This window comes from Arvicanthis niloticus, chromosome X, assembly GCF_011762505.2.
Source record: "Arvicanthis niloticus isolate mArvNil1 chromosome X, mArvNil1.pat.X, whole genome shotgun sequence".
Classification (NCBI taxonomy): domain Eukaryota; kingdom Metazoa; phylum Chordata; class Mammalia; order Rodentia; family Muridae; genus Arvicanthis; species Arvicanthis niloticus.
The window spans coordinates 45,511,539-45,583,627 of NC_047679.1; positions in this window are offsets into that span (position 1 = coordinate 45,511,539).

Sequence of the window (72,089 nt, forward strand, 5' to 3'; positions counted from 1 at the left end):
GATCCAGATCTTGAGCCTTGACGAACACGAGTGGACCCTGTTTCCCTTGGCGACTTTACTTCTTAAATTTCTTCTGCCTTTTCTTTCTTAAAGGGTGGGGATAGGCCTGTTTGGTGCAGCCCTACATTGTGGATTGGTGTTCATGTTATGATTGGTCTGCAAGCTCAGAGCCCAACAAAACGTGACAAGGTCGCTATCGCCCAAGCACTCGTAGCCTTGAGCAAGCATCTCTCCCTGAAATTTGGCTATCTAGGCTAAGAAAGTAGCCGATGACTGAGACCCTCAGTCGATGCACAACAAGGGTTCAGCCCATTGCACTGGGTCGATGAGAGGTCTAAGTCTAGCCAGCCCTTGCCTGAATATCTGTGGTACCTGAATATTTAGAGGTGTTGTGAGTGGGTACTCGACAGGGAATGTTCCACGAGTGTGGATAGATTTCCCGAAAGTATGCCTCATTACACAAAGGTTTGATGCCAAGAAACCTCCCCTGGTGGCGCCCCAGGGTGGAGGCTCCCTTTCCCCTTCAAAAGGCATCGAGATGGGTATGGGAAGTATTCCTCATTGCACAACAACGAGAGAAGAAACCCATTACAATATCTCATTTTGCACAGGGGATCAGGCCTCTGCTTTCCCTCACTGAGTTGGTGCCGCTCTTGATAGGCAATAGGCTGTTCCATCTTAAATATATAGATAGGGGGAGATGTTGGGAGCCGCGTGAGCATGACAACATTCGCCATTACAAGATGGCACGGGCATCCTGTCCTCCCACTAGTAAACAACTGGCTGAGCAGGTACAAAAGGCAAAAAGCGCGCCAAAGTCACTGCCATCCCGGGGCATATTATGGGTAATGAGTGAACAGCCAATCAGAAGTGAACACGTCACTCTAGGGTATATATAAGCAGTGCCTTTTCCGGGCTTTCCGTCTTTCCACTTCTGCTTATACAAGAATAAAGCCTCGCTGTGGTAACCACCCGAACACTGCCTCACGTGTCTCTTTCGTGGGCGAAGGGGACATGGAAAGGGTTCGGAACACCTGATCTTTTGCCTAGGTTTTCTATCTCCAGGGTAGTCTCCCTTTGAGATTTCTTTATTATTTCTACTTCCATTTTTAGATCCTGGATGGTTTTGTATAATTCCTTCACCTTTTTTGGTTGTGTTTTCTTGCATTTCTTTAAGATGTCTACCTGATTACCTGAGTTCTCCTCAAATTCTATGAGAGTGTTGTTTTGTCCTTTTTAAAGTCCTCCATCATCATCATGAGAAGTGATTTTAGTTCTGAGTCCTGCTTTTCTGGTGTGATGTGGTGTTCAGGTCTTGCTGTGGTGGGGGAACTGGGTTCTGGTGATGCCAAGTAACTTTGGTTTCTGTTGTTTATGTTCCTGTGCTTGCCTTTGGCCATTTGGTTAGCTCTAGTGCTACCCTCTCTCACTGGATCTGACTGGGGACTGTCTTTCCATTTATCTTGCTTGTGTTAGAACTCCTCAGGGTCCAGAAGTCTCTGTGATCCTGTGATTCTGAGCTCCAGCTGCTCTGAGTGCAGTGTCTCTTCTAGGATGTCTCAGGGTAAGGGAACTGCTGCTCTGAGTTCCGTGGCACCTCTATGATGACTCTGGGTATGGTGTCCCCTGCTCTGAGGTCAGTGGCCTCTCTATGATGTCTCAGGATATGATTTCCACCAGGGTGCAGACCCACTGGATGTCTGCCTCTCTGAGGGTACTGACCGCTCTGGGCTGACCCAGGATGCAGTTTTCACAAGGGTACAGACCCACTGTATGCCTGCTCCTGCCACTGGGATCCGAGAGGGGTGAAAGGAGAGTAGAATTCCACAAGGCCAGGGTTTCAGTACCTGGGGGGGATGGTCCTGAGAGCTTCCTACTCCCAGCTATGGCTCTGGTGCATAGGGCGGTGCACCACTGGCCTTTCCTGTCTCCCTGAGGGCCCTGGTCTTCCAGGGATGGCTCAGGATACAGTCTCCCCAAGGGTGCAGACCCTACTAAGTGTCTGCTCCAGCTACCGGGATGGATCCTGGGAATATCTGGCCATTTTCTTAAAGGAGTTTACCTGCAGGAATTCCTTTGTAGAATTTTGGGGGTATATTATAATATCACCTACAATTATGATACTTTGACTTTTTCCTTTCTAAGTTTAATCCTCTTGATCTTTGTCAGTTGTCTTATTGCTCTAGCTAAATCTTGAATTATGATATTGAATAGATATGGAAAGAGTGTAATGTCTTGTATTACCCATAGTTTTAGTTGAATTGCTCAGAGTTCCGATCAGTTTAATTTGATGTTGTTCATTGGCTTCTTGTAAATTAACTTTATTGTGTTTAAGTATGTCCTTAGCATCCTTAATCTCTTCAAGAAGCGAATACTGGATTTTGTAAGAGGCCTTTTTCAGCATCTAATGAGATGATCATGTGGGTTTTTTTTCTTTGTTTTTATGGTGGATTAGACTAACAGCCTTTGATATATTAAACTATCCTTGCATCTCTGGGATAAAGCCTATTTGAGCATGGCGAATGATATTTTTGATGTGTTTTTAGATTCTGTTTTAAATATTTTATTGAATGAGTGTGTTTGCATCTATTTTAATGTAGGAAGTCAGTCTGTAATTCATTTTCTTTGTTGAATCTTTGTGTGGATTAGGGATCTGGGTAACTGAATATATAAAAATGAGTTTGGTAATATTCCTTTTGTTTATGTTTTTTTTACTAATTTTGTACTAAATCTGGAGCAGTTATTTTTGTTTGGTTTTGTTTGTATTTTGTTTTGTTTGTTTGATAGACTTTTAAAGACTACTTTTTATTTCCTTAGGGGTTATGGGTTTATTTTAAATGTTTAGCAGATCTTGTTTTAACATTGGTAAGTGGCTTCTATGTAGAAAGTTATCATTTCTTTTAGAATTTCCAGTTAGGTGGAAGACCAGTTTTTAAAGTGTAACATAATGATTCTTTGTATTTTCTCAGTGTCTATTGTTATGTCCCTTTTTGTTTCTGACTTCATTAATTTGGATAGTCTCTGTCTGATTTTAGTTACTTTTGATCTGGATTTTTATATCTTGTCAATTTCCTAAAGAACTAACTCTGTTTTTCATTGATTCTGTGTGTTGTGGTCTTTGTTTCTACTTCATTGATTTGAGTCTTAGTTTTAATACTTCCTGACTTTTACTCTCTTTGGGTTAGCTCACTTCTTTTTGTTCTGGAGCTTTGAGGAATGGAATTAAGTAGTATAAGATCTCTGCAATTCCTTTAGATATGTGCTTAGAGCTATAGATTTTCCTCTTAGCACTGCTTTCATTGTGTACCAAAAATTTGGTTATGTTATATATTCATTGTCATTTATGTTGAGGTGCATTTCTTGTATGGGAAAGAATGATGGATCCTGTTTTTGCATTCTTTTTGTTAGTCTGTGTTTTTTTAATTGGGGACTTGAGTCCATTGATATTGATAGATATTAATGATCAATTATTGGTAATTTTTATATTTGTTGTTATTTTTGGTTTTGTGTGTCTCTGTGTATGTGTGTGTGTGTGTGTGCTCATGCTTCCTTTTTTGTTTTGCTAGTGTGAGATTATTTATTGCCTATGTTTTCATGGATGTAGTTAACCTTGTTAGGTTAGGTTTTTCTTCTAGTACCTTCTGTAGGTCTGTATTTGTGGATAGATATTGTTTAAATTTGATTTTTAAATGGAAATATCTTGTTTTCTTAAAATATAGTGATTAAAGTTTTGCTAAATATGTATCTGTAGTCTCTTAGAGTCTGCAGTACATCTCTCAATATTTTTATGAATTTTAGATTCTCCATTGAGGAGTGTGGTGTAATTCTAATAGGTCTACATTTATATGTTAGTTGCTCTTTTTCCTTTGTAGCTTTAGTATTTTTTCTTTCTGCATATTTAGTGTTATACTTACTATGTAGCTGGATGACTTTCTTTTCTGGTCCAATCTATTTGGTGTTCTGTGAACTTCTTGTACTTGTATAGGCTTGTCTTTTTTTAAGTTGGGAAATTTTTTTTTATTACTTCATTAAAAATGTTTTCTGTGCCTTTCCCCTGGGAATCTTCTCCTTCCTTTATTCCTATTATTTATAGGCTTGAAATTTTCATAATATTCCATATTTCCTGGATGTTTTGTGTCATGAATTGCTTAGATTGAAAATTTTCTTTAACATATCTATTTCTTCTATCATATCTTCAGTCCCTGACATTCTCTCTTCTGTATGTTATATTCTGTTGTTGATGGTTGCATCTATAAGTGCTGTTCATTTTCCTAGATTTTTTTTCATTTCCAGAAATCCTTGTTTGAGTCTTTTTCTTTACAGCTTCAATACTTATTGTCAGGTCTTTAAATGTTTTATTCCTTTCCTTCAACTGTTTGCTGTTTTCTTATATTTCTTAAGAGACTTATTCACAGCCTCTAATTGCTTATGTTTTCCTGACTTTCATTATGTAATGTATTCATTTCTTCCCATTGTTTGTTTTTGTTTTCCTTGATTTCTTTTATTCATTTTTTCTTTAAAGGCCTCTATCATCTTCATAAAGTTGATTTTAATGCTGTGTTTTTTTCTTCAGCTGTGTTGAAATATGGAGTGTTTGCTATAGTAAGATAGCTAGGCTCTGTTGTTTATATAGTGCCCTGAATTCTATTGTGTCCTTTCACTGATGTGTAGGAACATGGGTTTGTTGTGATTATTCGTCTAGTTGCTAATTTCTGAGTTTTGTTCTGTCATGTTTGTTTGTTGGATTTTTGAATTTTTTTTTGAGTGGGAGTGACTCTTTTGTTCTGGGTTTCCATTTGCTCTTTGGTGTCCTTGCTGGAGTGGCCTGTGTGTCAGTAGAGAATCTCTGCTTGAGCTGGGCCTTGGATTTCTGATGACCAGGATGGTAGTAGAGCAGGGGCTTTCCACCCCTTTTGGTGGCTAGAGTTCTGGTGGTCAATATTGCTTGTGGTCTAGCTGGGTAGTCCTCCACAGGAGTTCGAGTCCTGGAGTCTTAGGTACTAGCTTGGCCTCTGGTGAGGCAAGGGGCTTCCTTTTATTGTTTAATCATAGGAAGAAGAGACTTCATGAATATCATCATTTTCATGGACTACCTTGTTTCTTAATGCCCATTCCTATAGGGTAGAACATTTCAATCTCAGAAGACACTGCTGCACAGCACTCCACCTTTTCTTTTGTCTCTTACATTTTATTTCCCCTCTTTTATAATTACATCTGAGCCTTGGATGGAATGACTCTAGATATATACCTATGTCTAAGAATTAGGCCACTATGGCACAGCAATAGTCAATTGTTATCTTAAATAGGGTTATATTGCTATAATAAGACAATAAGAACAAAAGCAAGTTGGTGAGGAAAGGGTTTATTTGGTATAGTCTTACACATCATATCCTTAAAGGAAATCAAGGCAGAAACTCAAACAGGGCAGGTTCAGTGAGCCATGAAATTGCCCTGATCTTGCTGCCTTGAGAGGCATGTGTCATTGGTTTTTCAGGTTATAGTCCATGTTTTTTGAGGCACAATGTGCCTTCCAGTTCCCGAGAAATCGATGCACTCTGTTAGGTAATGAAGCATTCAGGCCACCTTGTGTTTCTTTGTATGTTTCTTTAGTAATCAAGAAAGCATGGAAGTTGGACAGGACTATTGGTTTTGGACATTAATCTTGCGTACCCTGTGTAGTTTGCAAATGCCATTATATCTTGGCAACTATGACTATTGATACTATCAATATTAAATTCTTGTTCTGATAAAGGTATGACAAGTCTCATTGCTCTAAATAAAATTGCCATAGCTTAAATTTTGCTGTAGACTTCCCAGTAGTCCTGATTTAATTCCTCACAACAATATCAGGTAATGCAGAGGAGATGGAAAAGTGTAGTTCACTTGATTATTCTCTATGGCTTGATCAGTAGGCTTTCTAATAGAGTCTAGTACCATGAGTTCAGTGTTGGCCACATTTAGAATACATCTTATATCAATATGAATTCCTTCATGTGGAGCAAACCTTAAAATTAATCAGAAGGCAGTCTTATCCATGAGAGCTGAGTTACCATTTCCCAAGAAGACACATTCTATCTGATATGTCAATATTTTAGCCAGTGGATTGCATAGCTGATCAGGAGAGTTGATAACAGTTCTCCACCAGAACCATGCATGGCATGATGGTACTATGAAAACCAGGCAGCAGTGTGGAGCTTTCCAGTTCTGTCCCAGCTAAATTTATTTATGCCCCAAAGTCAAAGTATGGTCTTTAACAATAGGGTCTTACATTCTAGTTCTGACTATATCATACAATCAGTAATAGTAGCAATGGCCTTTGTGGTTATGGGGTCTCTGGGACCTGTACAACAACTCATTGGGAAGTAGACTACTGCTGGCCATAGTATTTTCATTCAATAACATTATGTTCTCTATGGTATCCTTTTCCAATTATATAGAATACACTTGTATTTAAACTCTTTAGTTACTGTTCTTTTTTATTAAATTACTTTACTTATTTATATTTCAAATGTTGTTGAACTTCCTAGTCCCCATGCCCAGAGTCCTTCATCCCACCCACCCTTCCCTTTGCCTCTGAGAGGCTGCTCCCTCAACCCTCCATTACCCATCCCCACCTCACCCCCCAGCATCCTTCTTCCATGGTGAATGAAGTCCCTACAGGATTAGGTACATGTCTCCCACTGAGGCCAGACAAGGCAATCCTGTGCTTCATTAGTGCCGGGGGCCACAGACAAGTACATGCATGCTTTTTGGTTAGTGGCTTAGGCTCTGGGATCTATGAGGGGTCTGGGTTAGTTGATACTGTTTTTCTCCCTATGGGGTTGCCATCCCCTTCAGCTCTGTTGGAGGAGATATTTAAAATGATGGAGATATTTAAAATATCTTGTGTTATGGAGCCGCCATGTTCCCAACTAGGCTAGGACTGAGGTCACAAGCAGTGGTGTGTTCTTGCTGCTGCCATGGCTCAGGCCACCAGCTTAGGCTTCTGACTCAGGTGGCCAGAGACACCAGTCCTTGTCAGGCCTAAGAAGAGGTCTAATCTCCATTCCACCTTCACCCTTCAGTCACTGTACACAGGTGGAAGTGTGATACAGGCCACAGGCCCTAGAGAGATTTACATACTAATAAGGTACCTGAAGGCCAGAGGGTGGAGCCAATTAAGCATTCATCCCCAGTTCCTCCCCCCTCTTCCCGTCCTTATTTAACTCAGGTCTGCCCTGGGTTTTGGGGGGTGTACATCCAGATCCATCCACTATCTGCCATGCCAATAAACCAGTTTTGGAAACCCAAAGACTTCCTCATGAGGAACCGTGGAGAGGCCTTTACTGAGCAGCTGGGCCTAACTTCCAGCTGGAGGAACCCAGGGTGTTCCCAGCCGACTACACACATTGTGGTGGCATAAGGAATGCTCTGCGATTCTGCAGCAGCCATTTTGTTACCTACAAGTCCTGCCACCCACAAGACAGCAGTGTGTAAGATCTCCCATGCCATCTCCACAAGGTTGGGCTGAGCTCAGACCATCCCGCCATCAACACAGTGCCTGGTAGAAAATGAGATTTTAATGCTTAATGATTAACCAAAGGCTTTATATGTTTGGTAATGCTCAATAACAAGATGCCCACACAATTAGAGGTGTTTGCCAATTAACTGGCCTAGATATAAGTTGTTACCCAGGGACTGCTCCAAGTACATGCATGGTTCTCCATTCTCCTACATCTCTGCCCTCCCAGCTGCCCCTCCTCCTCCTTCTCCTTTTCCTCCCTTTACTCCTGCATGTATCTACTGTTTTAACAACACCCCACACACACTTTTTAAAAATTTACCCAACTCTATTAAGGTTATAAGATATATCAAAATACCATTGCATCTAGGTGTCTCTACAATGGCTTTCCAAACATTCAAATCACTCAAAGGTGAGCATATATCATCTACATAACAAAACCTTTTCCAGATGAAGAGCAGGATGAGACAACATCCTAACATGCCCAAGGTTACAAAGACAGCCTTGGTGATGCATTCTCAAACTCTGGTGTTATCTACTTTGAGCAGTATCAGGTGATCCCCAAAGTTCACAATTAAGAAAATACTAAAATCAAACATAAGTAGAGTCTGATGTAGTATGGAAAGTTTGAATCCACTTGTACCAATTGCTTCCTGAAGAGATCAAGTTTGTTTACAAAGCATGGATAGGAGGCACTAACTTAATTATCTCCCTATAATCCTCAATAATTTTCACTGAGTCATTACATTTTTATATTTTAAGACTTCTTCCCTGAAGCCTTCTTACATACTTACCCTTGATAACTCAGTATGCTCCACTTAAGTTATTCAACCCTACCCATGGCCAGGTGTTTAACCCCTGCTCTTCCCTACTGTATCCTCTGGTTACAGAATCCCTGGGTTGGCATGGTAGTTCTAATCTCTACATATACTATAACTGCCTTCTTCATGAGGCTTTGGCTGGTTAGATAGATTTATCTGCACTACTAGCATCACATTTTGTTTTAGGGTATATACTCTCCTTAGCCTGCAGAAGTAACTACTTATCTTTGGAATAGGCTTGACCATCTTCATCTGTATTTTTCTATCATGGATATCTTTGATAAACTGTTCTCTAGGGTTGAAAGCTTTCTCAAATCTCCTAAGCACATAGTTTAGCTTTCTATCAATTATTTCCTTATAAAGCCCACTCACCAAGCAGATATGATACCCTATACTATACAGATGAAGACTGTCATCCTGGGATTTCTCCTTGTGGAGAAATTATTTTAATTAATTTAATTATTTTAATTAATTTATTCACTCTACAACCAAATATCAGTTTCTTTTCCCAGTACACTCTTATTCAAGTTCTCCCCTATTCCACCTTCTCTTTCTCTTTTGAGAAGGAGAAGCCCTTACTTTGGTGGTACCTGCCCTGTTCTATATCAAGTCAATCCTGGACTAGACTCATTCCCTCACACTGAGGCCAAACAAGAGTGTCTTTTAGAAAAATGGGATCCACATCCAGACAGGCAACAAGCTCAGGGGTAGCCACCTTTGACTTATAGATGCTTTTCAGTTTCCTGATGTTCTAATTATTAATTCTTTACCTTAGTGTCTGAGCCATTAGTGTTCTGTTCAGAATGTTTTCTCCTACACTGATGAGTTTAAACCTATTCACCACTTTCTTTTTCATTAGCTGAAATATATCTGGTTTTATGTTGTGGTCTTTGATCAATTTCGACTTGAGTTTTGTGCAGAGTGATAAATATAGATCTATTTACATTCTTCTACATCCAGACATCCAGTTTTAACATCAAATATGTTGAAGATGTTCTCTGTTTTCCATTGTGTGATTTTTGCCTTCTCGATCAAAGTCCATTGGTGTGCAGGTTTATTTCTGAGTCTTTGGTTCAATTCCATTGATCCATTTATTTGTTTCTATTCGAATACCATGCAGTTTTTATTACTATTGCCCTGCAGTACAGCTTGAAGTCAGAGATAGTGATATCTTCAGAAGTTCTTTTATTGTTCAGTATCATTTTAGCTATCCTAGGCTTCTTGTTTTTTCCATATGAAGTTGAGAATTCTTTTTTCAAGAACTATGATGATTTGTGTTGGAATTTTGATGGGTATTGCATTGAATCTTTACATTACTTTTGGTAAGATGGACATTTTTACTATGTTAATCCTACTAGTCCATGAGCAAGAGAGATATTTCTATCTTCTTGCTCAGTTTCTTTTAGAGACTTGAAGTTCTTGTCATGCAGGTATTTTAGTTGCTTGATTAGAGTTACACAGAGGTATGTTATATTGTTTGTGGCTATTATGAAAGATACTGTTCCCTAGATTTCTTTCTCAGACCATTTGCTGCTGTGTAGATGAGGGATAATTATTTCTTTGAGTTACTTTTGTATCTAGCTGAAGGTGTTTATTAGTGTAAGAGTTCCCTGGTAGAATTTTTGGGGCCACTTATGTACATTATCATATTATCAGTGAGTAGTGGTACTTTAACTTCTTACTTTCTAATTCGTATCCCCTTGTTATTAAGTTGTCCTTTGCTCTAACTAAAACTTCATGTACTATATTGAAGAGATACAGGGAGAGTGTACAGCCTTGTCCCCAAGTATTAGTGATAATGCTCTAAGTTTCTCTCTGTTTAATTTGATGTTGGCTATTGGATTGCTGTATACTGACTTTATTGTGTTTAGGTGTGTTCCCTTATCCATATTCTAAGACATTTATCATAAAGGGGAACTGGATTTTGTCAAAAGTTTTTCCGGTACCTAGTGAGATGATCATGTCTGTTTTTTTTTTTTCTTTCAGTTTGTTTATATGGTGCATTACATTGATTTATTTTTGTATATTGTACCCCCTCTGCATTCCTGGGATCAACATCATCGTGGGGGATGGGTTTGGTGTGTTCTTGGATTCAGTTTGCAAGTATTTTGTTGAGTATTTTTGTATCATTGTTCATAAGGGAAATTGATCTGAAATTCTCTTTCTTTGATGAGCCTTTACATGGTTTAGTTATCAAGATGACTGTGGTCTCATAGAATGAATTTGGAAGTGTTCCTTCTTTTTCTATTTTGTGGAATAATTTCAAAAGTATAGGCATTTTTCTTCTTTGACAGTCTGGTAGAATTCTGCACTGTTGTTGTGTTGTTTGCCTGTTTTAAAGACTTAATGACTCCTGCTATTTGCTTAGGGATTATAAGACTATTCAGATAGTTTATCTAATCATGATTTAGCTTTAGTAATTCGTCTAGTAAAATGTCCATTTTATTTAGATTTTCAAATTTGTGGAGTACAGGCTTTTGAAATAAGTTCTAATGATTCTTTAAATTTTCTCAGTGTCCTTTGTTATGTCTCCCTTTTCATTTCTGATTTTGTTAATATGGGTACTGTCTCTTTTTCTTTTGGTTAATTTGGCTATGTGTTTGCATATGTTCTTGATTTTCTCAAATATTGGGGACCTCTCTATCAAATGTTGAAATCTGTACTGCCAAAAAAAAAAAAAAAAAAAAAAAAAGCCTTGAGGTCTAAATTGTTAGAGCTCACACTGCCCCAAGCTTTGGGAGCTAAATTGTCCCTGCTCATACTGCTTCTCTGGACTGCAGGTCAGGGTTCAGCAAGAGAGAGTGAGAACAGACTCAAAGAACTGAGAACAGACAATGTATTTCAGTCCCATTTATTGTCCAGTCTCTGTTCTTCTCTCTAAGTCCCTACTTCCCAGTACCAAGTCTCAAGTCCCAAGTTCCTAGTACCAGGTCTCAAGTCCTGAGTTCCTAGTACCAAGTGTCTCCAAGTTCTAATTTCCAGTCCTATTTTCTGTCTGCCTCTCACCTTTTATATGTCTCACTTCTAAGTCACGCATTTAAGTCACACAAACCCAAGTGAAAATCCTGGGTATATAAAACAAGTTGTTATCAGAGTGTGCTTAGCTGTTGTAGGCTGTTGAAAACAAGTCTCTTGTCAGGGTATATGGCTCAAGATGGCTGCAAAGATGATAGCTACCTTCTGTTGGCTCTCTACACTCAAAGAACTACCTCTTGGTTTCTTTGCATCTTTGCTTTTTTTTATTTGATTCTAATTGATTAATTTCTGCCCAGTATTTGTTTATTTCCTTTCACATTCTCCTACTGTGTTTGCTTGCTTCCCCTTGTTTCTAGAGCCTTTGAATACACATTTAATTTATTAATATAAGAACTCTGTAATTTTTTATGAGGGCATTTAGTGCCATGAACTTTCCTTATACCAATTCTTTCATGGTGCCTTTGAAAGGGTATGTAATGACTTCATTTTCTTTGAATTCGAGAAAGTCTTTAATTTCTCTCTTTATTTCTTCCCTGGCCCAGTGATCATTGAGTAGAGAGATTTTCACTTTTCATGAATATGTAGTGTTTCTGTTTGTTTGGTTTTTATTTTCTGTTTTTTCTTTAAATCAAGCTTTAATCTATGGTGATCTGATAAGATATATGAGGTTATTTCATCTTTTTTGTGTCTATTGAAGTTAGCGGTGATACATTCCGCCATTCCAAGATGGCGCGGGCATCCTGTCCTCCCATTAGTAAACAACTGACTGCGCAGGTGCAAAAGGCAAAAAGTGCACCAAAAGTCACTGCCCATCCCGGGGCATATTATGGGTAATGAGTGAACAGCCAATCAGAAGTGAACACGTCACTCTAGGGTGTATTTAAGCAGTGCCTCTTCCGGTCTTTCCGTCTTTCCGCTTCTGCTTATACAAGAAGTAAAGCCTCATTGTAGTAACCACCCGAACATTGCCTCACGTGTCCTTTTTCGTGGGCGAAGGAGACACGGAGGGGCTCGGAACAATTTGTGACTGATTATATGGTCAATTTTGGAGAAGGTCCCCTGAGATGTTGAAAGGGAACTACATTCTTTCGTGTCTGGGTGAAATGTTCTGATAGAATCATTTGAATTATAACTCATTATTCCTCTGTTTAGTTTCTGTCTGGATGACCTGTGTTCAGGTCTCTCACTATTAATGCATAGTGTTCAATGTGTGATTAAAGCTTTAGTAATTTTTTTTTTTTTTTTTTTTTTTTTTTTTTTTTTTTTTTTTTTTTTTTTTTTTTTTACAAATGTGGGCACAGGTGGTCAGCATTGAGTTGTTCTCTTGATGGATTTTTCTTTGATAAGTATGAAGTGTCCTATCCTGTCTCTTTGGATTACTTTCAGTTGAAAGTCTATTGTATTAGATATTAGAATGGCTATTCCTGCTCATTTTTTTGGTTTGTTTGCTTAGAAAACCTTTTCCATTCCTCTATACTGAGATAGTGATTATCTTTGTGGCTGAAATGTGTTTCTTGCATGCAGCAAAATGATGGGCTCCATTTATACATCCATTATGTTCTCTTGTGTCTTTTTACTGGGGAATTAAGTGCATTGATATTGAGAAATATTAATGAATAATGATTGTTAGTTCCTATTACTTTGTTGCTGGTGTTGGTTGACTGTGTGTGTTTCTATTCTGTTGGTTTTAATGGCGCAAAATTATTTACTTATTGTGTTTTCTTGAGTATAGTTAGTCTCATTAGGATGGAGTTTTCCTTTTAGTATTCTTTCTAGGACTGCGTTTCTGGAAAGGTATTGTTTAAAATTTGTTTTGTCTTGAAATATCTTCGTTACTCCATCTATAGTGATTGAAGGTTTTGCTGGGTATAGTAGTCTGGGATGATATCTGTTGCCTCTTAAAGTCTATGAGATCCCTTCCCAGGCCTTTGTAGCTGTTAGTGTCTCAGATGAGACATTGAGTATGATTCTGATAGGTTTGCCTTAATATGTTACTTAACCTTTTTTTCCTCCCAGCTTTCAAAATTCTTTATTTGTTCTATATATTCAGTGTTTAATTATTATGTGGCTGGAGGATTTTCTTTTCTGGTCCAATCTATTTGGTGTTGTGTAAACTTCTTTTATTTTTATAGACATATCTTTCTTTAGGTTAGGGAAATCTTTTGTGCTTTTGTTGAAGCAGTTTCCTGGACCTTTGATGTGGTAATCTTCTATTTCTATTATTCTTAGGTTTCTTCTTTTCATAGTACTGCAAATTTCCTGGTTGTTTTGTGCTAGGAATTTTTCAGATTTTGCATTTTTCTTGACTGATATATTGATTTCTTCTATAATATCTTCTACACCTAAGATTCTTTCTCCCATTTCCTGTATTTTGTTGGTGATGCTGATATCTGTAGTTTGTATTCTTTTTTCTTGATTTTCCACTTTCAAAATTACCTCAGTTTTTTTTTCTTTATTGCTTCCATTTCCATTTTCAGGTCTTAGCCAGTTTTATTCATTTCTTTCATCTGTTTGATTGTAATTTTTTGTATTTCTTTATATTTATTTGCTTTCTCTTTTGATACCTTTGCCTATTTGAATGTATTCTCCTGTATTAATTTAAGGGATTTATTCATGTTCTCTTTAAATGCCTCTATCATCTTTATAAGAAGCACTTAAAGAAATATTCAAAGTCCTTATTCATTGGGGAAATGCAAATAAATATAATGTTGACACTTCATCTTACATTGATCAGATGGCTAATATCAAAAATCAAGTAAGCAAAGCAAACACTCTTCCATTACTGGTAGAAGTGCAAACTTGTACAACAACTTTGAAAATCAATTTGGTGTTTTCTCAGAAAACTGAGAATAGTTTTATTTCAAGACCCAGCTAGACCAGTCTTGGGCATCTACCCAAAAGATATTCTACCATTCTACAAAGGCACTTGCTCAACTATGTTCATAGATGCTTTATTGGTGATAGCCAGAAATTGGAAATATATTAGATGTGTCACAACTTAAAAATGGATAAAGAAAATATGATGCATCTAAGCAATTGAATACTATCCAGCTATTAAAAACAAAGACATCATGATTTTTTCAGGAAAATAGACAGAACTTGAGATTACCATCCCGAGTGATGAAACCCAGAACCAAAAGTATGTGGCTGGTATGTATGCATTTATAAGTGGTTATTAGCCTTAAAATACAGGACACCCATGCTATACTTCACAGACCCAAAGAAGCTAAACTAGAATGAATCTCACTTAGAAGAAGGAATAAAATAAAAAGGTAAATGGAGGGATGGAACTTGGAAGGAGAGGTGATGGAGTGAGAATGTCTCCACCCTGCAGATGATTCACAGTGTTGCAGATACCCAAAGTCAAACAGTGGATTGACCTTGGAGACTCTTATAAAAGAATAGGGGGAAAGATTTTGGGCCCCAAAGCAGATAGAAATTCCACAGGAAGACCAAAAGAATCAACTAATCTGTCCCCTTTGAGCTCTCAGAGACAGAACTGCCAACCAAAGAGTATTCCAATCAAAGAGCATACATGGGCTGGTCCTAAAGCCTCCCTTCAGATATGTAGCAGATGTGCAGTTTGGTCTTCATGTGGGTCCTGAACAACTGGAGCAGGGCCTATCCCAAAAGCTGTTGCCTGTAGCTGGGATTTGTTTTTCCAGCTCATCTACCTTGTCTGCCCTCAGTGGGAGAGGATCTGACTAGCCCAGAGAGAAACTTAGTGTGCAAGGCTGGGGGGTATACCCAGGAGACCTGACCTTCTCATAGGAGAAGGGAAGAGGGATGCAGGGAAGATTATGGAAGGGCATGCAGTAAGTAGAATGTAAAGTGAATGAATGAATGAATAAATAAATAAATAAATAAATAAAGATGGGATTTAAGATTTTCTTCTTGTGCTTCAGTTTCATTAGGATATCAAGACTTTGTTGTAGCAGATTAGCTGAGCTCTGGTATTGCCATATTACCATGAGTCTTGTTGATTATGCTTATATGCTATCTGGTTTTCCCTGGTGTTGTTTGGATGATTCTTATGACAGCAGGTTTTCTTGGCAAGGTGGCAGAAGCCAGGGGCCAGACAATGGAGGTCACCCAACTCTGTTGGCTGTGCCTCAAACAGACCCCACTCTGCAAACTGTTTTATGGGCAGACCCTACTCAGCAGGCTATGTCCTAGTGAGATTCTAGCTGGGCTGACAGACAGATCCAACTAGAATAGGTGGCTGGGCAGGATACCAAGCTGGTTAATTTTGGGGCCCAGAAGATTTCTATGAGGGTGATAATGATGCTCTTGGGGGTCCAACCAGGCTCCTCCAGACCCAGGATCAAGACTAGACAATAGAGCTCAGATGTTCATGAATACCACACAAATCTGCAGGTTGTTCCAGTAAGACCAACTGGTGTAGTAGACAGATCCAACTAGGATGGATGGTCAGGCAGGGTTTCAATCTGATTAGTTTTGGGGCCCTAAAGGTATCCACGGGGGGCAGAATATTTTGTGGTTCCATCAAGCTTTTCAAGACCAAAACACAAGCCCAGAGCTAGACAATGCAAGGATATGCTTCTTAAAAGTACAACAATCTCCCAAAATATATACACTACATGGGAACCAAGTATTCAAACACACAATTTTTAGGGTACTTTTCTTATTTAAACACATTAAATCATATTCTTCCATCATAGTGTGACACAGAGTATACATTTTCATTCCAGAAGTGATAAACTAGGTATGTGAAAAGTCGATGTCAATCTGAAATAAGATGATGATGACAACAACAACAAAACAGCAAGCAAAAGAATAAATCATGAAGTTCTATTTTGTATAGTTGAGTCATGAGATAGAATGATCTGGGTTCCAAAGGGTTACTCTAATCCAACACGCCTCTGCTATCTGAAGGACATTTTGATGATTCTTCTTAGTTGTCATCCAACAGTGGAAGGCACACCTATGAAAGATTATTTCTTAATTTGATGTTTGGCTCCACACATACCTTCTTTAATTCAGATCTTGTTGCAGAAAGACACACCTTTAATGTGAGCCACACCTTCGACTACAAGCCTTTATATGGACATGGAAGCTTTTGTTCTTTGCCTACTTACCCTTATGTGATTTAAAAAGAAATAGTCCCCATGGATTCATGTGTTTCAATTCATTCCATAAGGAATGGCATTATTAGGAGGTATGACCTTGCTGGAGTAGATGTGACCTTGTTGGATAAGTGTGTCACTGTATATGTGGGCTCTGAGATCTCCTATGCTCCTCTGGCCAGTGTGACCGTCTTTTGCTGACTGCAGATAATAATGTGGAACTCTCTTCTCCTTCTCCAGAACCTTGTTCTGCTGTCATATTTCCCACCATGAAGATAATGGATTAAGACTCTGAAATTGTATTCCAGCTCAAGTTAAATATTTTCTTAGTGAGAGTTGCTGTAGTTATGGTGTCTCTTCACAGCAATAAAATCCAAAGACACTCATCTTACTAGTAACTCCACTCTTCAGATATACTCAGGAATTCCTTAGATATCCAGCCTCACAGACTGAAGAGCTACTGGATTCTTGTACTACTGAAGTACTTGTACTGGATTCAGTACAGACTGAAGAGCTACTGTTCACAACCAGCCACTGTTGGATTAGCTAGACAGCAGCCTATAAATCATTCTAATAAATCACATATACATACATACATGTAGGTTACACACACACACACATACACTGAGAGAGAGAGAGAGAGAGAGAGAGAGAGAGATTCATTCCATAAGTTCTGTTACTCTAAAAACATAGACTAATAAACAGATTATATACACTTAATACAACAAGCAATAATTTCATCAATTATCAACTCAATTAACCTGTGGCATGACCTTGTCAAACTTATTAGCACATTTATAGAGGTTTCAACAAAGCAGTCAATAAATCTCCATGCTTACACCTCTTATGCTATGTATTTAAATTAAATGCTATACTTGGATTATTCACATTGTGACTGAATATTAAAAAACAGTTTATTAGAAGAGGATGTTATGTTTGCTTTCTGTCTAGACCATCTTGTCAAGAGTTATCCATTTAAAAAATTTATACTGTGTTTGGAAAGAGAATTATCTCTATTGGCTCAAATATGTAAATGTTTGTCTCACAGTTGGTGGAACTGTTTGGGAAGAATTAAAAGTTATGGCCTATTAGAGAAGAAGTATCACTGCGATTGGGCTTTGATGTTTCAAAAGCCCATGGCAGGCTCAGTCTCACTCTGTTTGATTCTTGCCTGCAGTTCAGGATGAAAGTTTGCAGCTACTACTCCTCCAACAAATGCCTGAATGTGTGCTGCCAGGCTCCTATCATTATTATCAATGGAATAATCCTCTGAAATTATTAGCAAGCCCCCAATAAACCTTTACTTTAATAAGTTGCTTTCATTATAGTATCCATTCACAGCAATAGAAAATTAAATGAGATATATACATAAACTTTTGCTTTGAGATACTATATATTATAATTTTTATTGTGGTGTGGAAGTGTATACAATTTATTTTCCCATTAATTTGTTTATTAATTCACTTTACATTATAATTGCTGCCCCCTCACACAGTTCCTGCCTCTATTCCCTCCCCCCTTTTTCTCTGAGAAGGTAGAGCCCCCTCTCTAAGTATCCCTACATCCTGGAACATCAAGTCTTTCTAAGGCTAGGCACATCCTCTCCCACTGAGGCCAGACAAGGCTGTCCAGTGAGGGGAATGGGATCCACAGTCAGGCAACAAATCTATGGACAGATATTGCTCCAGTTATTGGGGGACCTGCATAATGATCAAGCTGCACATCTGATACATGCATGCAAGTAACCTAGGTCCCCCCTGTGTATGCTCTTTAATTAGTGGCTCATTCTCTGAGGGCCCCCAAGTCCAGGTTAGTTGACTCTATTGGTATTAATTTGGAGTTCCTATCTCCTTCAGGGCCCTCAAGTTTTCTCCGAAGACTTCCATAAGAGTCACCAAGCTCCACCCAATGTTTGGCTCTGGGTTTCTGTATCTGTTTGTCAGCTTCTGGGTAGAGCCTCTCAGAAGATAGTTCTGCTAGGTTTCTGCCTGTAAGTATAACAGAGTGTTATTAGTAGTGTCAGGGATTTGTGCTTGACCATGGTATGGGTCTTAAGTTGGGCCAATTAGTGGTTGACCATTCCACTAGTCTCTCCTCCAACTTTCTCCCTGTATTTCTTGTAGGCACAACAAATTTTGGGTCAAAAGCTTTGGGAGTGGATTGGTGTCATTATCCCTCCAATGGGGTTTCTGCCTAGCTTCTGGAAGTGGACACTTCGTGTTTTATATTCCCACTGTAGGAGTCTCAGCTAAATTCACTTTTAGTAAGGGTTTTCAAATGCTCCAACCCCTGCCCCTTTCCTTATAGGCCACCATCCAAAGGTGGGGAAGAAAAGATGATAAATAGAACAAGGGGATGTTGACTTGTTTAGAAGTAGTACTCTGGGGGTGATTCCAATCCATAAATCATTGATTTATCTTTTGTCAGGATACCAGCATTCCATTTCAGTAGTGTCAAAGTTGGTGTATATTTCTCAAATCCTACTTTTAATAAGTGTTTGAAAATGATTCAACCCACCTTCTTAAGGTTATTAGGATATGAGGGAAGTGAACCTGTTTAGAAATTGTTCTTTGGAGCAAATCCAATCAATTTTCAGGACATCAGTAGTTCAATTCACTGGCATGAGCAGCAGCAGCTAAATCCACTTGCAAACACTTTATAAATATACCAGCAGTCTAGTTCAGTAGCTTTATTATAGCAAACACAAATCAGCTGTGATGGCACTACCTAGAAGAAACAGCCAGGCCTCAGCTGAATCAGCACAAGACAGCCGGAGTGATTAGGACTAGCAGGATACTGCCTTGCCTCTCTCAATGAAATGAAAATAAGGAGAGTTAAAGATTCAAGACCAATTAAGTATTGCAATGCTAGCTATGAATCTTATTTATATTCACTCCAAATATCATGGGTCCTCCCATTTGTTTTGCCTCACCACATAAGTCCGTTTTAGCAAAACTCCATATGAGTCTGTATCAGCTGACATCACTCTGCCAATCATCAGCCTAAGTCTCCAGAACACCACTAGAAATTTTTTGGTGCATTTCTTTCTACAGAGTCATGACAACTGATGACCATTAAAAATGGCAAGGTGTACCAATATTATCCAGCGTCATCCACCATCTCTTTGGTCTTTCTTAACATCATGTTTCTTTACACGTTTGCTTTAGCAAAATATCCTTTCACCTGTGTCTGCTTCAGTTAAGTATTCTCTCTTGTGACTACATTAGGGAAAAATTCTCTTATCTGTATTTGCTTCCTGAAATCACCCCTTAACATGTGTACCCCTAGCAAAACAAGATCTGACACAACTGAGTTTCCAAAGAAACTATCAATTTCCATTTTATGTCAGGATATCCAACAGGAATGAGCAGCAATCGAACAATCCAGCAGAAATAGCTAAGCTTTTGTCAAATTGGCAGGAATCAGCTGGAGTGACCAGAGCCATTTGTGATGTCAGGAGTTCTCTGCCATGCCTCTGTCAACAAAGGGAAGATCATCAAAGACCAAAGACCAACAAAGTATTTCAAAGCTAGCCATGGGTCATGCCTCCGTAAAACATCATGTAAGTCTACCTTAGCAAAATACCTGGTAAGTCTGTATCACTTGAAGTATCCAGAAACTTCCACCTCATGATACTGAACCCCCACCTATTCCACTAATCCACCCCCTCTCCCACATAGTTTCCCTCAGCCTGTTCCCTCTGGGACTTGTTTTTTTAATTTCCCCTTGTAAGTGAGATTCAACCATCCCCTCAGGCTTTCTTCTTTATTTTTGCAGCTTTGTTTCTATGAATTGTAGCAATTATCCTGGATTCTGTGGCGAATATCCACATAAAAGTGAGTACACACCACTCATGTTATTACAAGTCTGGTCTGGGTTACCTCGGGGAGGATATTTTCTAGTTCCATCCATTTGCCTGGAAAATTTATGATGTCCTTGTTTTTAATAGCTGAATAATATTCCATTGTGTTAATGAACCAAAAATTTCTGTATCCATTCTTCAGCTGAGGGACATCTGGGTTGCTTCCTGTTTCTGACTATTACAAATAAGGCTGCTATGAACATAGTGGAAGACATGTCCTTGTAATATTGTGGACCATCTTCTGGGTATATTCGCAGGAGCTATATAGCTGGGTCTTCAGGTAAAACTATTTCAAAATTTATGAGGAACTGCCAGGTTGATTAGAAGAGTGGCTTACTAGTTTGCAATCCTACCAGCAATGGAGGAGTGATTTTCTTTCTCCATATCCTTGCCAGCATGTGCTGTCACTTGTGTTTTTTATCTTAACCATTCTGATTGGTTTAAGGTAGAGTCTCAGGTTCATTTGGATTTTGATTTCTCTGATGACTAAGGTTATTGAACATTTCTTTAAGTGCTCATTGGCCATTTAAGATTCCTCTGTTAAGAATTCTCTGTTTAACTCTGTATTTCATTTTAATTGGGTTATTTAATTTATTTATTTATTTTGGAGTCAAACTTCTTGAGTTCCTTATATATTTTGTGTATTAGTTCTCTATCAGATGTAGGATTAGTGAAAATCTTTTTCCAGTATGTAGGTTGTCATTTTGTGGTATAGACAGTGTCTTTTGCCTTACAGAAGGTTTTCAGTTTCAAGAAGTCCCATTTATCAACTGTTAGTCTTACAGCATGAGCCATTGGTGTTATGTTCAGGAAATTTTCCCCTGTGCCAGTTCATTCAAGACAATTTTCATATATTAATCCATCCCGGCATCCCTGGAATGAAGCCTACTTGCTCATGGTGGATGATGGTTTTTTGATGTGTTCTTGGATTCCATTTGCAAGTATTTTATTGCGTATTTTTGCATAAATGTTCATAAGAGAAATAAGTCTGAAGTTCTCTTTTTCTATTGAGTCTTTGTGTACTTTAGGTATCAGGGTGACTGTAGCCTCATGGAATGAGTTTGGCAATGTTCCCTCTCTTTCTATTTTGCAGAATATTTTGAAGAGTATTGGTATTAGCTTCTCTTTGAAAGCCTTGTAGAATTATGTACTGAAACCATCTGCCCCAGGGATGAGTAGGTTAAGAGACTTTTAATGACAACTTCTATTACCTTATAGGTTATAGGGCCATTTAAATGGTTTAGCTGATCTTGATTTAATATCTGTAAATGGTATCTATCCAGAAAATCATCAATTTTATTGAGATTTTCCAATTTTCTGGAGTATAGGCTTTTTGAAGTAAGACCTAACTATTTTTCTGAAATGCAAACTTAGGTGTTCTTTGAAAATTCAGTTATGTTGAATGGTGTTTAGGTAAGACAGATACAAGAAAGACTATTTTGCTGTAGAGGACACATTTTAAAGGATGTGTCACTATGAAACATGAGAGAATGTTTCAGTGAAGCAGACACAGGTGAAAGAATATTTTGTTAAAACAAACATGTTAAAGGACATATAATGTTAAGAAGGACCTAAGATATGGTGGATGAAGGTGTATGGTATTGTTATGCCTTACCGTTGTTTATTGGTCATTGTTTGTAAGGACTTCATAGACAGAAACATACCAAATAACTTCTGGTGGAGTGTAAGTGGCTTCCTGCCATGTCTGTGGACTTGTGGCTATTGGTAAAATGATGTCAGCTGATACAGACACATGTCGAGATTTACTTAGGCAGACTCATATGCTGAAGCAAGACACATGATTATCCAAGACTTATGCAGGATAAAGGTTCTTCAGAGGGAGTATAAACAGGTCTAAATAAACTATGAGACAGGCTTGCTTGCATAGGTAATTTGCAATGATATTTGGTCATTCATCTTTGTTGATCTTAACCTCATTGAGAGAGGCACAGCAAAGAACTTCTGGTGTCACACAGGAGGGTTCTAGTACCTTCTGCTTACCTATGGATATTTGGCAGAGGCCTGGCTGTCTCTGCTAAATCATTCCACCATTGTTGATTTGTATTTGCTCTCCTGATATAACCAAAATGCCTCTGCTCACCCCTCTGAACTGAACTGCTAGTCTCCTGACAAAGCAAATGGGATTTGGTCCAAATTTCTAAAGAGGTCCCCTGCCCCCATATCCTATTGCCCTTTCTTTTCTATTACATCTGGCAGGCTAGAAGGGAGTTTAAAACTTTGACAAACTGTTAATAAAATAGGGGTTCAGAAAAATTAATTTATAATTTGTTTGTTTGGATACTATCTATCTCTTTGCCTTTTAGTTAGTTTGGTTATTTATTTATTTATTTATTCTTATTTTCTCAAAGTACCAGCTCTTGGTTTTGTTGATTCTTTCTATTCTCCTTATTTTTCTATTTGATTGCCTTCACTCCTGAATTTTATTCTTTTCTGTTGTTTTCTCTCTTGGGTGTCTTTGCTTTCTTATTGTCTAGAGCTTTCAGATATGCTGTTGAGTTGCAGGTATAAGAGCTCTCCAATTTCTTTCTGAAGATACATAGTGCTATGAACTTTCCTCTTAATACTGCTTTCAAACAGTCCCATAAATTTGTGTGTATTGTACCTTCATTTTCATTGAATTCTAGAAAGTCTTTTGTTTCTGTCTTTATTTCTTCATTGACCCAATGGTCATTGAGTAGAGAGTTATTGAGTTTTCATTTGATTATAGGTGTGCTGTTGTTGTTGAACTCTGACTTTAATGAATGGTGATCTAATAAGAAAGATATAAGGGGTTATTTCAATCTTCATGTATATCTTGAAACTTGCTTTGTGAGTAAGTATATGGTAAATTTTGGAGAAGGTTCCTTGAAGTGCTGTGAAGAAAATACATTTTTCTGTGTTTACGTGAAACAGTCTATAGATATTTGTTAGGTACATTTGGTTCATAACATCTGTTAGTTTCATTATTTCTCTGTTTAGTTTCTGTTTCAATAACAGGTCCATTGGTGACAGTGGGGTATTGTAGTCTCCCATTATTAATATGTGGGATTCAATCTGTTATTAGGCTTCAGTAATATTTCTTTGATAAATGTGGATGCCATTGCATTTGGGGCTACGGTATTTAGAATTGAGATATCATTTTGGTCTACTTTCCTTTGGTGAGCATGAAGTGTTCTGCAACATTTCTTTTGATTACTTTTTGTTGAAAGTCTACTTTATTAGATATTTTTTTCCCTGGGACTGTATGCTTGGAAATATTTTTCCAACTCTTTACTCTGAGGAAATATCTATCTTTGTTGCTAAGATGTGTTTCTTGTATGCAGCAAAATGAGGGATCCTGTTTATACATTCACTCTGTTATCATTTGTATTGTTATTACTGAATTGAATCAACTGATGTTTAGAGATATTAATGACCAGTGATTGTTAGTTCCTGTTGTTTTGATGTTGGTAGTATTAGTGTTTGTTTGTTTGTGTGTGTGTGTGTGTGTGTGTGAATGTGCATGTGTGTGTATTTCTATTTTGTTGGTTTTTTTATTTATTGTGTTTTCTTCTGTGTAGTTACCTTCCTTGTGTTGATATTTCCCTCCTAATATCCCCTGCAATGTTGAATTAATGGAAATTTCTTGTTTAAATTTGGTTTCGTCGTATAATATCTTTCTCATTTTTTCCATCTACATTGATTAAAAATTTGCTGTGTATAGTAGTCTGGGATAACATCTTTAGTTTCTTATAGTCTGAGTAACATCTGTCCCAATCCCCCCTGGCTTTGAGAGTGTCTGTTGAGAAGTTAGGTGTAAATCTAATAGGTTTGCCTTTATATGTTACTTGGCCTTTTCTCCTCACTGCCTTTAAAACTCTTTCTTGGTTATGTACATTTAGCGTTTTGATTATTTTGTAGTGAGAGGATTTTCTTCTCTGGTACAATCTATTTGGTGTTCTTTAAGCTTCTTGTACATTTATCACCATCTCTTTCTTTAGGTTAGGGAAGTTTTCTTCAATGATTTTGTTGAAGACATTTTCTGTGCCTTTGATCTGGGAATCATCTCCTTCTTCTATTCCTATTTTATGTTTCATCTTTTCATGGTGTTCCAAATTTCCTGAATGTTTTGTGTAAGAAACTTTTGATTTGGCATTCTTTTGACTATCAATTTTCTTTGAACATAAATTTCCTCTATGCTATTTTCTGGACCTGAGATTTGCTCTTCCATCTTTGTATTCAGTTGATGATGCTTTTATCTGTTATTTCTATTCTCTTTTCTTGGTTTTCCATCTCCAGGGTTGCTTCTGATTGTGTTGTCTTTATTGCATCTATTTATAGTTTGAGGTTGTAAAGACTTTTATTCATATCTTTCACCTGTTTGATCATATTTTTCTGTGTTTTTTTTATTTATTTGTTTCCTCTCTAAAGGCCTCTCTCTACCTGTTTGATTGTGTTTTTCTGTATGTCTTTAAGGTTTTCATGTATTTCTTCTTGAAAAACTTCTATCATCTTCATAAGATGAGATGGTCTTGGTTTTCAGATCTGTTAAGGTATCCAGAGCTTGCTGTCATAAGAGAGCTGTGTTCTGATTGTGCTATATTACCTTGACTTTTGTTGATTTTGTTCTTGTTTTGGCCTTTAACCATCTGGTTGTCTCTGGTGTTGGCTGGCCTGTTAGTCCCTGATAATAGTGGAACTTTGAGATTTCAGGTAGAGGTTGTAGTCCCTAAAGGCAACAGGCCTCTGGTTATCATAAGTGGCAGCAGACCTCCAGGAAGTCTGGCAGAGCTGAATATCCTTGGTGGCAGAGGTAGGCAGAGCTGGTTGTCTTGTATGGCAGCTGCCTCCAGGGATGCAGACAGAGATGGTTATCCCAGATGTCAGCAAGTCTGGGAGGCAAACAGAACTACAGCCAAGGGAGTGGACTGTAGATCAGAGCTTACAGGTAGAGGTGTGGACTGGAAGATGGAGGATAGAAAGGATAAAGGTAGACCTCACAGCTGCTGGACATGCTAAGGCCCCAGCAGGCATTGAATTGGGTTGTGGGTATCCCTCCTAGTTGTCCTGGGTGTCAGCAGGCCTCCTAGGATGCAAGCAGAGTTATGGCATGGGGAGTGGAATGCAGCTCTGGGGTTTCAGGTAGAGGTGTGGACCAGGATATGGAACACAGAAAAAAATGGGGTAGACCTCACAGCTTGTATACAATCCTTTAATTGAGAATCTATAAATTCTACATATTATTGCAGTTTATTCTTTTATCAGCTAGATTTAATCTTTGATAAAAATAGATACTCTAAGGGAAGTAAAATAATATTTATATTCCTTTATGTGTTTTTGCCCAGTAAGTTTGTAAAGCAAGATTTAAAAGGTATATGTATGATTGGAACTGGAATTAAATAGTCTAAATAAGATATACATTTAAAAAATATGTGAACATTCTCTGGATCTGTACAATATTTATGAGATTTGGTGTGTTAATGTATGTGTTTGTATAACAGTTATTGAAAAAAGAGTTTATTAATTTGAAAGAGATCAGGAGAAGTATATAGGAGACTTTGAGGTGAGGAAACTGAAAGTATTGAAATGTAATTACATTAAATCTTAAATAATAAAATGAATAAATAAAAAATACTTTGAAAAATAAAAGAAAACATTGTAATTATTTCTGTCCTTCAAAAGTGATTTTAAAAGGGCATTTAAATAAGTTATTTATAACATGAAAATGAATGGTTAGAAATAAACCTTGGTTCACTAAATCAGCAAGCAAGATAATTTTTAGAAAAAAAAACCAAATATTCTGGTCTCATCAAAGATTAGCCTTTATTCAGAAAGGCTTCCAGTAATTTCAATAACTCAGTGACTCTCTAAGTATACCATATAATGAAGAACAGCAACAGAGGAGGGTAAAATTTCATATTCATTAAGAAAGCTCTGAAAGATGATATGAGCTCCAACACTTGCTGCTTCTATGAATATTTCTATGGGATTTTTCATACAGCTTCACTTATTTTTTCACTAGCCACAAATTCTCCAACTCAAAATTCAGAAATTGCATTTAAAATTGCCAAGAATATACTTAGCACTCAAGGAAACACTTTTTGAAAGTCTCTAGAAGCATCAATATCAACAGTATAATCATGTCTAAGAGGATCGGCAGTAAAGCTAGTTATAACCACTCATACCACTGAAAATGCTCTCAAACTACTAGACTTCCTGTCTTCATTTGGGTTTTACTGCTGTGAACAGACACCATGACCAAGACAACTCTTATAAGGACAACATTTAATTGGGGCTGGCTTATAGGTTCAGAATTTTAGTCCAATATTATCAAGGTGGGAGCATGGCAGCATCCAGGTAGGCATGGTGCAGGAAGAGCTGAGCATTCTACATTTTCATCTGAAGGCTGCTAGAAGACTACTGGCTTTCTGGCAGCTAGGACAAGGGTTTGCCCACACCCATAGGGACATACTTAGTGCAACAAGGCCACGCCTCCTAATAGTGCCACTTCCTGGGCTAAACAAGCATATACAAACCATCACACTCACATTCTATACCAAATTGACATGAATTGTGGCTAGGTTATGACATTCCATCTTATAGACTAAATTTTTCAGTATATCCTTCCCTTGAGTAGTAAACCAAATAAATTTATATTTATTCCTTGTCTACAATACTACATGTGGTAGCTATTTTAATACATCTGACATGTTAATCTGTTTTATGGAAAGTTTTTTTTTTTAATCTCTAAATGGTTGGAAGTAGAAACAAACCAAATTTAAGGTATGTCATTCTCTCCTCTACCAAAATATTTAAATTGAATCATTATGTTAAAGTTTTTTAGAGAAAACTACTCTCTTTTTTGCACATTAACTGAAGTAACCTTCTAGAAATGAAAAACACATCTTGATTTCCTCTCATAATATTAAATTTTGGCTCTAGAAATGCAAAAGAAAAATTGTTGTATTTATCTTCCCATTTGAGGTAAATTTTATAGTACTCAGGTTACTAAAACACTCTGGATTAACTAAAGTATAAATTAAAATGACAATTGTTATTCTGTATTTATACATGGAGATATAAAGCATTAAAACACATGGTGGCAAAGAGAAAGTGCTGTAAATTTCATTTATCATGCTACAATTTTAAGTATGTGTGAGAGTGTTAATTGTCAGAGTCTAGAATTACCTGGGAGATAGGCTCTAGGGCATATCAGTGAAGGATTATTGTCACTGGGGTACTTAAGGTTGGACAATCCACCCATGGTGAGTGGCACCATTTCCTGTCTTTGATCCTGAACTGCATAAATGGAGAAAGGAAGCTGTAGAGCAACATGCTTTCATTATCTTCTGTTTCCTGATCCTGGATTTGATATGACCAACAATTTTAGGCTCATGTTACTTGACTTCCACATAAAGGTGAACTCTACCTTAAAATGTAACCCAAAATGAAGTCTTCTCATTTAAGTTCTTTGTGAATAATGTGTTTAAAACACACACACATACACACACACACACACACACACACACACACACACACACACACACACGAAGGCTTTCACTGACTTTATAAACCTGTTTGGTCTAGAACTCTGAATATAGAAATGCTGGTCTCAGACTCACAGAGATGCATCTGTCTCTGCCTCTTCAGCACTGGGATTAAAGGCACTACCATGTCTGCTTCATCCCTTTATTTTATTTCAACAAGAGGAGAAGAAACTAAGACAGGATACACAAAATTGAAATGTAACTTTTTACTTGTATATTATAATCCTGACATTTTTCCTACTAAATATTCAAAATCAAAATGTTTAGATATGCATTGATATCATTACATAAATGTTAGGATCACAAATCCTGAAGGCATCTGAAGTGGCCAAAATCAAATGACTGTAGTTTTTTATAGTAGTGCAAGATAAATTGCATATCTATAAGGCCACTTAAAATGAGTCTCTTATATTTCTTTCAGCTAAGGTCCCAAATTTGGAAGTGGTTGTGCATTTATTTTGGGCACATGAAGAAGTTATATGGAGAAGAAATGATTACATGACAGAGCCAACACCTGAGACTGTACTCATGGTTAAAATTGAAGTTAAATAAAGATATATTCTTTTTGAAATGTGGGCAGCAGTATTCTGGTACTTACTCTGATTTCACAATTATACTTTCCTCTTAGAGTAGGAGTAAGGAAGCATGGCACTTCTCATTGCTGGCTTAGTGAGAAGGATTTTATTTAAGGAAAGCAACGAATCTAGATATATCAACTGTCTTTGACTGGTGGAGACATGTGAACATCTGCCTCCCTGTCTCCCCTCTCTTTCTCTCTCTTTCTCTCTCTCATCACCTAGCTTCTCCTCTCCTTCTTCTCCTCCTCTCCTTACTCCTTCTCTTCCTCTCTGTACTCCTTCCCCGTTAGCTCCTCCTACATATCACCCTTCCTGTTAAAATAAAACTTTTCTCTCAAAATACAATTAGAGCATAATTAGGAATAGAGAGGATTAGCTAGGATTTATTGCATAACCATAATCTATTAGTAGAAATCTGTACAATTATTATCAAGATGAAGATATAAATTCTTAAATGGCACCAATTTACTTTGATTGCAAATTTTAAGGTTTTCATTGGTATGAGCTTCTTATTGATATAAAAGTGAGATGAATATTGTTACTCTCATAGGCATTGTACCAGTATGACACATTTAAGAATACAAGGCTTAGACCCAGTCCTTCTTTAACTTTTTTAACTGATTTGAGATGGTCAGCCTGTGAGTTAAGGGACTATAGCAAATTCATGTCTTGGAGTTTATTGTTAAGGTGTCTTCTATGTTTTATTTAGAGATAGCTGAGTGGAGTCAACAGACAACAGACCAGATTATCTTACATGGATAGTTGATTTTCAAAACATCAGAAATCCACAGAATTGACGTGACAAACATTTCTGTATTAATGTTCATTTTGATTAGAGACCTGTCTGCTCCTGACTGTTGGGAGCCGACTTTAGTAGAAAGCTGCTAGATCAACTTTGCAGCCATCTGGAACCATATACCCTGATGAAAGACTTAGTATGAGACTTGAGACTTGATCACACCCTGTCTTGTCTCCATTCTTCGTGTCTCCTGCCCCAAGAGCCCCACTCTCTCTCTTGACCAGAGCACTTAGCCCCAAAGTGTTGAGGCAGAGTAAAGGTCACAACACTGACAGCTTCCTATATTGAATTCTAAGAAGAAATTGAGCATCTTTGGAGTTACTCCAGTTGTGGTGAGACAGCCACTAGACAAGAATTGCCTCTTTCCTTCTACAGACAAATTACTGTCCAGAAAAGGACACACTTGCAGAATAGTTGACTGATTATATCTGCCTAGACAGAGTAATCAGCCTTTAATAATTCTGCATCACTAAGTTCTGTCAGATAATTCTGGCAAATTGGTGCCATTTAAGAATTTATATCTTCATCTTGATATTAATTATACAGATTTCTACTAATAGGTTATGGTTATGCAATAAATCCTAGCTAATCCTCTCTATTCCCACAAAACCACTCCTTTTCCCTAGAAAGACAGCCCAACATTTAACACCTTAGTCCCCAAGCCCAGGGAATATGGGCACTGACTCTTCATTAGCTTCTTCAAGCTGATTATGGGCATTGAGATATTAGAAGAGGAGTGGGGGGAAGAGCAAATTGATATGCCTCTCATGCTGTGTCTTCACTGCATCCAGATGGAATTCCAGGACCTCAGGGGTTTGAGCAGGTCTGTCCAGATTGCTTGATGAGTAGATACACCAAGGCTGATCATTCTGCAATATACAATGAGGAGAACATTTCTAAGGTTTTTCCACCACTCTGACACATTTCCTACTTGAAATCTAAAAAAAAAAAAAAAAAAAAAAAAAAAAAAAAAAAAACCACTCAATGTCTTAGGGTTTCATTGCTATTAAAGAGGTTTTATTGCTACTGCAACAACCCTGGGACTTCCTAAAAAAAATCCATTCTGATTTTGTGTCTCTGATGAAAAGTCTGGTAAAATGTTGACAGGTCTGCATTTATGCATTACTTGGCCTTTTCCCCTTACTATGTTTAATATTATATCTTTGTTCTGTGCATTTAGTGTTTTGTTTATTTTGTGACAAGAGCATTTTCTTTTCTGGTCCAATCAATTTGGTGTTATATAGTCTTCTTGTATGTTCATGGCCATCTCTTTCTTTAGGTTAGGGCACTCTTCTTCTAATATTTTGTTGCATACATTTTCTGGGCCTTTGAGGTGGTAATCTTTGCTCTCTTCTATTCCTATTACTCTTAGGTCTTTCATCTTTTCATTGTGTTCTAGATTTCTTGTATGTTTTGTGTTAGGAATATTTTTGTGTTTTGTATTTTCTTTGACTATTGTGTCAATATTTTCTAAGGTACCTTCTAAGCCTGAGATTATCTCTTATCCTTCTTGTATTCTTTTGTTGATGCTTGCATCTGTAGCTCCTGACCTCTTTTCTAGGTTTGCCATGTCCAGGGTTGCCTCCATTTGTGATTTCTTTATTATTTCCACTTTCAATTTTAGGTCTTGGACCACTTTATTCAATTCCTTCACCTGTTTGATTGTATTTTTCTATATTTCTTTAAGAAATGTATTTGCTTCCTATATAGGGCTTCTCCTTATTTACCTGTATTTCTTTCAGTGAGTTATTTATATCCTCCTTAAAGAACTCTATTATCTTCATGAGATAGGATTTTAGATCAGCATCAGGTGTGTTGAGGTATCCAAGACTTGCTGTGATGGGAGAAATGGGTTCTGATAGTGTCAAATTACAGTGCCTTCTTGTGCTTCTGTTCTTCTCCTTGCTTTTGCCATCTGGTTACCTCAAACAGAATATTGTTCAGCTATTAAGAATGAGGACACACTGTTAAGCAGATGTTAGCCCCAAAGCTAGGATTAGTGAAGACTCAACCAGCAGACCACATGAAGCTCATAAAGTAGGAAGACCAAGAGGGCATGCCTCAGTTCTACTTAGAACAAGTAACAAAAATGCTCAAGGGAGCAAATATGGAAACAAAACATGGGACAGAAACTGAAGGAGGGGCCATCAGGAAACCACTCCACCTCGGTATTCATCCCATGTACAGCCACCTAAGATAAACACTGTTGTGGATGGCTGGAAGTACATAATCTGAGGAACATGATATAGCTGTCTCCTTAGAGGTCTGCCAAAGACTAACACACTCAGAGGACAATGCTCACAGTTAACCACTGATATGATCAGGGGTTTCCCAATAGAGAACTTAGAGAGAGGACTGAAGGAGCAGAAAGGGTTTTCGACCCCAGGAGGAAAGCAACAATACCAAACGACCAGAGTCCCCCAGGGTCTAAACTACCACCCAGGGAACACATAGGGAGGGACCCAAGACTCCAGTGGTATATGTAGGGGAGGATGGCCTTGTCAGGCATAAGTGGAAGAGGAGTTTCTTGATCCCATAAAAAAAAATAAACACAGAGTGGGGGGGATGTGAGGGTGGAGAGGGGATAGTGGGGGGGTAGGTGCTGTCACTGCCTCATAGAAGCATGAGGAGGGGGATGGGATAGGAGGTTTCTGGGTGGTGGGAGGAAGTGGGGTAAGGGGATAAAATCTGAAATGTAAATATTACAACCAATTTTAAAAGGAGGGGAAAGAAAAGTTGTTAGAACCAACATCTTTAAAAAATGTCAGCCCCCTGGGGGGAATTTTTTTTCTTGATACTAAAACTTGTTCTGAGAATTGTATATTGCAGAATACACAGCCTTGGTGTATCTACTCATCAAGCATACTGAGCAGACCTGCCCAAACCTCTGATGTCCTGGAATTCCATCTGGATTTAGTGAAGACACAGCATCAGAGGCTTATCAACTTACCCCTCTTCTAATATCTCAATGCCCTTAATCAGCTTGAAGAAGTTAAAGAAGAGTCAGCGCCCCTATTCCCTGGGCTTGGGGACTAATGTGGTTAATAATGGTCTGTCTTTCTAGGGACAAGTAGTGGTTTTGTTGGAACAGGGAGGATTAGCTAGAACTTATTGCATAGCCATAACCTATTGGTAGAAATCTGTATAATTATTATCAAGATAGTTATAATTTCTTAAATGGTACAAAATTTACTTTGATTTCAAATTTAAGGTTTTCATTGGTATGAGCTTCTTATTAATATAAAAGTGAGATGAATATTGATACTCTCATGGGCAATGTGCCTGTATAAAAAAAAAGAAGGAGGACATCATAAGATTTGCAGGTAAATAGATGGAACTATAAAGTATCCTGAATGAGCTAACTCAGGCCCAAAAGGACATGCATGGTATGTACTCACTAATAAGTGGATATTAGCCAAAAAAATTACAGAATACCCAAGATACAACTCATAGAACTCAAGAAGATTAACAAGCAGAAGGGGCCAAGTGAGGATTCCTCAATCTCATTTGGGAGGAAGAAAAAAGCAATCACAGGATGTGAGAGGGAGGGAAGTGGGTGGGAGAACAGAAAGGAAGGGGAAAAGGGGGACATGATGAGGTATGATTGGTAAAGACAGGAGAAGAACCCTGAAGGCCAGCAGAATGAATAGAAATATACAACTTTGTAGACTAGGAGGTGGAAGGATTCGCTAAAAAGTACCAGAGACCTAGGAGGTAAGAGACTCTCAAGACTCAAAAGAAGGGACCTTAGATGTAATACCTAACAGTGGACAGAGGAAATTTGTAGAGTCTACCTCCAGTAGAAAACAGGGCATCAAGTGGAGGGATGGGTTTGCCATCTCACATGCAAAAATTCTGACCCAGATTCATTCCTGTCTAAAAGAACTACATGGCCAAAATTGGAAAAGAGACTGAGGTAAAGGCAGTCTAGTGGCTAGCCCAACTTGGGATCCATCTCAAGAGGAGGCTCTAAGGCCTGACATTGCTACTGATGATATGGTGTGCTTACAGAAAGGATCCTAGCATGGCTGTCCTCTGAGAGGCCCAACAAGCATCTGAGACAGATGTAGATTTGTATATGGATATACAACATTGGACTGATGTTGTAGACCCCTGTGGTTAAATTTGGGAATGAATGGAACAAACTGAGGAGGAGGGCGGCCTCATAGGAATATCAGTAGTCTCAACTAACCTGAACCCCTGAGATCTCTCAGATACTGTGCCACCAACCAGCATACATGAGCTTCTCTGATACCCCAGAGACAAATATTGTAGAGAACTGTCTGGTCTGGCCTCACTGGGTAAAGATTTTCCAAACCCTTTAGAGACTTGAGGTTCCAGGGAGAGGGGATACCTGATGAGGGGCATCATCTTGAAGATAGGGGGAGGAGGAATGGGATAAGGAACTGTGGGACAGGGGATATAGAGAGAAGCAACAGATAGACTGTAAAAAATAAAAGTAATAAAAAAGAAAGAAGAAAAATACAAGCATTTAATTGGAGGCTGGCTTAAAGTTTTAGAAGTTAGGACCATTATCATGATGATGGAAAGCATGGCAGTGTATAGATAGACATGTTGCTGGTGAAGGAGCTCAGAGTTCTACATATTTATCTGAAGGCAGTCAGAAGGATACTATCTTTTTCAGGCAGCCTGGAGGTGAATTTGAATACATACTGGGAAATGGTTGAACATTAGAAAACCTTGAAGCTCATCTCCACCGTGACACACTTCCTTCATTTAAACCACGCCTACCACAGCAAGGCCATATCTCCTAATAATGCCACTGCCCAAGAGCCAAATATTCAAATATATGAGTCTATAGGAGTCAAACCTATTCAAACCACCACACTAAACTAATACGGAACTTCAGTGGTTCATCTGCAATCTATCACGTAACGGATATAGGTATATTATCTTTCAAGCATGTGAAATCTGAGGGCTACAATTTGCATCACAAAGTAGTACATTTATTTAAATGATTATGTGATTTTTATGTAAGATTTGTAATTCTATGTATGGTTCTCAAGCCTCAAAGAAATAGTTTAAGAAACAAAATTTTGAAATTGATTGGAAAGAATGTGGATAGAAATATCCATTATGTATTTTTATTAAAAGTCAATTCATCCCTAAGGGAAAATTTCATTCAGAATGATAATAGGAAATGTAGGCTCTAATGAAAATAATGATAAAGAAGAGGAAACATATTCTTTCTTTGGTTTATATGAAATTATTCCTTGCATCATATGTTTCCACAACACAGGATTGATATAATATTTCTGCCTTGAATGTATTAACCATAGTAATCAATAGTTTGTTCAACACTTTTCTTGATTTGTTCTCTACCTTCAGTACCCATTTGTTATATTTCTAAACAAATGAAAACTGCATGCTAGAAATTACAATACATTTCAGAAAGATATAAGGGAGATAGGATGTCATTAAGAAAGAAATTTAAATAGAAGGATCATAGTGCTGAAAGATAAACCACAAAAATATTTGTTAAGATCCTCCTGTAAGTCTTCTTTCACCATTATAGAAATCATTATGAATAACATTATTTTTTCTGTCCCATAAATTAGCAAGTAGAATGAAGAGAATTAACATTTAAAATTTTAACTATTGGAATTCATATGATAATTTTAATTTATTCATTGAAAAGAATTTATACAATTTCCTTACAATTAGAAAATCAATATTCTATTGTTATGCTTATTAAACATTATCCCTATATATTTTGTACTTGAACATAGTATATTTATTATTGACTGGTATTACTGGAAATTTTAAAATAGTAATAAATCAAACAGATATCTATGTGTTTTTTCATATTGGTTAATACTCTAAGATATTAACCTTACATTGTTTCCTTAGAAAATTGCACTTTTGTTTGGTATTTATTAGTGTGTAAGCTCTGTGAAGATATGTGTTAATTTGTATTTAGAGTGGCATGTGATTTCTCTAAGAAAGTGCTCCTCAACTTTACTCATGCTGTTACACTTTACTACAGTTCCTCATGTTATGATGACACCAACCATAAAATTATTTTTATTGCTGCTTCATAACTGTAATTCTGCTACTCTTATGAGTTGTAATGTAAATATTACTGTTTTCTGATGGTCTTTAGGGCCACCCACAGGTTAAGAACAACAACTCTAAGGTACCCTAAAAGTCAGTTTTTCAAGATATTCAATAGCTTTGTCTTAACAAATGTACTTTAGTGTGACTTCAGGAACCTTACAAATAGGCTATGAATTTAACAGAGCAAAGGCAGGAAGGAATCAGAAGTGTTCTAGGGAGGAAAGAGAAAAGCATGGTGTAATTTTAATTTAGTTAAATAATAATAATGAGTGTAAAGAAACTGACAACCGAAGTATCATCTGGATTTTCCTTTACACTATATGCTTTTTGCTCTGCTAGTTTACCAGACTAATGGGTTAGATATTTGCCATATGTTCAGGTAATCTCCTAAAATATGTGAATGTTATTGTTATATAATTTCTAACTCTCCATTTTATAAGCCCCACTTTTATGTATTTCAGTTAAAACTTTTATATGTGTTTTATACCAATGGTTACAATGCATTAAGGGATTAAAAATTTGTTTGTGAACTTATTATTAGCTTGAAAGATTAGAATTGATTAGTATACTATCAAACATTATAAAATTTTATAATCATTTGAAAGTGGTTTTTGAAAGTATACAGTTTAATGGAATAAGGTGTAATGCAAGGTATACATAAGATGTAATATCAAACAACAAATAACATTATTTTTCAATGGATAGTGTCTTAGGGTTTTAATACTGTGAACAGACACCATGACCAAAGTAACTTTTATAAGGATAACATTTAACTGGTCTAGCTTACAGGTTCAGTGGTTCAGTCCATTATCATCAAGGCAGGAACATGGCAGCATCCAGGCAGACATGGTGCAGGAAGAGTTGAGAGTTCTACATCTTCATCTGAAACCTCCTAGCAGAATACTGGCTCCTAAGCAGCTAGGACAAGTGCATTAAAGCCCGTACCCACAACAAGGCCACACCTCCCAACAGTGCCACTCCCTAGGCCATGCATATACAAACCATCCCATTCCACTCCCTGACTCTGCCCTCTGTAGCACAATAAGCTCAGGTTGATCAACTCCATTGCTGCTGCTATTCTTGGTGCATAATTCATGGTACTGGCATCTCCAGTATACTGGGGTCTTCTGCAGCAAATAGTGTTCACCAATAGCCTCTCATAGACTCTCATCTTGGCACCAAGCCTCAACCACTTTGCATGACCCATCAACTATAACTGAGCCTGCAACTTCACCAATAGCCTCCCATGGCTTCTCACAGTGACAAGCCTCAGCTGCTCTTCATGACCCCTTCATGTCTTCAAAACCAGTATCACCTGGGTGACTCTTACACATTATCAAGTACAGGTGTAGCACAAGGTACCACCTTGGCTATATTTGGAATGCAGCTTCTTTGCACTCTCAGAAAACATTTCCCAACTTTCACCTCAGTGATGCTGGTCTCTTCTTAATCACTGCTAATGTCTTCACTCCAGTTAACCAGCATCAACTGTCTCAGTAGTCCTTCTATGCTTGACTCTAAAGCCAGAGAGCTACATGGCCAAAGTAGCAGAGTTCTGCTGTTTCGAGGAGTTGGAACACATCCTTCTTGTTCTATTACATTACCACTAAATTTCTGTTTTCCAACTTTTCTACTGTCTAAGCTTGGATGTCTTGGATCTTTCTCTATAGATTGACCTTGAATTTAGAGATCTCTATGTCTGTCTCCTTTGATTAAAGGTGAATACAACCATGTCTAGATTTAAGCTTTTCTTCACCTGTAACTTGCTCTTTCCCAGGCTGGCCTTGAGCTTAGAGATCTTATTGGCTTTACCTTCTAAGATTAAAGGTGTGTACCACCATGCCTGGATCTAAATTTAACTAGGTCCTACTAAGCTTGCTATACTTGTTCAAAATGTTCTTCATGAGACTTAACCAGAGAACAAAATCTCTACTGGACATTTTTGAGATTTCCTTTGTCAATGCAATTAATATAAATATCTCTACATTACCCTCAGCTAGAGTCTTCAGGCAAGGGCACAAAGCAGCCAAATTATTCACCAAAATACCTCATGACAAGTCTCTATGTCATATATTGAAATTCATTTCCACTGAACCTTCTTGAGCCAAGTTTGTACAGTTCAAATCACACACAGCAAGAAAGTCTTAAATATTTCTACTAGGATAACTCATTAAGCCTCACTTAAAACATTCCATGGCTTTCCAAATCCCAAATCCCCAAATCCACATTCTTCCAAAGAAAAGCATTGTCAGGCCTATCACAACAAAACCCCACTCCCTGTACTAACTTCTGTCTTAGTTAGGGTTTTACTGCTATGAACAGATACCACGACCAAGGCAACACTTATATGGACAACATTTAATTTGGGCTGCCTTACAGGTTCAGATGTTCAGTCCAGTATCAAGTCAGGAACATGGCATCCACGCTGGAATGTTGCAGGAATTTCTGAGACTTCTACATCTTCATCTGAAGGCTGCTACTAGAATAACTGTTCCTAGGCAGCTAGGACAAGGATATTAAAGCCCATACCCACAAGGCTACACCTACTCCAAAAAGGTCACATTACCCAACAGTGTCATTCCCTGGGCCAAGCATATACAAACCACCATAGATAGTATCACAGTCAATATTCTATACATGTGAAGAGACACCACAACCACAGCAACTCTTATAAAAGAAAACATTTAATTGTGGCTAGTTTAGTCCATTATCATTATGGTAAGAAGCAGGGTGGCAGATAGGTAGACATGGTGCTGGAGAGGTAGCTGAGAACTGTACATCTGGATATGCAGGCATGAGAGAAAATCATTGGGGCCTAGCTTGGGCATCTGAAACCCCAAAGCCCAATCCCAGTGACACTCTTTTTCCATCAAGACCCTCACCTCATAATGTCATTTCCTAAGCATTCAAATATGAATCTAAGGTGGCCATTCTTATTCAAGCCATCATAGATAGTAGGAAATAATAACTTTATAAAATGAAATAAGAATGGATTATAAAGGAGAGAATGATTTATGAATAATGTGACAAAGTAGGATTTAGCATCTTTGTCTGAAGTCTACAATATGACTGGTGAGATAACGAAGTGTGTAAAGTGCTTGCTGCCAAGCCTAATGACATGAGTTGGTTATCAAGGAATCCACAGAGTGGAAGGAGAAAATTGACCTGGACATGTTGTCCTCTAACTTCTACCTACACCAAAACTACAACTATATGCAAACACAAGTAAACAAGCAAATAAATAATTGTAATAAAGGCCTATACAACATCAGAAGAAATGACAGAAATTATAAACTTGAAATTTAACCAATATATATCAATGGTATATAAGAAGAGTAGTGACTTTTATGTATCCTGCTACTTTGTTGAATTAATTTTATATCCTGTTAATTTTCTTCAATATGATTACCAGGTACAGGAGTTTTTTTTTGCAGTATCTCCCAGATCCTTTATGTATTAGAAGCATATCATCTGCAAATCAGGATAATTTGACTTATACTTTTCCTACTTATATACTATTTATTTCTTTATCTTGTTTCCTTACTTGAGCTAGGATTTCAAGAACTATATTGAACAGTGGTTATTGGACATCTTTGTCTTGTTCCTGATTTCAGTGCAAATGCTTTGATGTAGTCTCAATTAACCTGGGCCTCCAAGATCTCTCAAACAATGGACCACCAACCAGGTAGCCTAAACCAGATGATATGAGGCCCCCAACACATATACAGCAGAGGACTGCCAGGTCTGGATTCAGTCATAGAAGATGCACCTAATCCTCAGGAAACTAGAGGTCCCCAGGTGTGGGGAGGTGGGGATTAGGGGGGTGAGGACATCCTCATGGAATCAGGGAAGTGGGGAAGATGTATAAGATGTAGAATAGTCAGAAGGTGGATCAGGAGGGGTGTAAATATTGGAAAGGAAGTACGTATTCATTTATCAGTAATTCTGAATAGTATGGAGTAAATTTAGTCATACTATGACTACATTATCCAAAAAAAGATCCCTCTTAGCCCCTTGTATTGTCCTTGTGGCTAGAGCAGACACACAGCTGGTCTGCTCCCTTGTGGACACTATATGCCGAGACATCTTAGAGGGGCCAATGAACTCAGAGCAGCAGGTAAGAACAGTCGCCCACTGCCCTACACCCCAAAACTGCAACTGGGAAAAGGGAGTGCTCAGGACCCAACAGGCACCCAAACCCCACCCCTGCAGAATACCACTCCATTTCTGCCCTTTGCCTAGTCCTTGTGGCTGGAGCAGACAAACAGCTGGTCTGCTCCCATAAAGACACCATAGCCCAAGACATCCTAGAGGAGCCACTGAACTCAGAGAAGCAGATACCATATCCTAAGACATCCTAGAGGAGCCACTGTACTCAGAGCAGCTGGAGCTCAGGATCACAGGATCACAGGATCACAGGATCACAGAGACATTTGGACCATGTGGAGTTCTGATATAAGCAAGATAACTAGAAAGGCAGGCTCCAGTCAGAGACAGTGAGTGCAGGTAGCACTAGAGTTAACCAGATGGCTAAAGGCAAGTGCAAGAATGTAAACAAAAGAAATCAAAGTTACTTGGCATCATCAGATCCCAGTTCTCCCACCATAGTAAGCCCTGAATACCCCATCACACCAGAAAAGCAGGATTCAGAATTAAAATCACTTCTCATGATGATGATAGAGGACTTTAAGAAGGACATAAATAACTCCCTTAAAGAAATACAGGAGAACACAGGTAAACAAGTAGAAACCCTTAAAGAGGGAACACAAAAATCTCTTAAAGAATTGCAAGAAAACACAACCAAACAGGTGAAGGAATTAAACAAAACCATCCAGGATCTAAAATTGGAAGTAGAAACAATAAGGAAATCTCAAAGGGAGACTACCCTAGAGATAGAAAACCTAGGAAAAAGATCAGGAGCCATAGACATAAGTATCACCAACAGAATACAAGAGATAGAAGAGAGAATCTCATGTGCAGAAGATACCATGGAAAACATTGACACAACTGTCAAAGAAAATACAAAATGCAAAAAGCTACTAACCCAAAACATCCAAGAAATCCAGGACACAATAAGAAGGCCAAACTTAAGGATAATAGGTATAGATGAGGGTGAAGACTCTCAAATTAAAGAGCCAGTAAATATCGTCAACAAAATTATAGAGGAAGACTTCTCTAACCTAAATCAGTTAGTCCCTATAATGAATCCCTATACTACAGAAAGTTGGAGAATCAAATCTTCAGCCTTCTGGCCCAGAATCATCTGACAGAACTTAGTGATGCATAATTATGCTCTAATTGTATTTAGAGAGAAAAGTTTTATTTTAACAGGAAGGGTGATATGTAGGAGGAGCTAAGGTGGGAGGAGTACAGAAAGGAAGAGGAGGAGTAAGAAGAAGAGGAGAAAAAGGAGAGTAGAAGCTAGGTGATGAGAGAGAGAAAGAGAAAGAGGAGGGGACATGGAGGCAGATGTTCACGTGTCTCCACCAGTCAAAGATAGTTCATATATCTAGGTTGGGTATTGGATTACACTTCTGATTGAACATTACCAAACTTATAAATCCTTTGATTAACATTTTAAAAAATTGTATAAAAGCAAAAAGGAAAAGGGGGCACAGGATAGGGGTTTTCTAGGAAGGGGAAATGGAGAAAGGGGATGGCATCTGAAATGTAAATAAAATATCCAATAAAAAAGAAAAAAAGAAATGTGAGTATTTAAAAATTTGTGTGGCAATGTGGTCTAAAATGCTTAAATATTAGAAATCTGGAAAATGTTGTATGTTACCCTAGCATTAATTGGTTTATATTATTTTCCTTTACTTTTTAATGTATGATTTTTAAGTCTTAGAATTAAGAACATGATTCTGTATGAGAAATTGATTTGAATTTCCTGAGGAGACTTGGGGGTAAAGCATGTAAATTTTGAAACAAATATAAGAAAGAGATGTGAATGATTCCAATGTATGCTTGGAGCATAGTACCCCAGTAAGAGCTGGGACAATGAAATAATATCATTCATAGCCAATCATTGTCTTGGTAAATGATGATTCATGTGTAATGTTTATTTAGAATCACCTTTTATAATTTCATTTATTTATTAACATAAGTTGAGTTATTATTTCATTGTCATTCAATATGATGCATTATCTATACATAAAAATGATGCATATATCTGTGGACTAATTCATGAAATACTCATTAAACTAAGCTGCTGTACCTTGAGGGTAGTCACTGACTTTTTACAATTCATGTTGTGCCATGTGACTCTGTCCTACTGTTCTTTGACCTTGTTTGTCCATAACCTACCTATGGAACCTGATAGCTAAGACTTTTCCTTTGCCTTCCTTTGTAAGCATGAAGTAAAAAAAGGAAATTCTGTGACCTTGTCAAAATAAAGCAAATTTTTGGTGGTAATTAGCCTGTTTTATGGTTATTGTTGCTATGATGAAGCACCATGAACAAAAGTGACTCAGGGAGAAAAGTGTTTATTTTACTTACACTTCCATGTCTCTATTCATCATTGAAGGAAGTCAGGACAAAAATTCAAAGAGGACAGGAAACTGGAGACTAGAGCTAGTGCAAAGGCCATGAAAGAATGCTACATATTGGCTAGCTCTCTCCAAGGCTTGCTTAGCCTATTTTCTTATAGAACGCAGAGCCACCAGCCCAGAGTTGTCAACATGTTCAATAGGTAGGCTGGGCCCTCTCCCAACAATAACTAATTAAGAAAATGCCCTCAAATAACCGGCTTTTGGTTTTGTTGATTCTTTCTATTGTTCTCTTTGTTTCTGTTTGGTTGATTTCCACCCTGAGTTTGTTTCCTGATGTCTATCCCTCTTGGGTGTGTTTGCTTCATTTTGTTCTAGTGCACTCAGGTGTGCTGTTAAGTTGCTAGTGTAAGATCTCTCCAGTTTTTTTACTGGGTCTAGCATGGCTAAGTAAGGGGATTTTTGACACAGTTCCTGCTCCTGAAGCGTCACCAGACCATTGATTCCTGCTAGTGTTGATGGTTGCTGTTGCCCTGAAATTGATATGCAGTCTCTTCTGTTTTACTTTCAATCTATTTTTCTGGGGGATACACTTTCCCCATTATGCAGAGGTAGTCATGCCATAATAAAGAAACAGATGCAATTCTCAAGAATGGGGAATGGAGGTGATCATGAGACTGTGGAAGACAGAGAATAGGACTTCTGCTTGACATTTAGAGTCATTGGAAAGCATATAGACAGCATAACCACAGAGGCCATAAAGCCTACGTGGTCCATTGCCAGACTTGGCTGTGAATTTGGAATTATGAGGAGATACCATGTGCCCTCCAGTCCAATGACTGCTGCATTAATTAGTCAGGGCAAACTTGGTGACATCAAGGATAGAGTGTTACAATGGTCTCAAAAATAAAAGGCATGAATAGTAAAAGAAGGAACTTATAATATACAAGTAAATGATAGATATGTTTATTTTATAGGAGGAAAACGTATATAAACTATAGAAATAAACAGGAATAGAAGTGGAGTACATGAGGCTATGGAATTACTAGGATGAGAAAACAGATTAGAGAATTAAAAGATGATATACATGCATATAAAAAGTTAGCACTTCAATTTTCTAGCTACTTGAAGCATTGGAGATGACATGCCTACAGCAATATTAGAAAGAGCTACCTACTTTACATGCATACATTTTAAAATTTTGTAAGACATTATTTTAACCCTAGTAGTCTGTCACCTTTCTGTTCTTACATGAAATTAGTTAGTAAAGGCTACTGTCTGCTGTATCAGAAAACTGCAAAGTGGTCTGCCCAGCTACCCATGAAGAACAGGCTGTGTAAAAAGTATAAGGAAATGTGCTTTTACTTTGTGTTTAGTTCCTGTTTTAAGGAAGCAGGGGTTTGAGACTAATGATCAGGGCTATACAATTTATGTAAATTTAAGGGTTTCTAAAAATTATTAACAATGTTCAAAGCCTTGGTGATGTAGCTTTGGTAAATAAAGGACTGGGTTCATGCTCTCTGACTGGGAGAAGGCAAAAGAATGAGAAAGAAGGAAATCGAGTAAAAAGAATGAAGAAGGAAGGAGGAGAAGAAGGAAGAATGATGACACCACCTGGACTGATTGCTTGCATCCACTACTGACTCCAAGCCACTCCATTCACATCTTTCTCAGGACCATCCTCATGCTGAGGCTGCACCTCAGCGGTATGTTATTAGTTGTGCTTATATACTTTTAGGTGTATATACTGTCTCTTAGTAGATCTCTGAAAGTAAGTGGTGGTTGTGTTCTCCTCTAAGATCTGTTGCATGTAATATTAAAAAGCACACTTCTCTTTGCCTGGTCTCCTTGCCTGGTGCAGCGGGCCCCCCAGATCTTAGCTCCCAGATCACACTGCTGCTGGCTCCACTTATCCTGCCTGTTCCTCACTGCCTGATGCAAAACAGCCTTCTGGCTCCGTTTCTTGAGCTAACTTGCTAAGCTGCCCAAACCTGTCCTTCCAGAGAACACCTGGAGCCACCACTCTAGTTTCACAGACTGACTGCAGTTGGCTACACTGACTGCCAATGACCACTTTGCTGTTTCTCCCTCTCTCTTGCATACCTAAATCATCACAAAATGGAAAACACCAGACAGCCTTAATATTGAATACCAGAAAGATTTGTATCGGTAAATTTCCAACCCCAATAAGCCCGTGCAAAGAACACACACCTCAGTTATGATATTTGTAAACGGCACGCCTAGATTGGGCAGATATACCACTATACTACTCTGTCCCCTAGCTATGAGATCCCTTGGTACTTGCAGCTCCTCCAGGCCATGTGTTACTGCTCCAGCTAACACCTCCTCTTTCTCCATCTTCGTCTTTTCCCTCTCGTTATCTCTGCTTCCTCCTTCCTCTCACTCCTTCTCTAAAACTTGCAGCTCCACCTTTCCCTTCCACTGCCCAACCATAGGCTCCAGCTGTTATTTTACCAGTTAAAATGGGGAGAAATTTCACATGGAATTGGGGCAGCCCCTCATCTGAAAGCAGAATTCACATCAAAATACAAACAGCATCAGGGCAATACACAACAAAGATTCATGACCTCACTGATTCTGAGTAGTTGGCTAGGTTTTCAGTATGAGGCATAATTTCTCTCCTGTTGAGTGAAACTTGAACCCAAATACAACTGTTGATTACCACAAAATTATGCATGCCACTACTACATTCTATGGTTACTGTGTTAGGCTATCCATTCTTGTGGCATCACACGTGGCACATATGACGTGTTTTTCATAAGCATCAAAAGTGCATAAGACTGTTGGTTCCTTCCCTCCTTTGGAGGTTTTCCTGGCATAGTCTGGTATCATGAAATCTAATTCTCAGGGAGGAGGAGGTATTCAAATCAGTTCAAGGTCAGAGACTTCAGGGCCCGTGGTACAGAGTGACTTCAGCTACAAGGTCTTACCTCCCACCTCTTGTTGGAAACCAAGAGCAATAACAACATCCTTGAATGTTTTTGTCTGTGTTTGTTTTGATTTCTTGTTGTTGATTATTTGCCTTTTTAAAAAAGATCTAGTCTCACTGTTTATGGCTGCCTGGGAGATCATAGTTTTACACCTATAAAATATTTTCATCATAGCATTTTTCTAAAAAAACTTTTACTCATATAAGCACATAAATATTAATATTTCTATTAAAATAAAAGATTGTTGTATAATTCAGAAGTATATCAGTTGCTTAGTGTGCAACACTCTAATTTCCTCTTTGGTGCTACATAAAAAGAAGTGGGTCCAGTGGTTACATAATTGTTATCTGATATAATATTTATAACATTCAATCTTTGTTGTCAACTTGAAGGGATTTACCATAGAAACACAACCTAAAATGTATAGGTCAAGAGAGATGATAGATTAAGCAAATTGAATAATGGATTAATGCATCTTAAATTTGTTCAGTACCATCCCATCGGCTGGTGTTCTTGACTGAATAATAATGAAAAGCCTTCTAGGCATGACTAGAATTTTGGACCTGTGTCATCTCACAAATATTTTTTTCCAAATGTGACCTACATTTCCCAATATTGACCTTCACTAGTCAATATAGCAACAAGGATGGGGAAATCACAGAAGACTCCATCCTTAGATGAAGAAGCACTGGCAGTCAAAGGTTTCTATGAGAAAGAGAATCAGTTTTCTTTGGGGAAGAGCTTCCTGATAGATTATACAATACAATATAGTCAGCTCTAAACACAGATCCACACAAGCAAGAATGAATTTATTTTGTCTAAATAGCCAAAGGACTAAACATCTTACTACAGAGATACTTGCTCACTCATGTTCGTTTCAGCTATAATCATAATAGACAGAAATTTTAAATAGTCTAGTTTGAAAATTAAAAGCCTCTGTGGGTTGTCCTGAAAGCTCAAGTCAATTCAAGTTACTGAAACACTGTCTCATTATAAAGTGTGCATCTGAGGATACAGTTTAGCTCATTGGTAGATAATTTATGTAGCATATCCAATCACAAAACATGCTTTCTTTTTACTCTCCCAGCTAATAAAGTAAATATGTGCTTACCCCAATTTTTATAGAAATATTGACTTATCATCAGCCTATTCCATGTTATGCATTTAAAATTATTCTCCCTACCTTTTTAGTAGCCAAAGAGAGCTAAATATGGGACATACTAAAAAGATATAATGTGAACCTCTGTTCACAGTCTTCCCTTATAAACAAGAGAATGGCTTTGTTTTGGGGATTTGCTGTTGATGGTATTTGTGCCATAGCTCTAAAGAGCATACATGTATCTGGCAATAACAGGACAATAAAAATTTGTTGAAATATGAACTTCAAATAAATATAAAATATAAAATATATAAAAATAAAAATATAAATTTATTTTCCATTTCTCAAATTCATCCAACCATACTTTAACATGACATAATTTAATTAACTTCTAGAGCCACTTTTGCTTTAGGCATTTTCCTATATAAAAGCAAGAAAAAACCTAATAATGAAGAAATGTATGCCAAGGTTCTTGATTTGTCCTATTTTTAAGCCTTGAAAATAAATATAAGCAGCACAATGTAATTTTCAGCACATATGTAGTCTTCATAGTTATATGAGGAAATGAATCTAATAAGGGACTGGCTTGAAAAGACTCAGTTACTATTTGTCAGTACAGCCAATGATAAAAATAGTGAGCTCTTTAAATACCTGCTACTGTTAATCCCACATGTTCTGGTAATAAAATTGCTAGAATTATTAATGGTCACTGATAACAACTATAAAAATGACGTAGAAATCTTGACAAGGGAACTACTCATGGAAGTAGAAATATACCATTAATGTGATCAATGGGCATAAGGGATGGAGTGGAATGAAGCTGATACATGTTGACTTAGGTTAGTAAGATGCTTAAGTTCCAATTGATGTTTAAAGATTTTGATTATCATATATCTATCACAGGGAAGCAAAAATAATAAGTTTCAGAAGGTATGTCTATGTTTCTGGCAATTCTCTCTCCAGGTAAATGCTCTTAATAGGTATTATTTATTTATTAGTTTGATTTTATAATCACTACAATTAAGAGAAAGGAATCTTTTAAAATCTTATATACAATTATTCTAATATGTGATATAAAAATTAAGAAACAATATATTTTAACTGATTTTGAACATAATACTAGAATGCCTTCTTCTCAAAGTATCTAATAATAATTTATCACTCACAAATTGAATAATTTTGTAATTTAAATAATGAAATTGATCCATTGATTAAGAAAGTGAGTGATTGACAGATTTTCTTGCAATTCAGGCTGGCCTGAGTGACCTTGAAATTTTGATCTTCCTCCTCCTGATTACTCACTTGCAAGTGATAAAAATAATTTATATGCTATAATCAATCTATACCTCATCATATATCTATTGGTGAATGTGTATAACTTATTTCTTATTTAATTAAAAATATTATAATTAGACAAAAATCAGTGTTCTATTTATGCATTAAAATATCCTTCCTGGAAAAGTTACTAATGCTTTTACAGTTTACATCTATCTTAGGGTTTCATTGTTGTGAAGAGACACCACAACCATGGCAACTCTTATAAAGGACAACATTTAACTAGGGCTTATTTACAGGTTCAGAGGTTAAGTCCGTATAATTACTTTTAATTTCACCTAACAAATGTATGTTTATGACAGAATAATACTTATAAAGACAAAAGTATATACAGAAGTATCTCTTGAGACTATTTTATTTCATGTATTCTATTGATTTTTGTATTCCTTTAATTAAATTATATAAATTCATTATCTGCTGTACATTCTTGTACTCACAAGAAGGAACAACAGTTATTAAAAGAATCTTAAACATTTCTCTAAAAGAGCAAAGTAAAACTTGAGTGTCATAAAGCAACAATTGGAAAATCATCATTTGACAACTGTTATGTCAGAAAAGTAAGGGTGTTTCAGGAGTATCCAAAAGGATATTCAACTTGCCCTGGATGGGTGACGGCACACCTTCATAGAGTTAGGAAAAGGGAGGAAGGGATAGGGGTTTCTGGTGGTGGGGAATAGGGTAAAAGGATAACATTTGAAATTTAAATAAATAAGATATCCAATAAAAATACTGACAAAAGAAAGAATAAAGAAAAGGCCTTACAGCTGGAACTTAAGGATGCATTTCTCAGTTGATGTTCCTTTCTGTCAGACAACTCTAGCTTCTGTCAACTTGATATAAAACTAGCCAGCACACATGTATATAGGTATAAGTATATATTTATTAATCAAATAATATCAAAGAAATAATAATTCCTTTGATCACATTTTGGTTAGAAATTTTTATAACTTTTTATACTCAAGTTTATCATAAAGATATCCCAATAAAAGTGTGATAATTTCGATTAAGATTTTAAATCAGAATATATTGTAGGAAAATTTATTTTCTACAAAATATCTGTAAGCAAATATATTAAAGTCATATGAAATACTCCTAAATATTTAAAAAGTAAAGAACATACTTCAAAAGTAAAATTAATTCTGATTTGAATAAATCACAATAATTTATGTATTTCTAAACAGAACTTTCACTCACCAGATGTAATACATGATCATCTGAAGGCTTACTGCTGAATAAACTCACACTCTGTAGTTCTTTCTGAAGTCTGACTTACTGGTTCAATTCAGCTAGCCTAAACTGCTCTCTCAGTTGACTGATTCAATCTGGCTTCTATCTTTGGCTTCCCACTGATTGCTCTACTTGGCCTAATACTAACTTTAACAATATATGCTAATCTTCTGGCTCCTTCTCATTTTCTGACTGGTTCTGTCTTCACCTGTGTCTAGCTTATTATTTCTACAACCTATATTTGTAAAAACGTTCTTGTAAACCTGCCATACACATTCGTCACACACTATGCAGTTTCTTTTTCTCCCTCCTCTTAAATAGGCTGTCTTTTCTGTGCTGTTCTTGTGTGCGTTGGGCATATCCTATCTTGGATTCATTCTTTCAAATCATTCCCTGATTCGTTACTTCATCTGCCCTTTAATTAGACTATATTGTTTGGGATTAAAGGTTTGTACTAACGTTGTGTCCATGTTCCAGCCAAAGGGATTAAATATGTGATCCCTTGTCAGAGTAGCCATGTTGCTGAAATAAAATTCCTCTACATGTATTTGGAATTCAATTCAAATAAATTGATACAAAATCAAATATGTATTTATATGCAATTCTGTGTTATACTTTACTTTGTTATGGTAGTTAAAAATGTAATTGTTCCTCAAAAATTTTAATAAATATATATTTTGCAAAAGGTTATAAAATAATAGGTTTTAATATACATTTTTCAAAAATATTTAGTGTAATATTAGTTATCTTCCCTTTTATCACTCCTCTGTCCTAATCTTCTTGACTCTCCTCAACTTTTTCCCACATATCTTAGAGAGGAGTGAGGGGGGAAGTGGAGGAGTATATATAATATAAATATATTGTATTTATATAGGAAAACACCAAAGAATAACTATTTCTTCTGTGTTTTAATTGATATTTTAGGTCACTATTGCTTGCCAAATTAATGAAGAAAACTCGAGTCAGTTTAAAATAAATTTTTGAGCATAACTATTCCCAAGGTTATAAAACCTGCGTATCACTTTTGTTTATTCCTCCTTTTCTTTTCTCCTTCCTTTCTTTTCTTCTTTCTTCTTTTTCTCTTTTTTGTCACAAGTATCTAATCATATATGTTAGGCAAGTTCTCTACCACTTACCTACATTATTACTCCTTGTATTTGTATCTCACTTCATTGTCTTTGACCTCAAAATTCTCTTGCCTTAGCATCTCTCATTCTGGTATTACAGACATATATTTCTGTACATGTTGTATATCCTTTCTTTTGTAGTAATATCTAAAGCCCCAAAACTAAAGTAGGTAAAAATAGATTAAACATATTCATTTTCTAAATTTTTGTTTATTTTTGAAGATATGCTCATCTCTTCATTAATATTATATTGACATATTAAAATGAACAGATTTGTTGTAAATAATAATAACTTTAGCAATATATGCATTCTGCTGTAAATAACAACATAGATGACACATTACATTTTATTCATCAGTCTATGAAAAGTATTTGCTAATTCTTCATTCATATTCCCTTAGATAAAGTTTTATTGCTGTGAAGAGACACCATGACCATGACAACTTGTGTAAAGGAAAACATTTTAATTGGGTCTGATTTACAGTTCAGAGGTTTGTGTGCAGGCAAAAATGGTACTGGAGAGATAGCTGAGATTTGAACATCCTGATCAGCTCCAAGTCTACTCCCAGTGACACATTTCCTCCAACAGAGCCACACCTATTCCAACAAGGCCACACCTATTCCATTAAGAACACACCTGAATAGTACTATCTCCTATGAGCCTATGGGGACCATTTTTATTCAAACCACTATACATACCAATAGTTAAAATTTTTTCTGAAATGCATTTCTATTGAAGTAATGGTTTATACTTTGATTATTTATGAAAAAAATGCAAAGAATTTTAATAGTCAATAATATGTGGAACTTTTTAGAGAAGTGATAGTCATATGATACTAAGATTTCTTATGACTTAAGACTATATTTCTAAAAGATTATACAGATCAACTAAAACCTCTTCAGAACACTGCAATGATGATGGTAAGTGGATTTGTTTAGGTCCTTCTTTAATTGTTCTTCTAACCCCAGTTGTATTGCTCCTATAATCAACCTTGACATGAAGGAATGATCCTGTTGCAGCACTTGCAAGGTAGAACAAAGTGTATTATTATATGCTCAGCAATGCGATCTTATTTGTGGAAAATTTTTCATGTTCTAAAACGTGATGTCATTCTTGTGACAAATAGAATTAAACAAAGATTGCTGCCTAATTGAGTGATTGACCATACTCAACTCATTGAGAGTTCAGTAATGTTAGAATGATTTTTTAAAAAAACAAACTTGTTTATAATATTAGACATGGTGGCACACACCTGAAACTTCAGACATTGAGAAATTGAGGCAGAAGATTCATACAATTGAGCCCAGCTGGCCTACATACCAAAATGGTGTCATAAATTATTGAATAAATAAATTATTCTATTTGTAACTCTAAATACTCAATGATATTATGATTAATAATCAAGAGCAATTCCCCTTCTATTTATGTATACAAGGTAGTAAACAGTCTCTGCAAAGCTCAGTGAATAAAATGTCTACAATACTAAGAAACAGGTGCTGAGCCAAAAGGATGAATTAGAAAATGAACTCAGATATTACAGTGTCTGGTTTCTGGCTCTTACTTTTGTACTGTTTCAATAATGTAAGGGAATTTATAACATTCATCTTCCTGTGACTCCTAACAACTCCTAAAGTCATATCAGCAAAAAACTTGCTCATGACCAAGCACTGTGAAATTCAACCAGGTGATTTCTGTTTTCAGCTGACCTATCAGCTATTTTTTTCCACCAAAATATTTAACAATGAAGGCATCTTAACAATTCTCGTTTTGTTTTGCACAATTCTCAGAAAGTTTTCATTGACACTAAAGGTACTTCACAGTAGCCAGAACACTTTTTGATGACTTATGACAGAAAACATCTCAGACTATATTGTATTTTATATTTATTTTATATATGTATTTTATATTTATTCATGTTACAATATTTATATATTCTCTTGAATATTGGCCTGATTTTAGTTGATTTCTAAGTAAAAGGGATCACAAAGTATTTATATTCTTGGATCTAGTGAAACAAAATTCCAGTTTAATCCCCTAATCTCAGGCTTCCAAAAAATGCTTTTAAAAATTATGTTCTTTAATAACTTAGTCAGTAATATTATTAGTGGTAATGAGTGGCAGAATTAATTGATTTATTTACTGTACTCATCATTCACGTAATATTCAAACTGATATTTCTTAAAAATTTAAAAGTAGAGACAAATCTCTCTCAGCCTATCTATTTATCAATCTGTCTATCTGTTATATATTGATCATCTTCCCTTCCTTCCTCTGTCCCTATCTCCCTAGCTTCTACCCCTATCATTCAAGTAATAAATGAGTCTGTATTTAAAACTCTGACCTACCAAATGAGTATTTTCAAGAACTTAGGGAGGTGGGTCCTTCACAGCTTTCACAACCATTTACCTCTGTAGGGGCCTTAGCACTAGACATTGCTTTCTTCTTTGATGCTTGCTTAACCATTTTTGCTTCCTTGGCAACCCCAACAGTCTATTCTCATTCAACTCACTGAAATTCTTGTTTATCATTCCTCTTGTCCTTTACATCAGCAAGAAGTGTAGTAATGCTGGCCCATTGGCATTTGGCTGTTCAGTATGTTCTTCCCTTTTGATTATCTTATGGCTGTCCCTTTTGTGTAGGTTTCATTTTTATTGAATATTTTATTTATTTACATTTCAGATGTTATCTCCCTTCCCCATTTCCCCTGAAACACCCTATCAAATCCCCCTCCTTCTGCTTCCATGAGGATGTGCACCCACCCACCCACTCACTTCTACCTCCCCACACTCAAATTTCCCCACACTGGGGCATTCAGCCTTCACAGGACTAAGGACCACCTCTCCCACCTATGCCCAACAAGGCCATCCTCCCCTAAATATAGAGGTGGATCCATGGGTCCCTCCATGTATGTTACCAGGCTGGTGGTTTAGACCATGGGAGCTCTAGTTAGTTGGTATTGTCGCTCTTCCAATGGGACTGCAAGCCCCTTCAGCTCCTTCAGTCTTCTCTCTAACTCCTCCATTGTACACCCCATGATCAGTTCAATGTTTAGCTACAAGCATCCACCTCTGTATATGTCAGGCTATGGCAGAGCCTCTCAGGAGACAGCTATATCATGCTCCTGTCAGCATATACTTTCATCCACAACTGTGTCTGCTTTTTGTGACTGCACATGGGATGGATACTCAGGTGGAACAGTCTTCAGAAGGCCCCTCCTTCAGTCTGTGCTCCACACTTTGTCTCCATATTTGCTCCTGTGAGTATTTTGTTACTCTTTCTAAGGACTGAAGCACCCACACTTTGGTCTTCATTCTTCATGAACTTCACATTGTCTATGAGTTGTATCTTGAGTATTGTGAGCTTTGAGGCTAATATCTACTTATCATTGAGTGCATACCACGTGTGCACTGGATTTTTTTGTGATTGGATTACCTCACTCAGGATGCTATTTTCTAGTTTTATCCATTTTCCTAAGAATTTCATGAAGTCATTATTTTTAATAGCTTAGTAGTACTCCATTGTGTACCATATTTTCTGTATCCATTCCTCTGTTGAAGAACAGAGGTTGTTTCCAGCTTCTGGCTATTATAAATAAGGCTGCTATGAACATAGTGGAGCATGTGTCCATGTTTTATGTTGGAGCATCTTTTGGATATGTACTCAGTAGTGGTATAGCTGCGCCCTGAGGTAATACTATATCCAATTTCTTTTTTTGAGGAACCACCAGACTGACTTCCAGAGTGGTTGTACCAGCTTGCAATCCCACCAAAGATGGAAGAGTGTTCTCTTTCTCCACATCTTCGTCATCATCTGCTATCACCTGAGTTTTTGATCTTAGCCATTCTGACTGGTGTGAGGTTGAATCTCAGGGTTGTATTGATTTGCATTTCCCTGATGACTAACGATGTTGAACATTTCATTAGGATCTTTTGGACCATTTGAGTTTTCTCAGCCAATGTGGACTCCAATTTTGTATTAAGAAACTGGAAACCCTTCTTCAGTGCATCCTAGAGTAGTGTTCCACATGTCTGGGGTCTATCTTGTACCCAGTAAACATATACCACTCAATCTTCATGGTGAGGACTATCAACTAGGCTCTAAACTTTGTCTCTTTATGAAGTAACATTACACTTTTACTTTAAACAAATAACTGTTTTACAAGCATTAAGGTTTGACATTACACAGATATCTACAAGGTTTGTCTTCTTTGTTTTGTGATCAATATTTAATCAGGCTATGACATATGTTACTTCCTTACTAAGTAATCAAACTCCAATTCTTCAATTTTAGTCACCTCAGAATCTCCTGCTGTGAGAGTGAGATGACTCTTAGGTGTTTGTGTTTGGTGTATCTGTATGTGTGTACTTGTGTGCATACATGTGTACATATAAGCATATATCAGAAGACATTTTGGGTAGTCTCTATTTCTCTGCCCCTAATTTTTTGGCACATGATTTTTCATTGAATCCAAACCTTGCTGTATTAAATATCCTGGTAGGCTAGAGAGCTTACAGACTAAATCTATCCTTTAATGCTGAGGGCACAGGCATGTGTAGCCTTGCACAATTTTAATGTGAATAAAGGGAATTTGAACATGCTTGCAGAACTAGTTCTCTTACTCATTAATCAATCTCTCCAGCCACTGAAATCATTTTTACTAAATTCATCAACTAGTTTATAGACAACCAAAATCAAATGAAACTATTATTCCTTTTTTCTGTGCAAATATTTAGCAATATCTAACATATTTAGTCACTTTTCATGATAAAGTCCCTTCATAACAACTTCCAATATTTGATATTTTATGTAATAAATTTAATGATACTTTTTAAACAGATGGTTTATTTATTTATTTATTCATTGTACATGTGTCTGTGCATGTAGATATGTGCTTGAGCATGAGAATGTATATGTACACCAAGGCATAATTACAGCTGTCAAAGGCCAACTTTAAGGCCAACTTTAAGGAGTTGGTTCTCTTTTCCTCTAACTTCTAGAAGGAGACCTCATGTTCTCTCTCTCTCTCTCTCTCTCTCTCTCTCTCTCTCTCTCTCTCTCTCTCAGTTTTTCTAGACAGAGTTTTTCTGTATAGCCCTGGCTGTCCTGGAACTCACTCTGTAGACCAGGCTGGCCTTGAATATGGGGAGCCAACAGAAGGCGGCTATCATTCTTGCAGGCATCTTGAGCCATATACCCTGACAAGAGATTTCATTACAATAGCCTACAACAGCTGAGTACACTCTGATAACATCTTGCTTTAGATACCCAGAATCTTCCCTTGGGTATGTGAGACTTAAAGGTGTGATTTAGAGCTAAGACTTAAGGGTGTGACTTAGAGACCAGATTTAGAGACAATGCCTAAGGGCATGACTTAAAGGCATGACTTAGAGGCGTGGCTTAGAAGTGAGACATATAGAAGGCAGGGGCAGACAGAAGAGTTGAGTACAACTTGGAGTAGGAATTAGGCATTGAGGAAGAAGACACTTAGACTAGAGAACTCAGAAGAAGGATTATTAGGTGTTAGGCACTTGGCACTTGGAGGAAGAACTTGGATTTAGACATTAGGCACTAGAACTTGGAAGAAGAAACTTAGAACTTGGAGGCACTAGGGACTAGGAACTAGGGACTAGGAACTCAAGACTTGGGACTTGGAGAAAAGAGAGACTGAAGAATAAACGGGATTGGATCACACTCTGGTCCCTATTCCTCATGGCCATCCTCACTCTCTCTCTTGCTGAACCCCGACCGTGGACCGGAGCAGCTTAGGGCAGTGCGGGCTCTAACAACTTAGCCCCCAAGGCTTTTGCCAGTATGGGTTCAAACACTGACAGAGTGGCCCGTGACATTTTTGGCCCCCAAGTGTGGGGCAGCTCAGTCCGAAACATTTGGCCCCCAAACGTGGGGTAGTGCAGTTCTCAACATTTCTGGCCCCCAAGCGTGGGGAAGCTCGGGCCACAACACTTGAACTCAGAAATCCACCACCTTCTGCCTCCCAAGTGCTGGGATTAAAGGCATGTGCCACCACTGCCCAGCTAGACCTCATGTTCTCATGAAAATACTCTTATCATATGAGCCATATCACCTTCTCACAAAACCCATATCATCTATATTAAAAATTGTTTTTTATACTCTAGTACATAAACGTTTACCTGGTTCTATAACTGACTCAATTCTTAAACAAATGAAAGTCTGTACAAGGTGAACAGTTTGAAAATTACAAGATTTCTGATTTCAATATGTGAGAGGTTCAAAGTGCTGTGGACACTATGACATATTTACCATCATTGTCAGTACCAACTTAAGCTAAAACACAGGCATTAAAAGCCCAGGCTAGTCTTTGTCCAGTTTGATTTTGTAATCCATGTTAGTGGTTTAAGATATGAGCTTTCACCATTCCGTGGCTACCATCATGCCCAGAGCTATTTACTATGACTTTCTGCCATGATAGATGGTATCCCTCTATAATCTTAAGGCAAAATAAACTCTTTACTAAGTTGCTGTGGTGGTTTGAATAGGAATGCTACCTCTACATCCCACAGACTCATGTGTGTGAATGTGTGGCCCATAGGGGATGGCACTATTAGGATGTACAGCTTTGTTGGAGAAGGTGTGGCTTGGTTGGAAAAATTCTGTCACTGTGGATTGGCTTTGAGATCTCAGATGCTCAAGCCAGGTCCATTGTGACTCTCTCTCTTCCTGCTGCATTTGGACTCAGTTGTCAAACTTTTGGCTTCCCCAGAACGATGTCTACCTGTGTGCAACCAAGCTTTCCTCCATGAACTGTAAGTCACTTTCAATTAAATGTTTCCTCATAAGAATTGCTATTGTTATAGTGTCACTTCACAGCCAAAGACATTCTAAGACAATTGCTTTAGTCATTTTATTATAGCTACAAAACCTAACTAATATATTATAAATAGAATTTATATGAAATATGTACGACAAACCATGGTGTTTGAATTTTATGAAAATGTAAGGAGTTGATGCCATTGGTATATTTGTATATCTTCCCAAATATTTGCTAACAATGTGTATTTTTCAACAATAGCTAAAAATCATTAATTTAAATAGAATGTTCATAATTTTAACCCATAAGCTGTTTGGATATCTGAAAGATTTCCTTCTTATGGTTTAGAGAAAATCAAGGGGAAAGAAAGCAAATGCATTTTTGTCTTTTAGTTTTAATTTTTCTCATTCAGCTACAAATAGCTTATTTTAGTCTGCTGGATTCTATGCAATAGTGACTGATTTCCTTGATACAATGGTATTTTTAATGAAACATTACTCTTTGCATTTCCATGATTATCACAAAGTAAGGCATATCACCTAAAAATTACCCCCATTTTTTGTCAGAATTGTATTACTTTGTTTAATTTTTTATGTGTTTGAGTTGCATCCCTATGTCTCCTATTTTTGCAAATATATTGTGGATTAGAAAGGCAATCCTACATTGCCTGTCTCCCAGTTAAATTTATATTTACTCTTTTGGGGGTTATAGAACCATCTGAAAAAAACAGTAATACTCTAATACACATTTTTAAAATGCTAAGATAAAAATTATATTAAATCACCTGTGATGTCTTTAAATAAGAAATATCCCCATGGGCTCAATTACTTGAACACTTGGTTTTGAGTAGGTGGTGGAATTTAAGGTGATATGTTCTTGCTGCAGGAAATTTATCACTGGGGCAAGGTTGTGAATTCATACATCTCAACTCCATAGCCCAGTTATATTTCCACTTTACTCCTTGTGGTTAATGTTTGAATTGAACTTGAATTCAACTTATTCCTCTTTTCATCTGCTTCCCCCACCATCATGAGGATCTTCTTCTGGAACCATAAGCCAAAATAAACTTTTTTTTGTATAAGGTGATTTTGGGCATGGGACATTGGTCAGCATTGTGCTAACTAGTTCTGTGTCAACTTAACACAAACTACAGTGATCTGAGAAGAGAGAGCCTCTGTTGAGAAAACACTTTTGTATGACCGTCTTTAAGCAAGCCTTTAGAGCATTTTCTGAATTAGAGATCAAAGGAGGAGGGACTACCCCATTGTGGGCAGTGATATCCCTGGGCAGGTCATTCTGAGTTCTATACAAAAACAGGCTGAGTAAAGCTATAGAAGAAAGCCAGTAAGCAGCAGTTCTCTATGGCCTCTGCATCAGCTCCTGCCTCCAGGATCCTAGGCTGTTTGAATTCCTGTCCTTTCAATGATGGACTGCAATGTGGAAATATAAGCTAAATGAACCCTTTACTCCCCACATTGCTTTGTTCATGATGTTTCATTATAGCACTAGTAACACTAAGACACAGAAAATTAACTAATGCAACCTGATATTATATCATGATATTTTTCATTTCTGGTAATATTTGGAAGTCATATGCTGCATATTATTAGTGTGCTCTATAGAGAACTATAAGCAAAAAAGATAGAATTGTTATTGTTCTATTTTTAGAAGAAGAAAATGCATGTCTCTAGGAATATAGAAGAAAAATGCCATTTACAATCTACTAGCAAGTTTTCCAACAATACTATATTAATAAGTGGAAATGATAATTTTCTTTGAAGTCGTGAATCATGTTATTTGATACATTTTCTGATATTTGAAATATACATAATACATGAGAGTTTTCTAGGATATATTATCACAATTTTATAAACTAATTCTAAAAATGCACATTTAAACAATAAGCTTTATATTCTTATAGCACACTTCCTAATTATAAGAGCTTCACTAACAATTTATATTTTATGGATTTAAATTTCCTCATTAAAATTGAAGGAACAAATTCATTGCCTTCTTTCTGAATTGAACACAGTGACATATTTATGAAATCAGGTCAACATATACAAAATATAGGCATAAATCACAAGTTAATGTTGTTATAAATACTCTACCTGGTCTATAATACAATACAAATGCACCTTTAGTAATGACTCATTTAATACTCATTTAGAAGTCATCTTGTTTCTACTATTAAATGAGATTCTAATAGCAATGCTGCTATTAATATTTAATAATAATATTACCTAAAATTTAAACATGAAGTCACTGAGGGTTGCACAGGGTCACAGAGCAGGTATAAAAATAAAAACTGAAAGTGAAATTTCTGACCTATAATGCCAGTCTGCTTTTTCTCATAGCTAACTCTGAAGTGCTGGAAAGAATATCCATGTTAATTAATTCTGAGTCTCTAGCTTTATAGTTGAGAAATATAGACCTAGATGAAATAGAAGTCTTAACCTTTGCTTCTATGTGTCTCTTTATATATTAAAACAAACCACCGAGAAGTTTTTCTTTTTAAGTTCCAGTATATTCTTTCTGAATAGTCATCAACTAGGGGGCTGAATTTTTGTCATATACTTTCGTAACGAAATAGTGAACTTTTCATATCCTTCCTGTCTACTCTGTGTCTTACTGCTTAGTCCCTAATTTGTGTTGCTTCTTCTACTTTCTCTTTTCACACTACATGTCTATTACAGTGCTATGATATATATATATATATATATATATATATATATATTCTGAAATATAGTTTATGGTTTCTATCTATAATGCAAACTTATTAATTTTCATAAATATGTTAAGATAGCTTATATATGTTATAAAAATATAGTATAAAGTTGTTGAAGCTGGAGATAAGGGTCGGCAGCTAAGGGTACTTATTGTTCTTATAGAGTAATGAGGTCTGCTTCTTAGTACATATTTGAGATAGCATTTCACCGCCTATACATCTAGTTCTAGAGGATCCAACAAGACCCCTTTGGTTTCTGAGGACACTAGTCACACATACTGCACAGATATATATGTAGGATATAAATATGTATGCAAAATTAAAATGGATGCATTTTTTAAATTAAAGAAAAAACAAATTTTACATTAGCAATATTTGCTATAATAAATAGTTTTATCAATATATAGAAAGATCCACATAAAATATGTAAGAACACAGATGAAGTATCACAAAATAAAAGAAAAATCCTATGTGACCAGCATACAGAAATATACTTAATATCAGAAATCATGTTTTACTGAATTATACTAAATCTTAGATATAATGTGGTTAGAATGTATTACTAATCCATGAAGATACTATGTCATTCTAGTTACTTATACATTCTTCAATTAACCCTGAACAATTTTTTGTAGAACTTTACATAAATATTTTTTATATATTTTATTAAGATTGTCTTTGGATTTTTATGTGTTCACTATTTAAAGTTTTTAATAATAATAATAATTACAATTTTGGGATAATTGTATGTATGACTACTGGTTTTAAATTATTCCCTCCCCTCCAACTCCTCTTGAATCTCCATACTCTCTCTCAAATATATGACTCTTCTTTAATTATTGCTGTTGGATATATATTTTTAATTAGTTTTGTGTTATATAGTGATAGTGCTATATTTAATGTTTTCCTTGAGCTTTTATTTCATAATCATGGTAAACTGCTCTAAGTTCAATACATTAGCTATAAATGTAAGATAGCATTAATCGAAAAAGTCTTATAGCTTGTGAACTATAGCATAAGCCATAATGTATAATCTTTTGATTTCATTTTATTATTTTGTTTATAGTTGAATCATGCTTCTGCCAGAATTCCAATTCATCACTAGATATGTTTGTTTTATTTTTTATTTATGTGTTTTGTCTGAAATTTTCAAAAATGTGTGGAAAATTTGTGTAAGGGCATTTATGTATATGTTAATCTCCTCCTGATTGTATTCCATTTTTCCTCTTCTTTGATTTTGAAATGATCATAAAATCCAATTTTTTTTTTGTTTCTGTTAGACCTGAGTTACCATTTATATTATGTAAGTGTTGGTTGTGTTCAGGTTGTTCTGGTGTCTTTTCTCCATTCTCTTTGCATCTTTACATAAAAGATAATTTTGAAAATTTCTTTCTTACAGATTTTGGCATGTTGGTGTAAAGTATTAAATATTGGAAGAATTGAAGGAAAAATGTGGGTATGGTCATGAGGGAAGATTACCAGCTTTTCTGCTCCTCTGAAGAGTCCATAGTCTGAAACCCTTCCAGAAGGTCTGCTACAGCCAGAGCCATAGGCCTCCTGGAAGACCTACTGCAACCCAGGGACATAGGTGACAAGCTCAGACAGAGACACCCAGACCAGCTAACACCAGAGATAACCACATGGCCAGAGGCAAACAAACAACCATAAGCAACAGAATCCAGTACACTTTGGCATCATCAGAGCCCAGTTCCCCCACCACATCAGATGCTGGATACATCAAGACACTTCAAAATCAGGTTACTGACCTAAAAATCCTATCTCACAAAGATAATAGAGACCATTAAGGAGAATATAAATAACTCACTGAAAGAAATACAGGAAAACACAGGTGAACAGGGAGAAGCACTTAAAGAGGAAACAAATAAAAAGAGGAAAACACAATCAAACAGGTGAAGAAATTGAACAGATCAGTCCAAGGCCTAAAAGTGAACAAACAATAAAGAAAATATAAATGGGGGCATCCTTGGAAATGGAAAACCTAGAAAAGAGATCAGGAACTACAGATGCAAGCATCACCAGCAGAATACAAGAGAGAAAATAGAAAATCTCAGGTGTGGAAGATACCTTAGAAGATATTGACATAATAGTCAAAGAAAATACAAAACATAAAAAACTCCTAACCCAAAGTATCCAGAAATTACAGGACACAATGAAAAGACCAAATCTAAGAATAATAGAAATAGAAGAGAGCAACGATTCCCAGCTCAAAGGACCAGAAAACGTCTTCAACAAAATCTTAAATGAAAAATTCTCCATCCTAAAAAAGAGATAGCCATAAATATACAAGAAGCCTATAAAACATCAAATAGATTGGACCAGAAAAGAAAATCCTCTTGTCACATAATAATGAAAACATTAAATGTACAGAACAAAGAAAGACTATTAAAAGCGGTAAAGGAAAAAGGCCAAGTAACATATAAAGGCAGACCTATCAGAATTACACCAGATTTCTCAAAAGAGACACTAAAAACCAGAAGAGCCTGGACAGAGGTCATGCAGACACTAAGATGTAGCATGAAATTTTAAAAAGCAATCCATGCTACCATCAGCAGGGCCCCAAAAGTCAGACCAGCCTGTTCTTAGTCTAGCAAACCCTCTGACTCAGTGCTTCAAAATTTTTCCACCCAGCTCGCCTAAAGGGCATCTGCCCCTCCAGACCCATGATTTTAAATACCCGTAGCTGGCTTGGGTGCCCTGCCACTGTAGCTTTTTCTGGAACTCAGTTGAGTTTCTGTGTGAGGAAAACACCATGCAAACTTAGTTCAGAATCAACAGGTAACACAATTGTTGGGCACATCAACTAGCATCCTAATTTGTAAGCCATTCTAAGCTATAAATCCTCTGGTAGCAGATCCCAGCAGATCCACCAACTGAACCGCAGGCCTCTGTTACCTACATTTTTGTCTTGAACATCTCTTGTATAGCAGACCAATCTCCTCTCTACGTCCACCATCCCTTTGTCTGACCCAGAAGTACCAACTACTCACCCAGTGATTGGTTCCTTGAAATCTTTATTCATTAGGGGAAGGTTCACATGAAGTCACCTGAGTATGTGATTCACCCCTCTTCCCAGGCAGCCCCTCTTGGGGAAGCAGAATGAGCATAAAAGTACAAAAGGCACCAGGGCTATCCACAACACTTTCTTCTTTTTGTCCAATTTAAAAGCTCTTTTCTCAGATATAAATTGAGCACAACTACTTCTATTTTTAATTTATAAAATACAAAATACAGCTAAAACCTAGTTCATCATTTTTGTCAATTAAATAGAACATTCTTGGTATCTATCCTAACTTTAAAAAGGCTTATAAATCCATATACTTTGACCTGGTTAGCTTGTATACTATCTGAAAACTATCTTTTCAAATATATTCTTTCAATGCTAAATAGCCTGGATTGGCTATGAGACTATAACTAGTCTTTAAAACCTGTCAGAAATCTGAGAATGATCAATATTATCTGAAAATATAGAAAGCCTAAATCAGCTTCCAGAAATGATTCAAATTGTAGAGATAGCTGCCTACCTATATCACCCCAGTATGTTAGGAAATTGGAGCATCTTTCTTCAGCCTTCTGTCCCAGAATCATCTGTCAGACCTTGAAAAACAGAAATTATTAAGGACTAGCTTATTCCATCTCTACAGAACTAATCTGTCCTAACCTGTAACTTGTATCCACTTATGAACAGTACAGGTCTGTAGAAGAAATAGGCAATTTCTGCCAAGTGGCTACCTTTACATAATGTACAACCTCACCTAGTGGTAGAGATGCTCAGCTTCTTCTTTGAATGCATGAATGGGGAGCTATTAGGAGCAGATATGTCTCAACAAAAAAATGAATAATTAGCATTAAATGTCACATTATGTGGATCTCTGACGTTTTTGAAAACTATCTATGTAATCTAGACTGTTGTCTGTTAAATACTCTCAGTTATTTCTAAATAAAATATCTTGCAAACACCCTAGCAATTAACTTAGAGCCAAGAATTTGCTATCTGGCCTGTAACTAATTATCTCACATCAGTTTATAATTACAATTATAGAAGGACTGGGTCTAAGCTTTGTATTCTTAAATGTGTTGCATATGCACAATGCCTATATGAGAGTAACTATATTAATCATAATATTATATCAATAAGAAATTTATACCAATGAGAACCTTAATTTGTATCTAAATAAATTTTGTTCCAAAGTAAGGAATTATGACTTTAACTGAATCACTATTATAAAGATTTCTACCAAAAGAGTAGATTTCTACCAAAAGAGTATCAGTTGTAGCTATTTGCTCCCTGTTCAAATTATGACCATTTCTAAATTCCCAGAAAGACAACATAGAATAATCACCTCCAGACATCCAAGTCTTGGGGACTAGGCCAAATACTCTTCATAACTACTTACAGCTATATATGGGTATTGAGATATCTTTGAAGGTAAGGGAAGAGAAGGGAAAATGGGGGAGTTGTTTGGCCTTAAGAAGCCACACCAATGAATGTTATAGTCTTTTATGTCTGTGCCCGGACTACATTCATCTGAAAGTGCCTGAGATCAAGAGTTCAAGCAGTCAGTTCAGCATGTCTGAAGATTAGACTCACCAAAGCCGTGTAGTATGTAATATACAGGTCTCAAAACAAAATTTTAGTACCATCAAGATATCAATACAGATTGTATTAGTCTGTGTAGGGTGTTCAAACTAGTTAGGATGAAATTCTGCTACAATCATGTCTTCATTCATGCCATGTGAGGGATGGCACAAAGAATATTTTTTTGATGGATTCACTTGAATTTGTTTTCTTGGTTCTACCTCTGTCAAATCTGATCCACATAACTCTGGAAGATATGTGGACACTAATCACTTTTTCTAAAATCTCATAGACAAAACCTTTCTCTGAAGATAGCCTATCCTTCAGTCAGCAACCAGGAAAGCTTGTATCTTGCCTTCTCTTCCAGAGGAATAATAGTACAACCACACACACACACACAAAAACTAATAAGCCTACTCATTTTGATAATAAAACAATGTAAAACAAATGAAGTAAAGAAAACCAATTTACCTTTTTGGGGAACTTAATTGAGTCACCTCATGAAGGAAAACATCACACAAATTTAATTTACAATCAATAGGTAACACAATCACTGGGTGCAGCAACTAGCATCCTAATTTGCAAGCTATTCTAAGTTATAGATCTGCCACTTGAACTGGGGGCTTTTGCTACCTACATTTTTGTCTCCATCATCTCCTGTCTACAAGTCTCCTCTCCTCTTCCACCATCCCTTTCTATGACCCTGAAATCCCACCTACCCGCTCAGTAATTGGTTTCTTGAAATCTTTATTCATTAGGTTCTCATGAAGTCACCTGAGTACACGATTTACTCCTCTTCCTAGAGAGCCCCTCTTGGGAAAGTGGAATTAGCCTCAAAATACAAATAGTACCAGGGCTGTTCAACACACTAAGAGAACACAAATGCCAGCCCAGGATACTATACCAAGGAAAATGCTCAAATAACATAGATGGAGAAACAAAAATATTCCAGGATACAACAAAGTTTAATTAATATATATCTACCAATCCAGCCCTACAAAGTATTCTAGAAGGAAAATTCCAACACAAGAGGATACCTATACCAATGAATAAACAAGATATTAATCATCTCATAACAAAGCCAAAAGGAGAGAATCACACACACATAAAGTCACTTACAACAACAAACATAATAGGAACTACAATCATCTGTCCTTAATATTTCTCAATGTGAATAGACTCAATTCCCCAATAAAAAGATGTAAGGTAACAGACTAGATATGAAAGCAGAATCCAGCATTTTGCTGCATACAAGAAATACACCTCCATAACAGACAGACACTACCTCAGAGTAAAAAGCAGAAAAACAATTTTCCAAACAAATGGTCCCAAGAATCAAGCTGGAGTTGCCATCCTAATATCCAATAAACTAGACTTTCAAACAAATGTTATCAACTCAGATGGAAAAGGACACTTCATCTTCATCAAAGGAAAAATCCACCAAGAGTCATCTCAATTCTGAACATCTAAGCCCAAATGCAAGGACACAAACATTCATAAAAGAAACTTTATTAAAGGTAAAAACACACATTGAACCCCACACAATAATGATGGGAGACTTCAAAACCCCACTCCAACTATTGGACAGGTCATTGAAACAGAAACTAAACAGACACAGTAAAACAGAGGTTATGAAACCAAATGGATTTAACAAATATATGAAGAACATGTCATTCCAGGGTTCCAAAGTTGGTTCAATATCTAAAAATCTATTAACCTAACCCACTATATAAACAAACTCAAAGAAAAAAATCACATGATCATTTTATCAACCCTTCGTGTTAAACATATTTGAGAGATCTGGAATTTAAGGCCTATACCTAAACATAATAGAAGCAATGTAAAGCAAAACAACATCAAATATCAAATTAAGTAGAGCGATACTTGAAGCAATACCACTAAAATCAGGGATAAGACAAGGATGCCCACTCACTCTCTCCTTTATCTATTCAATATAGTACTCAAAGATCTAGCTAGAGCAACAGGACAACAAAAAGAGATCAAGGGGATACAAACTGGAAAAGAAGAAGACAAGGTATCACTATTTGCAGATGATATGATAGTATACATAAGCAACCCCAAAAATTCTACCAAAGAATTTCCAAAACTAAAAAACAACATCAGCAAAGTGGCAAATAAAATTAACTCAAAACAAATCAGGAGCATTCTTTAATACAAATGATAAATGGGCTGAGAAAAAATAGGGAAACCACATACTTCCCAATAGTAATAAATAGTATACAATATCTTGGGGTAATTCTAACCAAACAAGTGAAAGCTCTGAATGACAAGAACTTCAAGTCTCTCAAGAAAAAAATCAAAGAAGACTTCAGAAAATGGAGAGATTTTCCATACTCAATGGATTGGTAAGATTAACAAACTAAAAATGGTCTTCTTGCCTAAAGCAATCTACAGATTCAATCCAATCCCCATCAAAATTCCAACATAATTCTTCAAATACATGGAAAAAGCAATTCTCATGTTCATATAGAAAAACAAAAAAATTCAGGGTAGCAAAAACAATTCTTTTTTATTTGATATTTTATTTACATATCGGATGTTATCCCCCTACCCCATTTTCCCCTGCCCAAGAACACCTTATCCCATCCCCCCTCCTGCTGTTTCAATAAGGATATACCCCCAGCCACCCCCAGCCACCCCCAACTCCCACCTTCCACCCACAAATTCTCCCACACTCAGCGTCCAGCCTTCATGGGACCAAGGATCTCTTCTCCCACCTATGACCTACAAGGACATCCTCCCCTACATATATAGCTGGAGCCATGGGTCCCTCCCTATGTGCTCCCAGGCGGGTGGTTTAGACCCTGGGACCTCTAGTTGGTTGGTATTGTTGCTCTTTTCATGGGGCTGTGAAGGCTTTCAGCTCCTTCAGCTTCTTCTCTCTAGTAAAAACAATTCTTAACAAAAAAGACCTGGTGAAATCACCATCCCTGACCTCAAGCTATCCTACAGAGGAATAGTAATAAAAACCACATGGTATTGGTAAAGAGACAGACGGGTTGATCAATGGAATGAAATTGAAGACCCAGAAATAAAGCTGCACTCTTATAGATACTTGATCTTTAACAAAGAAGTCAAAAAATAGACAATGAACAAAAGAAGCATCTTTAATAAATGATGCTTGTCTAACTGGTATTCAGTATGTAGAAAAATGAAAATAAATCCATATTTGTCATCTTTCACAAAGCTCAAGTCCAAGTTGATCAAGGACCTCAACACACAACCAGATAGACGAGTGTAATAGAAGAGAAAGTGGGAAAGAGCCTCAAAATCCAAGCATAGGGGGAATTTCCTGAACAGAACTCCAATGGCTCAGGCTCTAAGATCAAGAGTTCATAAATGGGACCTTATGAAACTAAAAAGCTTCTGTATAGCAAAGGACACTATGAACAAATTGGCAACCTATAGACTGGGAAAAAAATCTTAACTAACTTCACATCTGATAGAGGGCTAATATCCAATATATAAAGAACTCAAGAAGCTAAGCTCCAAACAACCTAACAATCCTACCAAAAATTTAAAGAGAGAATTCACAAGAGAGGAATTCCTAATGGCCGAGAAGCACTTAAAGAAATGTTCAAAGTCCTTATTCATCAGGGAAATGTAAATCAACAGGCCCCTGGGATTCTACATTACACCAATCTGCATGGCTAAGATCAAAGACTCAGGTGACATCACATGTTGGCAAGGACATGGAGAAAGAGGAACAGTCCTCCATTCTCTGGTGGAATTGCAAACTGGTACAACCACTCTGGAAATCAATCTGGAGATTCCTCAGAAAATTGGAAAGAGATTTTCTTGAAGATCCAGATATATTACTTTTGGGCATATACCCAAAAGATGCCCCACCATGCCACAGGGGCATGTGTTTCACTAGGTTCATAGTGGCCTTATTTGTAATAACCAGAAGCTGGAAACAACCCTGATCCAACAACAGAAGAATTGATACAGAAAATGTGGTTCATTTACTCAATGGAATAGTATTCAGCTATTAAGAATGAGAGAATCATGAGTTTTGCAGGCAAATGGATAAAACTAGAAAATATCCTGAATGAGATAACTCAGACCCAAAAGGGCAAGTACGGTATGTACTCATTAATATGTGGATATTCACCAAAAATTACAGAATATCTCAGATAAAATCCATAGAACTCAAGAAGGTTAAGAAGCTGAAGAGTGAATGTAAGGATGCTTCAATCCCACTTGGGCAGGAGAAGAAAGGAGTCTGGGGGCAGAGGGAGGAAGAAACCTGGAAGGGACTTTGGACTGGGAGGGGAAAAGGGGATTATGATCAGGTACTGGGGGGTAGAAACTGAAATGAAGCCCTTAGGGCTAGCAGAAATAATAGAAACTGGCAACCTTGGGAGGTAGGAGGTAGGGGGACCCTTTAGAATGTACCAGAGACATGGGAGGTGAGAGACACTCAGGACTCAAAGGCAGTGGCCTTAGATAAAATGCCCAACATTAGAGAGAGTGAACTCATACCTCTAGTAGAAGGACAGGGCATCTAGTGGAGGGATGGGGTTGCCATCCCACAGTCAAACACTGACCCAGAATTGTTTTTCTCTAAAACAACTGCATGGACAAAGATGGAGAAGAGCCTGAAGAAAAGAGGTCCGTTGACAGGTTCTAAGTGGGATCCATCTCAAGGGGAGTTTCCAAAGCCTGACAATGTTACTGATTCTATGATGTGGTTATAGACAGGAAGCTAGCATAGCTGACCTCCTAGAGGCCCACCAATTAGCTGAAAGAATCAGATGCAGATACTTTCACCCAACCATCGGACAGAAGCCAGTGGGCCCTCTGGTTCAATTAATGAAAGGCTGGTAGAAGTTGAGGAGGAGAGCAATCCCAGTGGAAGACCAGCAGTATTAATAAACCTGGATCCTGGAGACCTGTCACACACTGGACCATAACCAGGCAGCATTCATTAGCTCATATGAGTTCCTGATTTATTTATAGCAGAGGAGTGTCTAGTCTGGCCTCAATGAGGGAAGATGCATCTAACCCTTGTGAGACTTGAGGCCTGAGGGAATGGTGGGATGTTGGGGGTATGTGTGGATATGGGACATCCTCTGTAGATGGGAGAGAAGGAATGGATGGAGAACTGTCAGAGGGTAGACCAAGAGGGGGATAACACTGGACTGTAAAAATTGATTAAAGAAATAAAAAAGAATGAAAGAAAAACAACAAATAAACAAAAACATGGAGCAATAAATCAAAGATATGAAGAAGATGCCTAACATCTGAAAAACAAGAAATGAACAGACCTTTATTTACAGACCTAAATTATATCTGAATACATACAGGTAGGACATTAGAATTAATAGCTACATTTAACCAGGTTGTTCAATTTCAAACAGTTACTTCTCTAAATACATTTCCTCTGTGAATTACATTTCTCACTAGATATTTCATGTATAACAGAAATAATAAATTGGACATCTTGAACAATAATATGATTTTAAGAATTTATTTTCCAAATGACTATCAAAGTTGAAAGAATTTTACCATTGATTATCTTTGTAATTTCTTTAAGATGACAGATGATTAAAAGTAAAATCTATATATGTTATCATTTAATTTTACTAAAATAATAAATAGAGGATGCTGTGAAAATTTTTTCTTATGACCTCTTATTTAATGACCTCACTAATTAGAACTACATTTTGTAAAAATCACTCTGGAATAAATTGATTATTTCTTCAAAAAACATGTTAATTTTTATGTCTTTTGTTTATAATGCTGTTTTAGTTCTGGCTTTAAGTATAATGCCTCATTTGTGCAATATTATGTTAAAAATCAAAGCCCACAAAAGAAAACTTAATAATAGGCTGTCATGTCACTTGTGTTATCTTTACTCATTTCAAATAGCATGTTCAGTTTGTACAATATTTCTAAAAAAACTAAAACCCACAGATACATATCCTTTCACAAAAGTAACAGTAATTTAAAAATGCATTATTTATCTGACTATATAATATAAAATTATATATAACAAGCATATCATTGAATAAAATAAATATAATTTGTTTTTTATTGCAAATATGCTCCAATGATACCTACCTCTTTTAATTATTAGAAATTTGTATAAAGGTAGCACATTATATTAAAAACTACTGTTTTACCTTTTCACATCTAATACCTTAAGCAAATATTTGACAGTTTCTGTCAGATGTAGTCATATAAGGGCAACTACTGTGAGATTGGGTGGAAAGCTTCTTAATAGGGTTTAATGATATCAAAACAACTTCACAAAACAGTAAAACTTCATCCTTCCCAAAGTCAGATACGTTGGATTTCAAAAGTGTCATCTTGATTTTTAAAGTACATAAAAGATTAACAAATTTTAACACTAATTTCCACTGGTTCTTATGCTTTATGCAATTCATTTTATAATACTTCAGCTAAAGAGTATATCATTTTTAAATTATTTAATACCAAATATAGTACATATTAAGTATACATAAATATGTATTCAGCAATTCATTTTAATTTTAATCTGTTGTTTGTTACTGAATTGGTTTTGTTCTTAACTTTATTTATAACAATTGTTTTACTAGTTCAATTTTTTTCAAAAGCAGAAAATGAAAATATATGAATATAGTGCTATAAATATCATGTATTGTGCTCTGGGTAACACAATTATATATTTACTATTTTTGTTTACACAAAGCAAACTTTGAACTGATGGATATCAAACTCATGACTTTATACATTCTAAATAAGGGTTCAACAACATCTATCAAAGAACAACAAAAATAGATGAGAAGACAAAATGGTTATTGGCATTTTACTAATACCTTCTCCTTTGTAAGTCCACTGGGGATCTATTCCTGGTCTTGCATATTCAAGATGCTATGATATGACAAATTTATATCTCATGGTCACAAATACAACAGAAATATATGAATTTTTAAAACAGCTTTGAAGTGTTACTATTCTAACTTCCTATTTTTTGAAGGTGGTTTGGTGCCTGTTGATAGAAACAAAGGTATCATACATTCTGGTCAAGAACTCTACTAGTTATTGGTATTTACAGCCCATCAATAGAAAATTTTTAAAATGAAAAATATTGCCACTATTTTGTTTTGAGCTGTTTTTTTCTCTTTTTTTTCTTTTTGTCCCACCCCTATCCCAGGTTGCTTGATGAGATTGACTAACCAAAAAGCATTAGCATTGCTTAACTCTTAGCCAGCTGTTAAGGGGTACTGGCAGTAGAACCCTGTGCCATAAGCATGTTATTAATATGATATCTCGCTGGCCCTAAAATTTTCAAAGAGTTCATTAAATGCATATTATGAACCCATATGACATACAAGAAATATAAATGCAATGTACAAGATGCAAATGGCTCCAAAAGATACATTACTTCATGGGAACAGTAATTCTAAAATGGTTGCCATCTCCTCAGAAACCACAAAGAACCATAAAAAATTCAGTGGAGTTGTTATATTTTCAACACTTTAAAGAAAACTAAAAATATCAACAGAATAGAATACTCAAAAAAGTTTTATTCAAATTAGAAAATAAAGTAGAGCTTACCATCTTAATCAAACATGAAATAATTTATTGCTATAGGATCTATAATAATCTTGTCCTCAGGAATCCTTAAGTCTGAATGAAAATACTATTTGGCATGAACTAAAAAGAACAGGAATGAGAGACATGCATGAGCGAAAGAAGGCTGACTGGACAAGGTGGTACCAAGCACTGGTGGAAAGTGATAATTACTGATGTCCACTTGCAACAAAAGGAGATTGGACAAAGTCGAATATCCACTCATTGGAGGAAATAATATTAGCCTAGAATTAAAACCTAAGAATTTATATAACATCCTAAAAGCTGTAGTCTGTTTATTAGGTTTAGTCCAGAAACCAAATCCTGACCATAAGCCCAATTTCTTGATATAATCTATTTTGAAAAGTGTGGAGGAAGTTTTTTTTATATTGCTACAGATAAGAAAACCAAAAGAAGTATTTATAATGAATAAATTTTAAAAAATGCCAAGCCCTACAGATTGCTCAGTAAAGGCATTTGCTGCCAACCCTAATAAGCTGAGTTGGAACTCAGGAATCCGCGTTGTAGAATGAAAAAATAAATTCCCTCAATTCCTCTACCCTCCACATGAATGCTTTATCATGCACACAGATACACACATATTATGATAAATACACTCAAATATTATGATAAAAATTAAATCAAAGGAAAGGATGCATAAACATAAAAATAGGAAGGAAACAAATGGAAGAGAAAATAAAAACAAATTGCAAGATAGCCAAATTTTAAAAATTATATTAATAATGTGTTTTTGTGAGGACACTCAGAAAGAATTTTACAGCTAGATCTATCTACATGTGTGATTTTTTGATAGACTAATTATCTTGATTCTGTTAAAAATTTCATGAACATACACACACACTCACGGGGAGAGAAAACTTATCACACTCTGTAGTTAAAAGCTTCTAACTTTATCACGTCATTTAAACATCAATGACTC